The sequence below is a fragment of the Gossypium hirsutum genome, chromosome D09 (assembly GCF_007990345.1).
Source record: "Gossypium hirsutum isolate 1008001.06 chromosome D09, Gossypium_hirsutum_v2.1, whole genome shotgun sequence".
Taxonomy (NCBI): domain Eukaryota; kingdom Viridiplantae; phylum Streptophyta; class Magnoliopsida; order Malvales; family Malvaceae; genus Gossypium; species Gossypium hirsutum.
Window position 1 is genome coordinate 45272664 of NC_053445.1, and position 55122 is coordinate 45327785.

The 55122-nt window shown below is 33.1% G+C and overlaps 5 protein-coding genes and 1 non-coding gene across 55 annotated transcripts; 5 read left to right on the plus strand and 1 right to left on the minus strand.

Annotated features, from left to right (window-relative positions):
• The first annotated feature begins 8257 nt into the window (after positions 1 to 8257).
• Positions 8258 to 15899, plus strand: LOC107891118 (probable E3 ubiquitin-protein ligase ZFP1). Of its 50 annotated transcripts, none has more exons than XM_041100862.1 (13): positions 8268 to 8413; positions 9444 to 9549; positions 9875 to 11193; positions 11790 to 11837; positions 11915 to 12127; positions 12223 to 12342; positions 12418 to 12535; positions 13064 to 13211; positions 13454 to 14197; positions 14269 to 14681; positions 15077 to 15193; positions 15280 to 15417; positions 15614 to 15899. In XM_041100862.1, exons 8-13 carry the CDS (start codon positions 13112 to 13114, stop codon positions 15755 to 15757), a joined length of 1656 nt encoding a protein of 551 aa, XP_040956796.1. In that variant the 5' UTR covers positions 8268 to 8413; positions 9444 to 9549; positions 9875 to 11193; positions 11790 to 11837; positions 11915 to 12127; positions 12223 to 12342; positions 12418 to 12535; positions 13064 to 13111; the 3' UTR covers positions 15758 to 15899. The 50 variants fall into 50 exon arrangements, with proteins under 50 accessions (XP_040956829.1, XP_040956828.1, XP_040956840.1 ...); XM_041100902.1 differs by lacking the exon at positions 12418 to 12535 and having other exon boundaries at positions 8269 to 8413; positions 9875 to 10962; positions 11107 to 11193; positions 12223 to 12330; positions 15095 to 15193; XM_041100882.1 differs by having other exon boundaries at positions 8270 to 8413; positions 12223 to 12330; positions 15095 to 15193.
• A 1628-nt stretch (positions 15900 to 17527) lies between these two features.
• On the plus strand, positions 17528 to 18557 carry LOC107891122 (polyubiquitin 11). Its single transcript, XM_016815798.2, has one exon. It carries the CDS (start codon positions 17729 to 17731, stop codon positions 18416 to 18418), a length of 690 nt encoding a protein of 229 aa, XP_016671287.1. The 5' UTR covers positions 17528 to 17728; the 3' UTR covers positions 18419 to 18557.
• Positions 18558 to 18977: 420 nt separating this feature from the next.
• On the minus strand, positions 18978 to 19049 carry TRNAP-AGG (transfer RNA proline (anticodon AGG)). The gene has a single exon. It is a non-coding gene; the product is annotated as a tRNA-Pro (tRNA).
• Positions 19050 to 25686: 6637 nt separating this feature from the next.
• On the plus strand, positions 25687 to 27106 carry LOC107891117 (uncharacterized). The gene is made up of 2 exons (XM_016815771.2): positions 25687 to 26312; positions 26412 to 27106. Exons 1-2 carry the CDS (start codon positions 26079 to 26081, stop codon positions 26970 to 26972), a joined length of 795 nt encoding a protein of 264 aa, XP_016671260.1. The 5' UTR covers positions 25687 to 26078; the 3' UTR covers positions 26973 to 27106.
• Positions 27107 to 42923: 15817 nt separating this feature from the next.
• On the plus strand, positions 42924 to 44960 carry LOC107891116 (peroxidase 21). Its single transcript, XM_016815769.1, has 5 exons — positions 42924 to 43056; positions 43524 to 43672; positions 43875 to 44063; positions 44159 to 44324; positions 44413 to 44960. Exons 1-5 carry the CDS (start codon positions 42978 to 42980, stop codon positions 44817 to 44819), a joined length of 990 nt encoding a protein of 329 aa, XP_016671258.1. The 5' UTR covers positions 42924 to 42977; the 3' UTR covers positions 44820 to 44960.
• Positions 44961 to 45438: 478 nt separating this feature from the next.
• LOC107891115 (DNA-binding protein S1FA) lies at positions 45439 to 47354 on the plus strand. The gene is made up of 2 exons (XM_016815768.2): positions 45439 to 45704; positions 46932 to 47354. Exons 1-2 carry the CDS (start codon positions 45651 to 45653, stop codon positions 47148 to 47150), a joined length of 273 nt encoding a protein of 90 aa, XP_016671257.1. The 5' UTR covers positions 45439 to 45650; the 3' UTR covers positions 47151 to 47354.
• The last annotated feature ends 7768 nt before the right edge of the window (positions 47355 to 55122 follow it).

A 55122-nucleotide genomic window follows, 5' to 3' on the forward strand; every position in this document is an offset into this window, starting at 1 on the left:
TTTTGCTACAATTTTACTATTATATTACTACTATTTTGTTGTTATTGTTTGGATACTGTATAAAAGTTATTTTATTGTTAATTTTGTTATTATTCTAGAGGCATTTGCTTGTTAAGTTGCATCTACCTTAGTGTTATTTAAGTATACATATTTTTTAAAATTTATTTTCAATTTGTTGGAAAATATTTATTTTGATGTTTTTAGTATTTTTGATGTATTATATATATTTTAAAATTATATAAAGATAATATAAAAATTAATATGGGCGGGCCAGGTCGGGCCCACATTTTAGCATTTTTATCCGGGCCAGGCTTGGGTAAAATTTTAGGCCCATTTTTTGGGTCGGATGGGCCGAACCAGAGCCTAGCAAACGGACCTAAATTTTTAGTTGAGTCCGCCCCGACCAAGCCCATGCACACCTCTATTATGGATTGGCACTGCAAAAATTATACAAACAAAAACTCAAAGAACACTAATGTTTGTTTACACAGTTCGGTTTCTTTACGTCTGCGGACTCTAACTTAGTGAGTAATTCCACTATCTTTAATCTACAATACAACAAGTAATTCACATTCTATTACTCCCCAAGTATAGAGATCTTACATTTGTATCTAAAGACTAGAACACCCTGTAACAGTCCAATTTTCAGTAGTGTCGAAAACAGTGGTTCGAGACAACCAAAACCAAAAAGTGAGCTTGTATATTTTATTATTTAGTGTTTAAGAGAAAAATATAATTTTAGGAATATTTTTGAATTAGTGAATTGTGTTTTAGAAGAATTCATTAAGTAAATTGATATTAAAAACGAGGTATCGAGACATCGATTTCATAAAACGAGCCATAAATATTTTTATAAATATTTATGGAGTGTCATTAAGTTTGTATTAAAGTTTCGTTAGAAAATTTTAACGTTTAGATAGTTAATTAAATAAAAAGAATTAAATTGAAAAAGGTGCAAAACTTGCTAATTAAAAAAAATAGTGATTAAATAGTTTAAATAGTAAATAGGAGGACCAAAAAGGAAATTATACACTCAATACAAGGCTGGGACGGCATGTATGTACAAGAAAATTAGTGTGAACAAGAGGCAAAATAGGAAATTTTGTAAAATTAAGCTTAGAAATTGAAATTACAAGAGAATTCTAGACAATTTCTCTTCTAAAACTTCATAAAAACGTCATAGGAGGGTTTCTTAAGCTAATTTTCATACTTTTGCTCCAAGTGAGTTCAATTCTTGCTCTTTTCTAGGAATTTTTGTGTTTTTAAGACTTTACAATTAGGTCCAATTATCTATTTTATTAGTTTTTGATTCTATGGGTAATTTTGAAAGTTACCATTAATGAGTGTTGGATTTTTATGATGAATTAATATGGATTTAGAGCTTTATTTTTATTTTATGGTGATTTTATCAAGTGATTTTGATAGATATTGATTTTAGGATCAAATTGTGAAAAGGTTAACAATTAGGGTTTGGTGTTGAAATTCTGGATATCAAGAGCTATATATTAGCCTAGAATGTTTAGATAAATTGTCAATTGAGAAAAATTAGCTCAATTGATAGATTAATTAGTAATGGACTAATTTGCAAAAATTGTCAAAATTAGGGTAATTGTGTTCAGGTTGGTTGGGTAAAAATAAAAAAATAGTTGAATCGGGTTTGAAGTAAAACCATCACTCTTCAAGATATTTACAAAAATATCTTGAATATGTATATTAAGTTTTTTTTTCTTTTAATAAATGAATATATATAAAGTTTTAAGTCTAAAATAAATTAATAATCTTATTTACTTCAAAATAAAAAATAAAACAACGAAAAATATAATATTATTTATTTCAAAATAAAAAAATAATTAAATCAAATTCGGATGAGTTAGAATCAAGTCTCTTATTAAATTTCTAGTTCAGATTCAAAACATTTTTTTTAAATAATTAGAGTTGAGTCAAAGCCAAAACAAATTGATCAAATTTCAAATCATAATTATGACGGGCAAAAATCCTCCCACCCCGTTACTATACTTGATTTCAAGCAACCTCAAAGCTTCCACTGGAATATATAGCCCAGTCTGGTGGGCAAGGGATTTTCCCAATAGCCTCAGATGATTATAGGAACCAACTACCAAAATTGTTGTCTCCATTCTTTTAAACTGTCCTATCACACAACTTGACTTCTCAAAATATTTCTTTCACAGATTAAAACTAAAGAAATTTATATGGAGAAACAATTGAGTTTCATTCATCAAAACTGCATTTGATTATGTTTGTAAATTACACAAATCATTGTATCGTTTAGTAAGGTACCCCAACTCTTTTATTCTCCAACTTAGTTTCTTCTCCTCCATTTTTATTGCGGTTAAAAAAGTTATCATGGAAAATTGTCAAGTGTTTTTCATTAAGGTTAAAAATTGCAATAGAAAGTTAAAATAAATAATATTTAAATACTTTAATATAATGATGTAACACCCCTAACCCTAATTCGTCACTAGAACAGGGTTACAGAGTATTACCGAACTTTACGAATTAAATACGATCGTTCCACAACCTTTGTTACACATATTAAGAATCAACCATATAACACTCATATTGTCCCTTAAATGGACCATCGAGGCCCAATATTCATCTTAGAAGTAAATTGGGACTAAACCGAGTACTTAGGGAATTTTTCCCAAAATCTAAAAAATTTTCTTAGAAGCAGGGGACACACGCCTATGTGACCAGCTGTGTGGCTCACACAACTAGGAGACACGCATGTGTCTTAGGCCGTGTGGGCATTCGATGTGAGGCACACGGTCGTGTCCTAGCTCATGTCCTTACTTGTGTAACTCTCTTACTTGGGTCACAAGGCCAACCACATGCCCGTGTGCTAGGCTGTGTGTAAAAACCTAGGCATTCTGTTTGAAATTTTAAGATACAGGGGACACACGGCCAAGTCACAAGCCCATGTGTTAGGCTGTGTGTCACATACGGCTGAGACACACGCCTGTGTCTTTGCTCGTGTGGACGAAAATAGGCCATTTTAAGGCCACTTTTCTTACCCATTTTGAAATTAATTTGCACTCAACAATCACATACACCAATATATCCCAACCAAGCAGTCAATACAAGCTAAAACGTGTTCTTCACATGACATAACATCACATGACACATGACATAAGACCAATATTGTGATTGTGAATCTAAAATGTTTGTTTAAATAAAAAGAAATCTAAAGATTTCTAGGCATTTCTTCTTCAATTCTCAGCCAAAAACAGCCATTAGAGAGCTTCTCAAACTAGTTTTTGTATTTTTACTTCATTTAAGTTTAATTCTTACTTTTCTATTGAAATTTTTATGTTTTTGAGACTTTTACAATTAGGTCCAACTATTTCTTTCATTAGTTTTTTTATTTTATGGGTAATTTTTAAAGTTATCATGGATGATTTCTGGATGTTTATGGTGAATTAGTATGGAATTGAAGCTTTAATTTTGTTATATGATGATTTTATCAAGTGATTTCAATCGAAATTGATTTTAGGACTAAATTGTGAAGAACTAAAGAATTAGGGTTTTATATTAAATTTATTTGTATCTAAGGTTGTAAAATGGCCTATAATAATTAGATAAACTGTAAATTGAGAAAAATTAGCTCAATTGAAGGGATAATTGGTGAGGGACTAAATTGAAAAAACTGTAAAAGTTGGAGTAATTGTGTAATTACGAAATTTGAAGGGTATAAATTGTGAAGTGGACTGAAATTTAAATATATACTAATGAATGAAAATTTTTACATTCTAGATCAAGAGCTCATAGATCAACGAGAATAAGGGAAATTAGCCGAGTAGTCTTTGAACTATTACCAATTTTATAATCCAACCCAGGTAAGTTCATATGGTTAAACTTTCATGATTATGTGTTAATTTAGGAATGATATAATATATTTATTTATATTTTTTTTTGAAATTAAGATTATTGTAAAAGTATGAAAATTGAATTGAATGTTTAAAATGAGTAGAACGCAAGATTGAGTATGATCGTTCCATGGAAAAGAATGAATTGACGGATAAGACCATGGTTGGACCATGGCAATGTTTAAATGTAAGACCATAGTTGAGCTACGGCATTTTAATGAAAATACCATAATTGGGTTATGGCACATTGAACGTAAGACCATGGTTAGACCATGGGAGTATATATATGTGTAAGACTGTAACTGGGCTATGGCATTCTGATGATAAGACCAAAACTGGGCTATGACACTACAAATGTAAGACCATGGCAGGGCCATGGCAATGCAAATGTAAATAAATGTAAGTCGTTCTTCAATTCAGAAAGAAATGGTAAAAGACGTATGTGATTGAATTGAAAGATTTATAGATTATTATTGACATTAATCTGAAGGAAGTGTGTTTATTGATTATATTGTGATTGATAGGGAAAATGTATGATTTATTTACAATTTAATTTACTATATTAAGTTCGGTAAGATCGATGTTTAACCTATTGAACTTACTAAGCTTCATTAAGCTTACTCATGTTGTTTAATATTTTTGTAGATTAACGTGTAATCGAGAGATCGGATCAACACATCAAGCTACACTATCCAGTTTAATCCGGTAGTTTTTGCAATGTAAATTTTAGTTTATATGGCATGTGACATAAGACCAAAACGTGGTCAATACAACCCAGTTTTGGTCTTATCATCAGAATGCCATAGCCCAGTTACAGTCTTACACGTATATATACTCCCATGGTCTAACCATGGTCTTACGTTCAATGTGCCATAACCCAATTATGGTATTTTCATTAAAATGCCGTAGCTCAACTATGGTCTTACATTTAAACATTGCCATGGTCCAACCATGGTCTTATCCGTCAATTCATTCTTTTCCATGGAACGATCATACTCAATCTTGCGTTCTACTCATTTTAAACATTCAATTCAATTTTCATACTTTTACAATAATCTTAATTTCAAAAAAAAATATAAATAAATATATTATATCATTCCTAAATTAACACATAATCATGAAAGTTTAACCATATGAACTTACCTGGGTTGGATTATAAAATTGGTAATAGTTCAAAGACTACTCGGCTAATTTCCCTTATTCTCGTTGATCTATGAGCTCTTGATCTAGAATGTAAAATTTTCATTCATTAGTATATATTTAAATTTCAGTCCACTTCACATTTTATACCCTTCAAATTTCGTAATTACACAATTACTCCAACTTTTACAGTTTTTTCAATTTAGTCCCTCACCAATTATCCCTTCAATTGAGCTAATTTTTCTCAATTTACAGTTTATCTAATTATTATAGGCCATTTTACAACCTTAGATACAAATAAATTTAATATAAAACCCTAATTCTTTAGTTCTTCACAATTTAGTCCTAAAATCAATTTCGATTGAAATCACTTGATAAAATCATCATATAACAAAATTAAAGCTTCAATTCCATACTAATTCACCATAAACATCCAGAAATCATCCATGATAACTTTAAAAATTACCCATAAAATAAAAAAACTAATGAAAGAAATAGTTGGACCTAATTGTAAAAGTCTCAAAAACATAAAAATTTCAATAGAAAAGTAAGAATTAAACTTAAATGAAGTAAAAATACAAAAACTAGTTTGAGAAGCTCTCTAATGGCTGTTTTTGGCTGAGAATTGAAGAAGAAATGCCTAGAAATCTTTAGATTTCTTTTTATTTAAGCTTAATTTCACAAAATTTAGTATTTTACCCTTAAATAACCTAATTCCAAGATTTTTTTTCTGCTTATGCCGCCTCACCCATTCCTTAGGTGTCTAATTTCTCTTTTAGTCCTCCCTTATTTTCCATTTATTCTATTTAATCACTTTAGCAAGTTTTGCATCTTTTTCTATTTAGTCCTTTTTAATTAATTAACTATCAAAACGTTAAAAATTTTTGACGAAACTTTAATACTAACTTAATGACACTTTTAAAATATTTATAAAAATATTTACGGCTCGATTTATAAAATCGAGGTCTCGATACCCCGTTTTCAAAACTAATTAACCTAATAATTCCTTCTAAACTCAAATCACTATTTCAAAAATCTTTCTAAAATCATATTTAAATAATAATTAATAAATAATAAAATTTTTAAACTCACTCGTCAGATTTAGTGGTCTCAAACCACTGTTTCTGACACCACTGAAAATTGGGCTGTTACAAATGATAAATGAAATATAAATTTTAAATATTTCTAAGAAAATAATATAAATTATTTTTAGAATTAATGATAAATAAAATATTAAAAAATTAATAATGATAAATGGTATTTAAAAAATTTAATATCACTGATATTTATATAATTTAATATAATTAGAAATTCTATCACACGCGTACGCGTGTGGAAACCACATATTTAGAACACGAGTGTGTGTTTAAAAATAACATACAATAAATAATGAAACGTAAGGTTTTGAACTAATTAATAATAAGACATGAAATATGTATGATATTAAAATGAAAAATAGATTAAATTGTAAGTAATATGAAATTTAAACACATAAATACATCGTATTAAGAATATTAAATGCCTTATGATTGTTTATTATAGTGTTTTAATCAATTTTGAATTAGTGTTGAGTGGATTTGGGACATTAACTCAAATCAACAACATTATTTTGGTTGAGGTGCTAGAGTACGTATAATATAATTAAAATAAAGCTTTAATTTTGTGGTAAAATTAATTTTTTATTGATGTAAATAGCACGGGTTTAAATCAAACCACATGTAAATTTTTATTGGTTTTTTAAAATAAAAATTAAAATAACCTCAAATAATATAACTTATTTTAATTATTAAAAGATATTTTCCTAATTTATCTAACCAAGTTGATGCTAAGTGGTTTAAATACCTTTTAAATAATTAATATACATAAGAGCATTTCGATAATTCATTGATTTATGTTTTTTTTTTTTGATAATTAAGAACGAAGAGACATACTCAAATTCTTATCACCAAATGAAGAGGTTGTTTATCTCTTCATTAGATTTTTGTGGTTACGCTCTCACAACAAAAATAAATTATTGATTTGTTGACTCATTACAATATGGACACTTAGGGTGAGTTTATCTACGTTAGTGTAAAAATAGCAATGATAGTGAGATTAGATACTATAACAATACTGTAACTTAGAACAAAAAATAAGATAAATCCATCCAAATCCACCTTATAAGCCTTGCTCTACTCCTACGGCTACAGCCCCACCTTTGTCAAAATATTCTGGTGAACGGCTCTCCATTGGTGGATCAAATTTGGCAACTTGATGGGTCATTACGGTATATCACATTCACTTATGTTTGACGGTCAACAAATTCACATGGTTCATGCATCAAACCACACAACACCATTGGATGCTTATCTAGTACGGGGTTCTTCTTTTCAACTTAATAAACGTGGAAAATATTTTATATCCAACTAGCTTTAAACAATCTTTTATATCGTTGCCTGTTTAAATGCTTTTTTTCACTAATTCCGTCATGAAAACAAAGTCAATAATGTCATAGTTGCGATATTCTTTTTTTGGTGAGAAAAAAAAATATAATAATTACATCAATGTCAATCAATAAAATAAGAGAATTAATTTATTAAATTTTACCGGAAAAGGCTAAATCAATTTCAAAAATACCGTAAACAATTTTGTTTGTATTAAATTATAAAGTAAAAATTATGCTTTAAATTTCTATATATTTTGTGTATTTAAAATTTAATCTCACTATTTTTATTAAAATTTTTTAGTGTGAAATAAAAAAACACTATTCACTTAATAGTTATATAAGAATAAAAATATCATTGAAAATACTTATTATGATTTTTGTTTTAAAAACAGTCATTTGAAACCATAGCAATAAAGAAAATTTTTATTGGAATAATGTTTTTGAAAAAAAAATTGAGGTAAACATTTTAATTAAAATAATTAACATATTAACCGTTTAGATTAATTAATGATATTGTAAAAATAGATAGATTAAATTATGTAAAAAATTAAAATATATAAATTAAACTTCTAACTTCAACATAATTTAAAGGTCAAATTTGACCATTATTTTATCATGTAAAAATATGTAAATTAAAAAAAAGAGAGTAAAATATATAAATTAAATCTCAAAATTTACAATATTTTTGTAAAACGCGAAAAGGAGAAAAGCAAAGAGAATAGTGCTAGCCTGCTAGGTGGCAACATAAGGAAGGTCTTTTGTATCTTCCTTTTTTATATATAGAGATTTTGGGCGGGTGATTTGGGCCTACTCTTATTCTGAACAAGGCCAGACCACCCAAACCCTTTATTTCCTTGTCTTTCTTCGTTGTCCCAAACATAAGATTTCCCTATTTTCCACCTTTTTTTCCTTTATAAGTTATAATTCTACTATTTCTCTCAGAATTTCATCGAAAAAAATCGAGGTGGGTTTTCTCTTTTCTTTTATTTTGGTTGATGATTTTGTTAGTTGATTCTTTTAAACCTACTTTGATCGTGAAATTTTTGTTTATCTGAGGTTTGATTATTGTTCGTTTGGTTGATTTAATTTGTTTCTTGATTTTGCATGTTAATCTGTTAATGGTTTCAGTTTTTTTCCCCTTAATCTTAGATTCTCTTAAAATTTTTTATTTATTAGAGATATCCAAGAAAAATAATTGCCATAAAAATCAGTTTCCTAGTTCTAAATTCGTTATCTTTGCGATGGCCATCATCATCGGCTTGATATATTTCATTGTTGATCATTGATTTTTTGACTTGGCTTGACTTAAAAGGATGATCAGTTGCTATAATTTTGATCTGATTGTTGTAGAGATTTTGTTGCTGTGACCGTATTTAAACAGAAACTCTGTTTGTAGGAAGTAATTCCAAGTCCGGTTTTCTGCCTTTTGTTCTAAGAATTGTGATAATAAGGGTTTTAAAACTGATACAAGAGTTCATAGTCATATTTTTCAAGGGGAGTGCTTTGACATATGAGATGTTACCCAGTATATAATTGGACAACCTTTTCCGATGTCCTGCAATGGGTTCAATGCAAAAAAATCAAGGGAAAAGAATTGGGCTTTTTGGCATATTGCATCCTCTATCGTGCAATACTAATTTGCTTTCCTGATTTTGAATCTCAAATGTTTGCTTGCACGATATCTGTGATAGGCTTAACCTCTCAATTTTATTCTTTTGTCCAGCACATTGATGCTGTCAATGTTGGTTTAAAGATTTAGTTTATAAAAAGAAATAGAAAATGGTTATCGTAAGCTGCTCCCCCTAGGGCTGCTGTAACATGAGAAATTGACTTTCAATCTTTGTGGTTCAGATTCAAGTTTGTAGATGAATACGTCATACCTTCCTTCTAGCATGTCCAACAACTTCTTGTTGGATGCTATAATGGATAGGGTTGGATATAGTTTTCTCTTGGTTTCCTTAGCAGCAACTAGGTTTAGATGTTTTCTTATGCAGGTCATTCACTTGGCGTTTCATTCTTGCACTGATCTTGATTTTGCCCCTGAGCCTAAATACTAATTTGTATGCCAGTTTTGGAACGACAGCCAGTCTATATCTGAAGGTATGAGGTTTCCTTTATCTCCGCACAATATGTTTCCTTATTCTTATTGCAATCAGCTTTTAGGTGTAGTGTGTCTAGCCTCTGTTTTCATTCCTTAACTTTCCATCATACTCATCCTTGTCATGTCTTGCAGCACCTTCACTTTACTTATATTTCCTTTCTTAATTCCCTTGATTTTATCTATGTTCTCCCAGTTGCAGATAGTTTCTGTTGCATGTTGAGCATTCCTTTGAATTATCCATGCATAGAAACCTTTCTGGAGTTGTTAACAGCTTAGTAGTGATCTTTCTTGTTACTATTTTCTGAATTGCAAATGTTGTCGCAGGAAAGCATTGGTCAATTTGGCAACTGAAGGGGAAAATTCCTATATCTTCTTATTAGGTTCATATGCACTCACTTTGGACTGTTTATGTCAGCTGTTATACACGGAGAACAAGTAAATGGTTTAGAGCTACCAATTTGCAGAACTCTTAGACCTTGTTCAATCGGAATTCACTTTGACATCAGGATCTTTCCACTCCAGGATCTGGAGATTGCATTGAAAATGATTAAAGGGTGGGGGGGTGAACGATTGTAGTCATGCCATTATCTTAAATCCATTATATTTTACCCATGTGTTAGCATGCTCGATGCTTGTTGTAGGGTGTCACAGGAGGTTTAGGGAGTGACTGACATAAAGGAATTGATAATAGTGTCTCGTGCTGTGTAGTTCTAAGATGTAATGACCTAAGAATCCCCTAAAGCTTGCTGGGGTCATCTTCATGGCCTTTACAGTTCCTTATATTCAACCATTCTACTGTTTCTGCTGATAGGTTGATTTATAGTGTAGGCCTTGTGATGACATTGCTGAAGATTAAGCTTAGTATTGTCTGCTGGACACCCATTACATTCTGTTTATGGAGACTTAAGACTTGGAAAAATTGGATGCCAGGATGATGACCATTAACAGGCAAGTGATGGGAACTGTCTTACATTGCTTGTCAGTGAATTTAGTAAAAACCTTAGGGGTTGAAAAAATTTAGCAGTTGAAATCATGCGTCTAGATGCCTCGGAGGAGGGACAATTATGCAAACATTTAAAGGTCTGATGGCATCAGGTTCACATATTTTATTGAGGCGGAGGGCTGACTTGTACTTGCATGTAGTGGCTTAGACGCTTACTTAAGCCAAAACTGAAGATTGTTACTCTCAAGATGCAAGGCAGTGAACCATCTTGACAGGAGAGCTGAATGTTTGTTAAGTTTGGATTAAGATATGGTGCGTCTGATATGGCCTTTCTGATGCTCAGTATTGAAGAGAAATCACTGGAGCTGGGTTTTGTAAGATTCTCCCGGTTGCTTCGTAGGCTTTATTATATGTGCCTCTTTCTAAGGAGTTTATTCACACATTTTGAAGCCTTTTTTTTATTTCTCGGGTAATATCTTCCCCCTGATTTGTATTAGTAAAGCTTCCTGGTGAACCATTTCACTATTTTTGGTGGCAGAGTTCTTTAACGAATGTACATAATACTAGCTCATAATTTTTTGTTGATACTCACCTAATTGTTTAACCTTGAAAGATTTCAGAAAGACATTGTGAGGCACAACATATGAGATACTATTATGTAACCACTTCATCTCTACTTCAAATGTTACATAATAAGAAGGTACTGTAGGAATCAGTCTAGACCTTTCATTTTGAATCTAAATATATTTTCAATGGATAGGAATCTTACATTAGCAATGGTGACTGTTAGTGTCGCCTACTTTTCAATTATATCGTAGACATTCCTGTTTTCTGTTTATTTCCTTTAATTTGGTGATTTATATCAAGAAAATATAATTTATTGGTTTTAAACGATACTTGTACGTTCTTTTGGCAAAGGTTACTCTCTTACTGATTGATTAATTGGAAAAAGCGGCTATAATCACAGCAGACTATATTTACTCTCTTACAGATGGAAATCCATGCTCGTTTTCATGTATATTAAACATGTTGTCTAATTACTGAACTTTCCTCTTCAATAAACAATTTATACATCCCCATGGCATTTGACTTAGTTCCTTATGGAGATGAATAATTTCAAAATTGTAGCTTATCTCCTATACCGCCTCTTCAATTTCTTTGAGGATGCTTTCTTTTACTAAAGATTAATGTTCCAAGTTTATCAGTTTTCTATCTGTTAAAAGCTTACATTGTACTTTAAATCATTTCTTTACTATCTTATTGTTTTTTTATTCTTCTAACTTATTTTCATAATAGATAGGTTTTTGTCCCTCTCTTACGGACTGGAAGTTCAGTGTCATGAAGGTTACTTTATACGAATTGATTTCTTCTCTTTTACTGAACCAAAGAGAGACAGGACTTACTTTTCTATATTCATTCAGTTACTAATTTCATGACTGGAGTACGAGGCCTTATTCTTCTGCTGTTACTGTGACTTCACAATCTTTATATCCATTCTTGGATAAGTGATTATCACTTTCATCACATACATCTGCTGAGTTATAAATCAATTCCGGGTGATGTCCTCATGTATAATCCTGCTTCTAGTGGTTTCTCTAGCCTCAATCTAAGGTACTATTGCATTGGGGTTATAGGTTAGTACTAGCGACCAATTCAAAGTCTGTATGTAATTACAATCTAGTGTTATCTATCTTGCATTCACCTTTTCCTTCTTTGTTTCTTGCCCCAGAATATGACGAATGCCCTCTCCAATTTTTCGGAGAGGGGAGAAATGTATAACCAGATAAGTGCAAGAGGCAGGACCATGGCTGGCACGCCAGTTTATAAGAAGACCATAGTTGCGTACTTGGTATTAGGGCTGTTAAATTACTGTGTGAAAGCCTACTGCAAAACACACCCTAAGCATTTAATTCCTTTTTTGCAGCTCACTTTGTCCTACTCCTAAGAATCAACTCACACGTGACTTACTGTTCATTATGCACAATTTGGATTTGATGGGCCAAAGTAGAAAGTTTCTTATGGTTGTTGAAGTTCTAGCCTAGGTGACCTTTTCACGTATCAGTTTGTGCTTGTGCCTGTGCTTGTCTAGTGGATGCTGGAGTGTCTTCCTGATGCATTTAGAAATTTTACATCTATGGTCTGTTGTTATTTGTTTCAAGAGATTGATATTTATAAGGTTATGTGTAATTCTCATCTTTTGGAGTTTTAATAGCATGGTAAAACTGTCTTCTCTTTTAAATGGATTAAACAGTTGTGGGTAGGAAAAGAAAATTGGGTACCTTTATTTTCTGCTTCAGTGGCAACTAATTTGGGATACAACTAAAAATGTTATTCTTGGTGTTGCATTTTTCTTCATTTTGCTGCCGATATGTGAGATCCAAAACATGATAATTTTTGTGTTAGACTTATGGAAGTTCTTGATAAGAAATGAAATGCATTAGCATCAGTGTATTTTGCTTGTGAAAATGTAATGGGGACAGTTAACACATCCTTTGTTTTAATTATTTCCTGTCATTGGAAGTTAAATATAGCTCCTCTTCTATGTATTTGATCTGTTTTTCCTTTTGCAGGTTTACTCTTCTTCTGAGACATTGTTCTTTTCCTTTTAAGTGACTGTTATGGGGCATAGACATTTATTTGGCACATCCCAAATGTTTGAGAGTGAACCTGAGCAGGGCAGGAATCATTTGCATGTAGACCAACCTTACGCAAATATAGGTATTGTTATTTTATTGCCTCTACTTTTGCCTTTTATTTTAAGGGAAAAGGGTTGATGTCAATGACAAATTTATATTGACTTATAGCATGAAAACATGTTTGCATGGTTGTATGGGTTCAACTTATCGTATTCCCCTATCTAGAGAGTTGGGCCTAGGTTTTGGATTTTCCTGCCTCGTGGCATCCTCTATTTGTACCTAGCTATTGTTCTAATGGGTATTTTTTCTTGCTTTGTTCCACAGCGAGGTCAAGCTCTACAGAACATGTTTCATTCTTCTATCCAGTAGAAAATATGCCTGTTGACGCGGTGCAGTTTTCTTCTCACTGGAATTCCATGCCTAGGTCAAGTGGTTTTGCTACCTCAAGCCATAATGTTGAAGCTCCACGCTACCAGCTTGACACTTCAGGCCCATCTCATGATCTTTTTCTGCATTCATCTGTGCCTAGAACCTTTGGTTCTGCTCCTGAGAACTACATGCATCATGCATCTTCTTCCAATTATGATAGGCAGACTTTCCAAGGAATTGAGGGCGGTCTTGTTGATCTCCCAATGAGCAGTGGAAGAGGACCTCACAAGCGAAAAAGCCCGGGAGTTCCTTCAGTCTGTGAGAGGGGTGGATCAAGCAGATATGCTGGTGCTGGAAGTTCATCTGATATTCCTTTATCTTCTGACTTTTGGCAAGAGAAACCTAATGTAGATCCTCAGCACATGTATTGGGATCATATTTCCATGCCCCCGAGCTGTAGAGGCAATGGCCTCTCAATTAGGGGTGAGTGTTCTATGCGGAATGTGAGAAGCCGTCCAGCACTTGATCTTGAATCTAACCTAGTTAGGACCCATTTGTCAAGCAATACTTCCTACCTTACAAGCCACCCGGTTGAATGTTCTAGCTCAGTGGATATCACTGGTCAGAGCTCTAATGCTATGTCAAGGGACTGGAGCCATTTGAGAATGTCTCCTAGTCATGGAAGGATTCCAGCTGCAGGTTAGTTGAATAATTTTGTGTTATGATTTTGATCTCTCATTATCTCTGAGTCTGTTGCTGGTGAATTGCAGATTCAAATGTTTTTACTCATGAGACAAACCGCTTTCTGGGTGGTAGTAGTGCTACAAATGCTTCTGTTGAGGTTGGGGGACTTCAGCATAATTTCATTTCTGGTAGAAATCCTGTTCTTCCTCAGGGTTTCCATGGCAACTCAGCACAATCTGTAAGGGGTGCTCGAACAAATTATTTTCAGAGATCTAGCCCAAATTTCAGGGCCTCTTCCAGCAGTGTGCACATGGGACATGCTGCATCCCATGAAGAGGGGATGCAGGTTGTTTCTGAAAGTTATTCAACCAGGCATCCTCGGCCATTAACAGCTGTAACATGGCGTAATAATGAGCGGAGTGGGAGGTCAAGGATATCTAATGATAGATACCAATCTCTAGCTGATGATGCAGCTTTCCATGGTCGATTTTCATCTGAGGTATTTACCGTTTATGAATGAATTATGTATTTGCATATTAGCAATTGAGGTGGACTTAAATGTCCTCTAAAAATAGTTTGAAAACTCATTTGACATAGCTTTCAGCACGTTGCATTTCTTCTGAGAGTGTTCCATTTATTTCATCTTGGTGTACTTCTCTGACTTTATTGCTTCATAAGTACCCTTCTTTGGTGAATGGTAGTGACCTGTTCCGTTGATAACCAGGCTGTAATTATCTATGTTTATAGGTATTGATGATTCTATTGTATCCAAATGCTTCATATCAAGTGTTTTGCAATTGAGATTCAGGAAAAATTGTATTCATTAGCATTTATGATATATCAGCTTGTCACCCAATTTTGCTGATTTAATGAGTTGTCAGGTAATGTTTATAGTTTATCTTCATTCTGCAGGGTTTTATGATTGTTGACCGCTCCGCTTTTTATGGATCTAGAAATATGTTTGATCAGCATAGAGATATGAGGTTAGACATAGACAACATGACTTACGAGGTATGTACATACTTCCTGTTTCCATTATGTTGTTATTTTCCTTTTCTTGTTTTGTTTTAAATGACCTTGGACGATTTCTCGGGCAGGAACTACTTGCACTAGGGGAAAGAATCGGGAGTGTTAATACAGGCTTGTCTGAAGACTCGATATCTAAGTGCTTGGCTGAAACAATTTACAGCTCTTCAGATCAATTCCAGGATGAAAGCTCTTGTGTGATCTGCCTGGTAAGAATTTTAGTGTATGAAACGTAAACATAATTGATTATGTTGTATGGAACCATGGAATTATCAAGAAGAGTTGGTGAATGATTGTTGATTATAGTCTGCTACTTGTGATCGAAATGTATGCTAGCTCTTTTCAAAGATCCCATTAGTCCTGCTAACCAAATCATCTAAGTACTTTTGATGTTGCAAAATGCAGGAAGAGTATAAGGACATGGATGAGGTTGGGGCATTAAAGACTTGTGGTCATAAATACCATGTTCCTTGTATCAAGAAGTGGTTGTCGATGAAGAATACATGTCCAATCTGCAAAGCTTCGGCTGTGGCCGATGATATAAAATAGTGACTTCTATAATGGCTTATCATTTATCATTCTTGTATATGTATGTTAAACTTGCTCAAACAAAATGACATTGTTTAGGGAAATTTGTAAAAGAAAAAGGGGGAATGTTAGATTAATTTTAAACCCATTTGTTTGCCTTCTATCTCAAATATGTATAGCCCAGTGTTGGATTATGTTTAAATTTCATATGTTGATTTCATCACCCAAATTGCTCGTGAGTGATTGTGGTTCAGCTTCAGCATATGGTATGAGAAAACCAATGCCCGCAAAGACTAGCTTTTCTTTTGTTTATTTTTTTTTCAGTTGACATTGTGTTGGTATATATATGAATCTATTCAGTTGCGTTGTGTTCAGTGGCGTGTATGGATGACACAAGTGGTGTGAAGAAAAAAGTTTCCTTGGATCCCTTGGCTTAAGTTAGGTCTTATCCTTTTCTTTTGGCCAAAGCTAAATGGAATAAATAAAAGAAAGCAGGCAGAAGCTTGAGAGTTGCGTTCATCAACATCCACTTGGTTTATGCGTGAAGCTGGACGGTTTTGTACATTAGAATAATTGTATTTCATTTTAATTGGTTTCCTGAATTACAATGTTCATAACTTTCTTCTGCTATCAAAGGAAATAATGGAGAAAGGATAAATTAGGGCTAAGAGATTAAATTTCAAAATTTGAGATTAACAACATATTTTAATATAGATATTTCTAGTGTGTCTGGATCTAAATATTATATTTTCTTTGAATGTGACTTTTCTAGGAAGGTTTGGGAGATGGTTTTACAGCTTTTCTAAAAATTATATTAGTAGAACTGTTGGGTCATGGGATCAGGAGTTAAATTGGGTTGTCATCTTTAAATCGGCTGGAAATACATATATTCACTCTATATGGTGTGAGAGGAATGAAAGATTTTTTGGTAAGCCTTGTTCCGTTGAAGATTAAAAAGTCGGCGAATTAAACATGTAAATATGATTGATGATATTAACATCCAACTTTGTTCCAATTGGGGTCCTATTGATGATAGTTAGCTTGTATAGTTTCTTGCCATATTTGCCTGTATAGGACTTTCCTATTTGTCTTTTTGTAGCAGGTTATTGTTTGCTAGATAAATGAAATTCCATTTATTATCTTAATGGAACACCATCTGAATTAGGAAAACTACTAAAATATCATTTCATATTTAGAATAAGTTATATTACCATTGGTTCTATACCCGATTCATAACTAAAAGTTTTTTTTAATCCTTTCTAATCAGGACTAAAAACTCCAGAAATTAGAAATGCCAAAATAGAAATTTTCAAAAAATGTCATATTCGTACAGCAAAAACATAGACGAACTCCTATGAATGTGAAAAATAAATCGGATTAGTCACTTCGACCTGAAATTCATTATCAAGTCATTCGCTTAAATTTTTTTTATTTAAAAAACTATAAAAAAATAGAGATTTAAATTCATGCTAACTGGGCTTGTAAAACCATAAATTTATCACTCAATCAAAATTTTACTTTATTTATTATTATACATTTTAATTTTATAAGGCATATTTATTACTTTTATCAATTCTACATCTATTTTATTGTTTAAACCCTCATTAAATTAATAAAAATATTAAAATATTATTTTATATTTAAAATAAGTTATATTATTTAAAATAAACCACAAATAGATATTTTAAATACGTAATTTTCCTAGAAATTTTAGTTGAAAATGATTAGTTTTCCTAAATTAATTAAATACTTAAATTATAATATGGCCGTTAAAAAGGAAAAGGACAATGGAGAGAGCGGCTAAGGGTTAAAAGTTAAGCCGACTCATATGACCCACAATTAACTTTCTGGTGTTCTCCGGATATTTCCTTAGGGAATGGGTCACCCACCTCCACTCCTCGCCTATATAGACATCCCCTCTTCTTCAATCCAATTCCATTCCCCAACCAAATTCAAATCATCTCTACAAACCCATATTTCCCTTTGAAGAAGATGCAGATCTTTGTGAAAACCCTTACCGGCAAGACCATAACACTCGAGGTCGAAAGCTCCGACACCATCGACAACGTCAAGGCCAAGATCCAAGACAAGGAAGGGATCCCACCCGACCAGCAGCGTCTCATTTTCGCTGGCAAACAGCTCGAAGACGGTCGGACCCTTGCCGATTATAACATCCAGAAAGAATCCACCCTCCACCTCGTCTTACGCCTTCGTGGGGGCATGCAAATCTTTGTCAAAACCTTAACCGGCAAGACCATCACCCTCGAAGTCGAGAGTTCCGACACCATCGACAACGTTAAGGCCAAGATTCAAGACAAGGAAGGCATCCCACCTGACCAACAGCGTTTGATCTTCGCTGGCAAACAATTGGAAGATGGGAGGACCTTGGCTGATTATAATATCCAAAAGGAATCCACCCTTCACCTTGTTTTGAGGCTTCGTGGAGGGATGCAGATTTTTGTCAAGACTTTGACCGGCAAAACAATCACCTTGGAGGTTGAAAGCTCCGATACCATTGACAATGTTAAGGCAAAGATTCAGGATAAGGAAGGAATCCCACCTGATCAGCAAAGGCTCATCTTTGCCGGCAAACAATTGGAAGATGGGAGGACTTTGGCTGATTATAACATTCAGAAAGAGTCTACACTTCACCTTGTTCTTCGTCTCCGTGGTGGCCACTGATTATTCTAACACAACCATCTTGCCTTGGTTTCAAGTTTTAAAGTGCTCGTGTGTCTTTCTAACTTGGATTTCTGGGTCTTGTCCCCTTTGTAATACTTTTACTTCTCCTCTGGAATAAAAAGTTTGGTTTTCTTTTCCATTGGAACTCTTCGAACCATGGAAATGCCTTTAACAAGGGAGGCCCTGCTTGTCTCTCTGTTAAATCCTCATATGGTTAAATACAGACAAATCAGAGAATCTGCTTTATATGATAACTGAAATTTAATGTTGGGCTTTGTTCACGGTTTGTTTCTCTTCTATGTCCGGGCATGCGTTGGAAGTGTGAAATCCAGTTGATAAAAAAGATGTTAAGTTAATGCGTTGAATGGAAGTTTGAAGTAGTTGTTACATAGTGGTCTTTCCAATAATTAATGCTCACTTTAAACAAAACTGACAACATCTCCAGTAATAATTTGTGTATGGTTTCAACTTCAGATAAAAAGCTAGGCTCTCCCCGGGTTCAACATGTAATGTTTACCATATGTCTAACACTGACCCAAAAGCAAGACGACCAAAGCACGGGGCATTCCGAGAATTGAACTCGGGACCTCTCGCACCCTAAGCGAGAATCATACCACTAGACCAAATGCCCTGCTGTGGCTCAAGCCTTTTCATATGAGGTAAATAAAATATGCAGCTCTTTGTTTTGGGTTCATTATATGCCTGACATATAGGCTTATGTCTATTGATATAGTAACTTAAATAATTAGTCCATTTCTTCACTCCGGATATGATTATATTTTCTGAAGATGTCAATGGAGATGGTTTGCAGTTGCATTCTTTGTAACTTATTACAATGCTTAATGTTATGATGTTGATTGAACTAAGTCTCCTCCATTGGAGAATAATGATCTAAAAAGTCCACTTATTTGCATTCATTCTCTTCGGAATTTTAAGCCATGATCTTATTTTGCTCCAAGTACATAAAATATATATATGATATAACTGAAAAGAGATCCATTCATAGTTTAGTTGCTTTGGTCTTTGTTTTATACGTATATTTAACAATATAGAGTAATGTTTTCCAGGGCGATTTAGTTTCAGGCATTGCCCCTATCAGGTCCTTTTCATCAGGTTTTGGTGTGAAGTTGCCAGCCATTTTAAAAATAAAATAAAATACCATGTTTACTTGTAGTTGCCGGCCCACCAAAGTATTGGCCACCTTTCTTAAATCATACCATTGAAACCTATTAATATTGTATTGTTTGTTTCATCTGGTTTTCTTCTTCTCCACTTTCTGATATATGTCTACTTCCATGATTGCAGACACTATATGCTTCCATGTAGGAAGAAAGTTGAATACAAGATCACCATTTTGTCAGCCTGTATGATAGTGATAATTCCATGGAAAATAATCCATAGCCAACTGACTGGCTGATGAAGCTGAGGCTACTTTTTCTGATCCTTGCACTTCTAAACCATGCAATTGGATACTAAATAATAGTAACTACCCTTTGGGTGTTTTTTCCTGTCTTTACTATAATTATTGCTGTTCGGTTTGTTTGTAGGGAAATGTTTCATTGGCATGGAGCAACTGCCAGAATTCATATTTGTTCTCACCTCACCATGGCTTTTGGTAATTAAAACAACTCAATATACCTGTTTTAGGCATCTTGCCACATGAAACAAGTTTTTAGGTTGGAATCTACGTGTGACTTATTTTGGGGGTTAAATACGGTGATTGTTGGGAATAAAATCACATCAAAATCACCAAGGAATATTTCTTGATTTACATGATAATGATGATATTAAGGTTCTGTTTAATAAAATAACACAATTAAATATGTAATCTAATGAGAGAGTTTGATAAATGCAATTTTTATTTTATTTTATATTTGTATGCTTATTTTACTTATGTTATTTTAGATTATGTATTAAATATTTTAGAAAATAAAAATTACCCAAAGAAGAGAATGATTCAAAAAATTTTACTCAACAAAAAAAATTAATGGGCTAGATTAAAAGTAAACCTAAAACATTTAAGTTTAAAAAAGTAATTATTCAACATATTCTTTATTTATAAATAACATTATCTATTTATCATTTTCACTATCTTTTATTGAAAATTTATATAAAATATTTTTATCGAAGATATTAAGAAAAATTAAATTAATAAAAATATTAATATTTAGTTAGGTTAATTGGATTTCTTTAATGATTAATTAAACAGGTCCAACGTGGGTAAATAAATAAAATTGATAAAATTTAGAGTAAACCTAATTATTAGTATATTTCTGTTTTGATCACCCTATTTTAGTCACTAATATTGTTAAATTTTAATATTTTAGTTACTCCTCTGTTAAATCACTAAGGATGACCTCTTTTCTATTAGCACAATAATAAATTTAGCCCTTTAATATTTACAAATTCTACCAATTTAGTCCTAATTCTGAAACAATCAATAATTTGGCCCTCAACTTACACATTCTGCCAATTTAGTCTTCTTAAATTTTAAAAATTTAAAAAATGAAAAATTATTTTAAAAATTTTATTTTAAGATAAAAATACATGCAAAATTATAAATAAATGAATACTCATTTTTCTCTTTTTTTTACATGAAATTTATTAAAATATTACTTTTATAAATAAAATATTTACAAAAAAAACTCGCAAATAAGACTTAAACCAAATCCAAACATTTCCTTTTTATTTTATAGATAATAAATTTTATTATACATCTCTCCTTATTCCTTAGTCCTTGTCAAATTTGTCGAGTGTTGGGCCTGCCTTCACCCACAACCACTGGCACCAATAACCGTTACATTAAACTCCTTGATTTTCACATCCTCTATTATCGCACCATTGAACTAGGATTTGGTTGTAGAGCTGTCGACATGACCTTCCACTTATTGTTTCTCGAAGACCTCATCCTAATCACCTATATATCCTTAATCGTGCTCGCCATAAAGCATAACTTCAAACACAATAAGCCCATTCTAGGCATCAACCTAGAGACACCGATTCTCACCCCTTTGAACCTCAAGTTGTAGTTTTTCAACCCACCTGAATATAGTAGACGTTAATGTTGAAAAAAAGGGAAAAGTTGAATCTTTATAAATCTTCTTCATGATTTTCCCCTTAAATTGTTTTATTTATAAGATTATTATTGTAATAAATAAATTCCATGTTAGAAAATGAGAAAAAAAGTATTCATTTATTTGTAAATATATTTATAATTTTGTATGTATTTTTATAAAATCTTATGTGTTTATCGGAAAATGAAATTTTAAATATTTTTTTTTATTTTTTGAAGTTTTTTAATTTCTTATTTTAAAGAATAAAGACTAAATTGATAGAATGTGCACAGTTGAGGGCTAAACTTGTTTATTTTTTTAGATTTAGGACTAAATTGATAAAACCTATAAATATTGGAGGGTTGAATTTGTTACCATATCAATGAAAAAGAGGCCACCGATAATGAATTAATAGAGTGACCAAAATATTAATTTTCGATAACGTTAGTTAGTATTTTTAAACCTAGGTGACGAAAACAAAAACACGTAAAAAATTGGGTAAATTATTTTTATAGTTTGCCCTAAAATATATTATTTTAATCTTTCATATTTTTCACTTTTAAATTTTTTTAATGATAAATGTAGATGAGGTGGTGGAAATAGAGGTGATCATGGGCAAAGTTGGACAGTAACAAAATTCTAGGCCCTTTTTATAAGTCCAACCCGAAAAATGGATCTAAAATTTATCCAAACCTGACCTAAATAAAAAAATTGAAACTTGAACCCATTTGCTTGTATTAAAATGTTTTATATAAAAAAATTTTAAAAAATGTTTTTACATTTGATTTTGGTGGACACAACTTCTAGTAAAAACATGTTTCATGAGTGAGCATATGAAAATCCGCCTTAACTCCCTTTTTTTCTTTTTTTAAGAAAAAATATTACAAAAAACTCTTTAAATAAATACTCAAGCCTTCATGGAGTTGTTCCAAAAAATTGAAAGCCACAATTATAATCGACCGTTATTTTTGTTAGCCTATCAACTTCTTTGTTGAATTCTTTGGAAATATGATGAATCGATCAAAGCACTATCTTGCCCAATAATAAATGAAGTCCTTTAGCCAAAACTAAATTCAAATATGTTGTAATTTATTTTGTAAAACTTGTATCACCTCTTGACTATTTAAAAGAATTATCGACTTGTCAAATCCTTTATCTATTGCAATCATCAAACCATTCCAAATATCCCATAAATTCATATTTATTTAAAATAGAACATATTCCAAAAAATCGATTATAGTCAAAGATACCATTTCTGTCGTGGCAGCCTTAGAATCCCCTTTAATTGCAACATCAGTGTGCGTAACTCCTATCTTTAATCATATGTTGAGATTCAATTTCCCAGTCTATTACATGAAATGTGGCTCTCCTTTTTGATGTATATAAATTTTAGGGCTCTCTTTTCCGATATATTAAATTAGATAATAAACTATCATTAATTTCTAAAAATTAATACAATTTATTGAATTTTAATAGTAGTAATTTAAGTGACATGGGTTCGGAGGTGCACCATGTTTGATATTCTTCACTTTGAAAATCGTATGTTTATGATTAATTTAGGAATAAAAATGACTTTGGCAGTGTGAAGCAAAGCCTGCAATAGGATTCAAAATCTCATTTTTTATTTCCTTGGTGGACCATTTTACATGTAGTAAGGGTCACATAACATCAAGTTGTCTGCTATTATTATTATTTGAAAGATAATTGCAAAAACACAATGCTGCCAAGACTCGAATTTGTATTCCATAGGTAGTTACAAGAATTGAATAAATAAGATATATATATATGTATATGTATCTGTTTTTGTTGGTCCAGAAACAATATATGATACAGGTTATTCATATTTCTGTCATGATTATGACCTGTTTTACTATAGATCCTGAAAGGTCCAGATAAACAAGACAAACGACGTTTGCAAGGCGACATGTTTCTTCTTGTACCGAAACATTAATTTCAGTTGAGTTCCCATAGAAATACAATAACTGCTGTTGGATGGTTGTGACTCTGGAGCAGAAATGTTTCTTCAGACAGCTGTTCTTTAATCCAGTAGCCAAAGTTGATTATCTCACCTTGAGACATGGCTTTATCTCGGTAAATTAATGATCTTCATTGAAAAAAAAAAAAAGTAAACATGACAAGAGAAAAACAATTGCCTTAATTTCAGGCTCACTTCTCAGGAAGGTAAAGGAATTTCAATTTCCAGGATTACATAGAACGATCCTAATTGGATGAAGATTTCAAGACAGAGGTTGGCGTCAGGTTCTGGACTTCTCTATAAATCTCATATTTCTACCTTGAATCCTGAAATGAGCCAACACAAGATCCTCAAAAAGACATATATAGAGCAACGACCACCTAATATTACATTAAATTGTCTGTTTGCAGCCCTCTGACGTGGCTTATTGTAGTTATTTTCGTGCTTGTTGATGTACATGGTAAGTGTTCTGTTTCCCATTATATACTTCTTCATCTTTTTTGGTTATACATTAAATGTTTTTTTTTTTAAATTCCATCTGGCACGTGTGCTTTTGTTCCCCTACTTGCAAGCGTAAAAAAATTATTTAAGTAATCTAACCTATTAAGTAAATAAGACAATAATAATTGGTTAGAAGTTTATGATCATGTCTAGTTTTTTTGACATATTGTAGAAAATGTTAATTATGGGACAAAACTTGAAATGGCTCTTCAAATCAACAATCAAAACACAGTGACTAGGGGAACCCCTCTAATTCAACCAAGTGATCAGCTCTTCTGGTTTGGACGATCACGATTTATTCTCACTCTTCTACTTTGCACATTGTTCACGGTAATAATCTTTTCTTCCTAGAAATATAATTGGACAAGGAGAACAAAGTAAGCCATCAAATTTGAACTAACTCACATTAATATGCTTGCTTTTCAGAATGCATTTCAGCTGGCCTTCATTTGGGTATCGGTTGGTTGTAATCCAATTCCTTTCTCTTTGTTTCCATTGTAATATAATTGTTAACTCAAATTTGATACAACTTTTGATAGCATGATATGTCTTTATTTTGTTCGTTTCAGATTGAATTTGAATTAGATTCTTATTATCATAATTCATGAGTAGATTTTAATCGTTACAATAAGAATTCTATTGCTATAAGAATCGATGCTTTGTGTCCAACTATTTTTTGAGTATCAAATACTTTGCAATAATTTAATTCCCTTTGTAATCTGTTCCTTAGGATCATGGTTCAAGTAGTTTGCAGCTATTTCACTCTTCCTTTATATGCACTTGTTAATTTATTACTGGAACTGATACTTTTTTAGTTTTGAGGCGATTACCCAGTGTGTAGCTAAAGGATGATTATATTTGGATGCAGATGGGTTCAGAACTCAAGGGTCCTTTAGTGGACGATCCAGTAGCCAAAATAATGGAGCAATGGCGGGCTGATGTGAGGGAGAAAAGGAAGAAACAACAACTCGTAAAATGTCCTAATAACAAAGCTTCTTTGCCAATAGAATTGAGCTTCAGAAAGGGCCGCAATATTCCCTTCCATGGATGTACCTCTCCTTACATGCAGTGAAAGAATGTATTTATATCCAACACAGGCGAAATCAATGAGGAACAAGACGACGAAATTGTACAAGTAGTAGAAGCAAGTTAGGTCCTCTTTTGCTCCATCATAGTTAGCCTTTTATCATTACAAAGGCCGATAGGGTTGATAGAAAGCATGTATGAAATAATATACCGCTGACAAGAGAGAGATCACTGGTTTATCTAAAAAAATTTTTACACCCTAGTCTGAAATATATGACTCAGACAAGATGCGATTATAATGTTGCTTTCATATAGTTGTATGAATTAATTGAGTTCAATTTCGATAAATTTATATTTGAAATTTGAAATTGATGCATTTCAATAATAAAAACTTAGATTAACCGATGGAAATTTTTAACATTTGAAAGACTTTACCAAGTCCTCAAGATTTGTCACAGATTGCAGCTTCAATTAAAAGCGATATTTGATGTAGGATCTAGACAATAGGCCATGAGTGTTTTCCTCCACTATAAACACAAGGAATAAGAGAGTTCATATCTGTTTTGGATTGGTTGCGACTGTTTTGGGGTCCGCTATTAGGCACCCTATGGTAGAAAATGACCTTATATGAATGTAACCAATAGTATCCACATTATGGGGCCAAGGCTCTAATTTTAGCTTGTGAAAGATGTGGAGTTGGAGGAATCCAGGTTGATCACCACATCCTCCCTTCTCCATGGTTCCATCACTTCAACTTTCTACTATATTCCCATGCTTTTCTTTTTCTTCCTAAGATTCTTTTATCACCACAGAACCTACCTCCCACAAGTGATTTTAGTAACTTTATTTTGTAATTGAATTCCCATTTGGCTAATCATATATAATAAATTAAAAATCAAAATCTATTCACTTTGAACCAAAATTAATTTCAATGATAACTGTTAATATCTGAATTAATTTGAGCGAACTTAAATAACGCACAACTAACTGTGTCTACCTCGACACCCTGTTTAACATCAATAACAGATAACAACTCAGATTTTTCCTTTTAAATAACCCCTCTCTCTCACTCAGTCTCTCCCACTTCCCCATACTCTCACTAGCCATGGCCGACAACCTCTCCTTAAGTCTCATAGGAGCCATGGATCGTCTTTGGTTTCACCAAATTATCCTTTTCCCAGAACCCATTTCACTATTTTCCTTTAAACCCCTTAAACCACAGCAGCCCTACTCGGAATCTACCGCTACGCCTACAAGCCCGTCTGCAACATCTCTTGCAGAAGACAATATCTCAACGCCTGTTTGCCCTTTCTTTGACCATCAGCCATTAGCTCCAGCGGTAATAATAAACCTACGCTCTTCAACAATGTTTAAATACAGTATTTCTCAAAGTTTTGTTGTTCATTTGCTGTTGTTTTCATGGTGATATTAATTCTAGGACGATTCTAAAGATGAGGAAGAAGAAGAGAAAATGAAGAAACGAGCAAGGAGAGGGAGTGTTAGCTCTAGAAGTCGTTCACATTCCTCATCTCCATCAACCGAAAAGCGTCTAAGGAATCACAGGCACTCAACTTCACGTTCACTAGGGGGTAAACTGAAAAAATCCACGAGTTGTAAGAGCTTGGAAGATTTGGAACTAGAAGAAGTAAAAGGGTTCATGGATCTAGGTTTCAAATTCAAGAAAGAACACTTAGATTCAAGAATGATTGACGTCGTCCCAGGCTTGCTCAGACTCGGATTTCTCAAAACTCAACCGAATCTTCCCGCTGACGAACATGAAGTATCTAAAGATGATGATGATGATGATGATGATATTGAACAAGAAGATCAAGAAAGTGGTGTTATAAGACCGTATTTATCAGAGGCTTGGCTGATAAAAAGACCTGATTCACCATTGCTGAATCTAAAAGTACCAAGGGTGTCTGCAGCTGCTGATATGAAGAAACATCTCAAGTGTTGGGCTCGAACCGTTGCATCGGTAGTACAGCAGGAATGCTAAAAGTAAATCTAGAAAAACAACTGCACAACTATTAGCTTGCCTAGCTTATGCAATTGTTCAAAAAGAAGAGTTTGTTTGTAATTAGATAGTATATATATAAAAATAAAGATGAGCCAAATGCTCTTTTTGTCTGATCCATTTTTGAGCTACTTGTATGTAAGGTAAATTGAAAAGAAACTGGAAATAGGATCTTTTTTATCTTTTGTTCATCCTAATTGCTGAAGAGATAAGGCAAACAAAAAAAGGCAAGATTATGAGGACGGTACGGTCCCACCATGTTGCGGGTTAAAACAAAAGGTTAGCTTCCATTCTAACAGTAGCCAAATCTGTTTTTTCCGTGTTCCATCCTGGGTTTTGTCTTCATTTGCATTATTCATGTTTTGAGATTATCAAATAAGGGTAAAAAAATGGGTCCGAATCACATGTTTTAACATATCCTATCACCGGGAAATTTGGTTTTTTTTCCCTTTTCTTCTTTTTTCAGAATCCATCCTTTTCATTATTATTTGCAATACAGTTCTTACTTTGCCCAGTTCCATCATTTTACGCTTCGCTGCGGCAGCTTTAAACATGTCGTCCCATGCTAGCTATGAAAACACGGTCGCAGACTATCCCATGGGGATGTTTCTTTGTTTGGTTTGGTTTCTCAACCAGTCTCGAACAGGACAACTGTACTTCCGTTACGTTACGACTATGGCTAGCATCCATTAAAAAAAATTAATTACTAGTATTTTAAAATAATTTTATCCAACTCAAACAAATTAATACATTAATTAATTATAATTTTTTATTTAAATATTACCTTATTTAAAAACTTCATTAGACACTCATTAATATATCTTAACAGTTAAAAATTGTTATGTAATAAATTTTAATTTCATTTTTATAATTAAAATAATGCATTAAAAGCACATAAGTCAATATAGTGATATACTATCAATGAAGTATGCGACATTATAAGTTAACAAATATAATTAGCCCATTGCTAGGAGTTATGCAATGTGGTTTTCTAATCCATCTCGGTTATTGATCCCCTTTGGATAGAGGATGGATTAAGCTTAATATGGATGGGACGATGTCAACGAATGACTCGAATGCGTTTATTGGTAGAGTTTCAGATACCATGATGCGAATTGGTTATGTGATTACTCTATAGCAATTAGTAGGGACACAATTTTCAATATTGAGACTAGATCTGTGTTGGAAGGGTTATGTGTAGCATGGGAAAAAAGCTTTCGGAAAATAGAACTAGAGTGTGATAACACACTTCTGGTTGAGTCCTTGTTGGCCGGTGGTGTGGCTAACAGCAAATTGATAGAGTTATGATTAATACATCAATGGCTAGGGCGTAACTGGAAAGTACGAGTTTGCCATTTTCCGATGACCCAAAATGTTGCAGCCGACTGCATGGCTAAGTATGCGAACACGAGACTTGTGAATTTATAATTGTTTGATGCACTTCCAGACTTTGTACAAAGTGTATTATTAGATGATAGTATTAAGTCTACATTGATATAATGTTTTGAATAATAATATAATGCGGTAAAATTATATCGAAAAACTTTTAACGAAGTACCCGTATGTGATTTAGTGTTAATGTATGAGCATAATACAAGAGTGTTACAATTTGTGAATGAGTGGAGATTGGGCAAGCCAGAAAGTAAAATCGAGCCAAGTTTTAAATTAAGAAGTATTCAGATTCTGGGGGTAGCGCTTAGAAGGGAACCCACATTGTAATCGGCTTTAAGCTTACAAGCCCAATAAGATTAAAGGAATTTTTCATGGGTTTAACGGAATAACATAAAAATATAAAAATAATCTTAAATGCTTTTTTTTTTTAATTCATACAACTCTCTTTTAATAGTTAATAGTTTCATTGGCACATTTGTTTATGGAATCTACAAATTCTGCAAAATAGCAAATGTTTCATTAGCAAAGATATTCTTAAAAAATTAAAAATAATAAATAAAGAGATAAATTCTTGTAATTTTTTTTAAATTATATTCTAAGAGAGACCCTTCAAATGATAAAGTGGAAGGTTTACCTTTTAAGTCATTCAACATGAATTCATAATTTAAAAAGTTCATAATGTCATAAATTCACGAATTCGAATTCTAATTCTCAGAAGTTCAAAGGTAACTAATTCAAAAGCTTAAGTAAGGCTCTAAATGAATCGAACTTGAATAAATGAACCACTATTTATGTTCGTTTGTTTATTTTTAAACTTGTTTATGTTCGAGTCGTGTTCATTAAGAATTACAAAATTGTGTTTGTGTTCATTTATTTAAAATTATACATATTCATGTTCGTTTGAAACATGTTCATGAATATTAAATTAACATGTTCATGAACATATAATTGAACATGCTCACAAACAATGTTCATGAATAATAAACAAACAAATAATAAATAAACATATGTCTTATTTTTATATATAAAATAATAAAATATAAATATTTATAAGTAGATTTAAATAAAATAAGTACACAAACAATAATAATTATACTAATATATAACAATAGAATAATAGACAAATTTTAAATGAATTTTAAATGCTTTATTAAACTTCCTTTAAACACATATAAGCAAATTTGTTCCTTAACATAAATGAACTGAACAAATTTTATTCGTGTTCGATTCCTTTAATAAACGAGTCTCAAAATCTTGTTCATATTCATTTATTTAACTTGATAAACAAGCATAAACAAATAGATATTGAATTGTTCATCAAACACTCTATTCATGTAATAACCCGATTTTTAGTGGTACTGAAAAATACGGTTTTAGAACCCTATTTTAGTAAAACAAGTCCTTAAATATTAAATATGTATTTACAGGGTTAATATAAAAGTATATTATTGTTTAGTCCATCAATTTTGTCAATAAAATAGTTAATTTAGGTATAGGGACTAAATTGAAAAAATCCAACTGCTACATTAAATTTCAATACCCAATCATAAATTTTCAATACCCAATCATAAATTTTCATTTTACTAAAAACTTACCTTAAAATACTTACCATACATAATTAGTAAATTATGTGTTTGTAGTGATACAAACCAGAATTCTCTTCAGATTTAATCCTTGATGATCTGTTCTTTTCCTTTTTGGGAAGATGCTTCAGGCTCGATATTAGCTACGAATAAGTAAAATAATTTCACAATCTGTAACAGCCCGATTTTAGGCCTAGTCAGAACAATGGTTTCCGGACCACAAATTCGACGAGGAAAAATTTATTTTTATTATATTTTTATGGTATACAATTTCACAGAATGATTTCGTGAAAATTTCATTCAAAAATTTCGACGTTTGGGCACTCAATTTAGCCAAAAAGACTAAATTGTAAAAAGTGCAAAAGTTGAGTTCTACATGTTAGAATTGTCCAATTGTTATGAAATTTTAAATTGGAGGTCCTTAAATGGTAATTAGACCATTGGTTAACTTGTTGGACAAAAATGGACAAGATATAGGTGAAATAGGAAATTTTTAAGTAGGGGGCATTTTGGTTATTTAGTAATTAAAAGAATTAAAAAGGCCAAAATAGCCAAAAATTTGTCCATCTTCTCCATGGTGAACGAAATCAGCAAGGGGGAAGCCATATTTAGGGTTTTCAAGCTTCCAAGCTCCATAATAAGTGATTCCAAGCCTCGTTTTTAATGTTCTTTACGTTTTTGGAGTCTCGGTAACTTGATTTAGCTTATTCTAACAATAATTTAACCTAGGGTTCATATTTGGAAAAATACCCATAGGTGAAATGTGTTTATTTTGATGTTTTATGGTAGAATATGAAGCTTAAAATTATGTTAAATAACTTTTGCTAGCCGATTTTAAGTGAAAACGAGTAAATTGACATAATCGGTAAAAATACCTAATGTTCATAAGTAAGTGTTAGAGTGAGAATTTGATATTGCTATAGAAGGGAAAAATGTTCAGCATGTCATAAAACATGAGAAAAATGAATAAAGTTTAATTTCCGAGCCTAGGAGCAAAATCGTAATTTTGTGAAACTTTAGGGGCAAAAATATAATTTTTTCCAAAATGTGATTTTTGGACTGGATTGAATAATGTGAGTGTTAAATAAGTTAAATGTGTTATTATAAGTCAAAAAAGACAAGGAATTGAAAAAGGAAAAAATGAGAAAAAGTGAGAAATTTCCCGATTAAACATTCGGAATAAAAAGGGATACGAATGAAGTGACAAATGATCACATGTGTGGTATGGACTGTGTGTAGGTCACTATGTGAAAGTGAAAGTGATGGTCACGTGTGTAGTACTATGTGCAGGCTACTACGTGTACCAGAATGATAGGTCGCATGTGTAGTACTATGTGCAGGCTACTATGTGTACCGGATAGCTTCGATCACGTGTGTAGTACTATGTGCAGGCTACTACATGTATCGGATAATGATGGTCACATGTGTAGTACTATGTGCAGGCTACTATGTGAACTGGTATCATTAATTATAAGGTGGTTGCTATGTGCTGATCCCACCGGATATCATTGATTACAAAGGGTGGTTGCTGTGTGCTGAATCCACCGTATATCTGTTATTATTCCGAAGTGTTCATGGGAAATTGACTAAGTGAAAATACATGAGATCATTTAACGATTAAGTGTGATTGAATGATGAATATATGTGTGGAATTGAATTGAATAATGATTGAAAGTGAAAAAGTGAAATTATGAAAAAGTAAAATTAGCAACAAAACAGTTTTAAACAGTAACAATAGTGTGACTTTGAAAAATCACAAAAAATGGTGGAAATTTAATTAGAGAGTGAATAAGATATTAAATGAAAGCTTAATGAGTCTATCTTTACATAAAAGAAACAGAGCAAGCAAAAGAGTTATATATTTTGAGATATTTGAATTTTAGTGAGCCAGGGTCGGATTGATTTCGGAATCCCCTGTTCTAATTTTGGAAAATAATTAAAAATTGTAAAAAAAAATAATTATGAGTTATAATTTATATGCTTAGAATCCTTAATGAGTCTATTTTCAAAAGAAATAAACAAAAATAAACGAAAATATCATCTGAATTCTGTACAATGAGATAATTCATTTTTAGTGAAGAGAGGTCAGAGATGTTGAGCAGTGAAACAGGGGTGAATTTAAAGAATAAACTGTACTAATTGGCTAAACCAACAATTCTGAAAATTTTATGGTAAGAAGATATGTGAGTCTAGTTTTGAGTAAAATTAACGGAACTTAATTTGGAGCTCTGTAGCCCTGGATAAAAATAATTTAGTGATTGTAACTCGACTAGACAATTTTGAATTTAAATATAAGTGAATAGTAAAATTATGTATAATGCTATTTAAGCATGTTATATACATAAAGGATGTGGGATGAAAAGGAGGAGGAGGACAATAATATATGAATGAATTGTGTATAATTGGTTAAATGTCTGATTATAATCGATAAATGTTGAAATAGGAGTGATGCTTATATTGGTGCATTACTGGTCATGGTAAGCTCATGAGAGAAAATAAAGTTTCATAGCATATACGTATGGTATATTTGGCATGAAATGATGTCATGAGTGGCTCATGAATTAACTCATGTTGGTAAGTTGATGCATAATTATAGTATTCAAATATATACATATTTGTAATATTTTGCTATGTGATTCGGAAAAAAGGGGAATAAATAACATACTGAAAATTCGGCCATAGTGCTAGTTTATGTTAAAGGAGTGTTTTATGGTATATATTAAGTAATGGAATGTTATGAATTTTGAGATTAATTTGCTAGTCAAATAAATGACAAATGAATTGATTGCGTATTTGTAATTTTGACATATGCTTGGTATATGAAACGTAATAATATATGCTTGAATAAACTTTAAGTATTCGAATGACATGGATTTGATGGTGATAAGATTCGAACATTGAATTCATGAAGCACAGGTGATGTATAATTGTTGTGTGATAGCTTGGTTCGAGAAATTGGTTAGGTAAATGGTAAGTGCAAGCATTTATGGATATAGAAGAAAATTTGGAGTGAATATGAAATTTCGCTCAATTAAATGATTTCATCAATTAAACATTGTGTATACCAGAATGTGTTAGTGAATTACATATTCGTAAATTGACATTCGAAGTTCAGTTAGTGATATATGAAAATAACATGAAAAGATTTATGATTGTGATTAATATTGATTCTGGCTTAAAGTGAATTCTTCAATGTTGGATTGATTTAACGGATATATTGAGCATATGAATGGGTATGTATTGGGCCTCGTAAACCCTAATTAGCGACTCGAAGATAATAATTTGAAAGTTTTTAATTTGGATGAAATTTTATAACTCGGTTTAATATGTTTATAAGTGTATTTATTCTGGTAATGCCTCGTACCCTATTCCAGCGTAGAATACGGGTAAAGGGTGTTACCATGCGACATCACCAGATTCGGCCCTAATGTTTAAGCCGGGTTTGGGGTGTTACACAATCATTAACACAACACAATTTAATTGCTGAATTTTTTATTTAACTTTTACTTTAATTCCAATTTGAATCCTAACTAAACCTATATATTTTTCTTTCTCAATTCATACCCTTTTGCTACTCAATTTCTTGCCAAACTCACATTTAACTATCTAATTTTTATCATATTTTCATAATTTCGAATTTATTTCAATTTAATCCCTAAAAATCAAAACTTATATCTTAGTTTACAATTCAATCCTTTAATAAATTATAACTTGAATTTCATTCAATTAAATCCCTAATTCAACAATTTGTTCAACATAAACTATGTTCAAAAACTTCCAAAAAGTCAACTTAATTTCAACAAAACTCTATTCTAAAGCTTCTAAAACATCAAAATTAAAAGAAAAGGACTTGATTAACTTACCAAATTAAAGCTTAAATCCTTAAACCCTAGTTTTTCCTTTTTCTTTTCTTTATTTCTTTTTCCTTCCCTTGTTTTGAATGGTCTCTGTTTCTTTTCTTCTTTTGTTTCTTTTATTCTTTTATTTTATTTCTTTTATGTATTAGTTAATAATAATAACAATATATTATAATAATATAATAATATTTAATTCAAAAATATCTTTTACTTAAATTATAAGAAAATATTTTATTTTATTACAAGTGTGTTTTTATATATTTTACACATTTATTATTTTATCACCATACAATTGTTTTTATCTTATTTATTTCCTATAATATAACATCTAAACTTTAATTAATATAATTTATAATATTTTAATAATAAAAATCAAGAAAAATCTAAGATTTTTCCATGTATTGCTGCCTAATCTTAAGCCATTGACTTATTTGTCATTTTGGTCCTTTATACTTTCTTTTAATCTATAATTAAACTTTTACCCTTTACTCAACTTAGTCCTTTTTGTTAATTACTTTAAATTAAGCTAAATTCACTAAATAAAAAGTAATCTAATTAAACACACTATCAGACTCATAATTTTAATTACTCTTAATAATTATTTACAAACTCGATTTACTAAGACGGAGACCCGATAACACACTTTTTCGGTGCCCACGGATTTTGGGTCGTTACAGCACGCTTGCGCGAGATTTATAATAGATGTTAACAAAATCCAACATTCATTGCGAATTCTTGAGTATTATACGACACAAGTTTAGCTTGGACAAGTAACCTAATGTGTAACCATACATATAAATATACTCAGCTCGGACAATGGTGTGGTATAGTTACATGTGTATCCGAGTCCGTTTGCTAGGGCTCATCGAGCAAAACAATATAAGTGAAATTGAAATTTTGAAATGTGATAAAATGAACTTAACATCCAAATTGAAAAGTCATTAAATGGATTGAATTGAAAATAATATATCTTTATGATTGTTAATAGCAAAGGTAATTGATTTGGATCATGCATACTTGTTATAATCTTATGATTGTGGATTGAATGTACCAATGTGATAACTTATATGAAAGTAACATGAATTGGTATGTTAAGTTACTTGTAACATTTAAAGATTTTGGTTATACATTAATACTCACTTTGTTGATGTTTTGAGTGCCATGTTCTAGCCAAAGTTATGTTAAACTAAGGTAGCTTTAAATTCTTAGGTAAAAATAAGGTAAGCATAGTATTTTGCATATGAACTTACAAAGCATTCTATATGCTTACTCTCGTTGTTTTCTTTCCCTTGTGGATGGTCACCTTGCAGAACTCACCAAGCCGAATCATCTTGAAGCTCATACTATCACTAAATCGATAGTTATACAATTATTTTGAGTTTAAGGTTGTGGCATGTAATAAGAGTCTTAGTGTGTACTTTAGCATTTGAAAGTGTTAATTACTTGGCAAATGTGACATTGCCTGTCTTGTGTTACATGTTTCACTTGAGACTTGGCAAATGTATGGTATTAGTCATATTTCATGCTAGAATAGATGATGATATATGCTTATATGTTTTGGCATGTGGAATGTTATAAAATGAAGTAAAAAAAAAGGTAGCTAAGTTAATGAATGGTTGTAGTTGACATAATTGAATATAATGCTTGGATGTATGTTTGGAGTATGGTTGTTTTGGTTCAAGATACGGTCATTTAGGTTCATAGTGCACAAAATTAAATGGATAGGTTAATTTGTGGAAGTTGAATGGCATGTCTATTTATGTTTTGGTATAAGTAGGTTTGGCATTTGAATGAAAGTGTTGGGGGTAAACCTGATTAAGCAACGAACAACTAAACTAAAGAATAAATTGAAAAGATCGAACACAAATATTTTACGTGGAAAAACCCCTCTAAAGAGGATAAAAAAACTACTTGCAAAGATAATTTCACTAAATCGGTAAAAATGAAGAGTACAGAGATAAAGATAAAAACTAAACCTCGAAACCCGAAAAATATGAACCCTGAAAACTTAAACACAAAATTCCCTAAAAGCTTTTAAAAGCTAATACTTAAATCTTTCTAGGGTTGTAGAAGACCTGTTTATAGTTTAAATTCGTAGGTCAAATAATTTTAAAATAATATATACTAATCAGAGTTTAAGTGAGAAACTAAAACATTGTTTAATTGAAAGAAGTAAAGATCAGAAAATTGAGGAACATGTGTCACCACGTCGTCGGGACGAAGCATGTTTCTTCATCGTGATGTCAGTTGCTCGTCGAGACGAAGAGCTCCTCCTTGTTGCGACGTCACACATTGTTTATGCTGAAATGCGAGGCATACTCCACAAAAAGTAATGAAATCAATTGATTTTGAGTAGGTTAAGCTTATGTTTGATTTGGTTTTGATTAGAATGGTTAAGTGATTTGTTTGACAATAAAATGATATGAGTTTAGGTTGTTTTAATGGTACCAAGTCCGTATGAATCATGTAGGTTGTTTAACACTCCTTGAATGGGAATCAAAATGACATTTTTACCAAAAACAAGGTCCTCATCATAGCCTTTTACTCTCAATGTCGTGCCGAAATAGAATGTCGTCACGAAGTTGGTAGGTATGAAGTCATGACGTGAAATATTAAGATGGTGACGTCACGACGTGTAGAGTGTGAAATCACGATGTCAACCCAAAAGTTTCCATACCTTACAATTTGATCTTAATTCAAGCTTGGGTTAACAAAAGAGCTTTGGTAAGCTTGTGTGGGATCCAAAAATGTTTATGTAACAAATTATGTTTATGAATGCTAATGATTTTCATGTTTGAACGATCAGATGTTGCATAATGACTTGAATTTGCTCTGTCAGTAGTAGTACCTCATAGTTCGGACCCGACGACCGGATTAAATATAAAGTGTTACATTTAATTGTAACCTTAAGCTTAAGGAAAAAGTTTTAAAGGCGAAAAGTCTCTCTAATATTCGAAAAAGTCTTCAAAATAATCAAACAACTTAAAAAAAATTGTAGAACTTTATGCCAAATTTTAAGAATTCTTAAAGAAATTCTCTCTTATCATCCTTCACTAAAGAAAGGAGATAAATTCCAGGCTTAAAGTTAAAGTCTCAACTACCATTAAAACATACTTCATTTACTTAAGATTGGGTTTAAAGGTCTTTCAACTCAAATCAAATCAAGTTTTTTTAATTCATTTTTAGGATTTAATTTGAATAACCCTTAAAATAAATTGTGTTTATCTAAGATCAAATCTATGCAATCATTTCATCAAATTTTAGTTGAAGAGAAGAACGAGAAGAATTTCTTTTATTAGAAAAAGTTAAGAGTTTGAAATTTTGATAAATAATTTGTTTTATTTGTTTCCAATTTTCACGTCATATTTTTAAGCTACTTTACAAATAACCAATCAATATGTCTAAATATATATATATTTAATTAGATTAAAGTTAAATAAAAAATGCTATTTGTATCTCTTGAAACTCCTTATAAATCTAACAAGTTGGATCTAAATATCTGATTACTCTCACGAGCTTAAACTTGTGCTTACTCAATGTCTATTATTGTAACTTTAGGCTTTTCAAAGAATCGTTTTAAACAATATCCTGCAACACATTATAGAATATAAAAATGGTGATGAAAACAAATAAGAAGAGAACAATCAATTAAAATCTTGACCAACCTATGGTTATAAATATAAAATATGGAATCGTAATGGATATATACTAAATAAGAATCCTTCTTATAAAATACACAACATTTTTAATCAAATCAACAATCAGTAATAACAAAATATTTATATTGATATTCAGTATAAGAATATATGAATTCAAATACATTGAAATGTATTATTCTATTAAAGAAGAGTTGTGAATAATTTTAAGCTTTGTATAAAAGAAGTATTTATAACCATGAAAAACTATTCTTCTCGTTGAATAGAAAAAAAAAACTAATTTATTAAAATAAACATTATTTGATGAAATAAATGAAATCTATTATTAACCTTATCCATTTCTCCGTGGTCCTTTCTTTAAAAATAAAATAAAAATAATAGACATCAGTCAAATTTATGAGGATGCCCACAAAGCAATACAGATTGAGAGCAAGGCTTGAATTATTAAGTATCTATGTGCTGAATTGTTACGTATAGGTTTAGTTTAATTATTTATTTTATAATCATTCAAATATATTTATAATTTTATTAAAAATTATATCACACAGAAATCACGAATTTAAAACATAGATATATATTTAAGCATAACATATGATAATTTAAAATTCATTAATAATATATTAAATAAGTACAATATTAAAATAAAATAACATAAATATATTAAATTAACAATATTAAATATAAAATGAAAACTATTTTCACCAAAATTCTAGAAAATGGTATAACGATATGTACTTAATAAAGCATCAACATAAAATTATTGGTTAATTGATTAAGATGGTTGCGTCACATGTACATGACAGTCTAACTAAAAGAAAAATGGACAAAAATCGCACAATCTCTCTCTTATTATGAGCCACTCCTTTAGTTTATTTTTGGTATCTCCCACTAACCACTTGGAAACCAATTATTTCCCTCTCTTTTAAGTTTAAACCATAAAGCCCTTTTTGGGGGTATAGGAATAAAATAACTTAGTAAAATTGAGTGAATGAGGGTGATATTGGACTCCATATTAAGAGGCTAATAATTTCTCAAGTTACTATATAAATGCAAGTAGATTTAGTAATTCATTTCTTTTATGAATATCATAATTTGGATAACACAAATTGCTCAATATTTTATTTGTTATACAACTTCATCTTCTTATAATATTTCGGGCTTACTTTTCTTTGGGTCAAATAGACAACATGTGAACTAATTTTGTAAGCAATCGGGGATTTTAAATAATTATATATATAATTATTCATCTATACTATATTTATGTTTTTGGTTGAGTTGTGTCATAGCCTATCGGACATCAATTTAATTAGAAAAAGAAGTGTCTATTTTTTTATAAAGTAATAAATATAAGGTTAGAATATGCTCTGAGTTCATGTACCCTTCATATATTTGGAATTCAATTCCTACTTTTAGTTTTAGAAACTTAGTTCTTCTACTTTTCGTATTTTAAATTTCATATTTAATTGTTAACACCATTAAAATTCTTTTGTTAAATTCACTGATGTGGTACTGATAGAGGAAGAATTAGAAACAAACAAGTGATTTTCAAATCCAAATTCAGTTACACTACGTGGCTAAAATATTCCCAAGTTGTTAGCATCCATAGTACACTGTTATTACCATTTACCGTCTGTTTTACCACCTCTCCTACAGTATTATAAATAATTGTCTCTGTAAACGTTGTAGACACGAGGTTTCTTCTTCAATAATATTTCAATGCATTCTTCTTGTTTCCTTAGCTTAACAGCTTGATAGTTCACTGCTTGGTTATCATGGTATCAGTAGCCACTGCCTAGCAGCACCTCCGGTCCTCTCTTACCCTTCGCACTATGTCTGACTCCGACAATGAGGACTCTATCCTCGCTCCCACCCCTCGCCCAGCCAACCCACCTCAACCCTTCACCAACAAACGGATTAACATCCGCCTCGATGACTCCAACTTCCTTCTATGGAAGCAACAAGTTCTTTTAACCCTTCGCAGTCATTACTTGGAGGATTTTCTTGACAGTACCATTCCTCATCCACCAAAGTTTTTAACCCTTGCCTCTGGTGAACAAACTCGTAACCCCGCATATAAACACTACCTTCAGCAAGACTCTGGCCTCGCTTCTTGGCTTCTGTCCAACGTTGGCCCTGATGTTCTCCCTCGTCTTGTCGGGGCAGGCACAGTCTGCACCATCTGGGACTGTCTCCTCCGGTTATTCTCCAAGCTCTCCACCACCAAGATGATGCACTTGCACTGCAAACTCCGTGCTATGAAAAAGAATCACCTTTCAATGGCCCAATACCTTGCCCAGATAAAAGATATTACTGACACTCTTGCAGCGTGTGGCAACCCAGTCTTCGAACTTGAGCACATCGCCACCATCTTGAACGGCCTACCCACAGAATTTGATTCCTTTGTTGCCGTCATCACCGCCAGCCAGCAATCGTACACTCTTGATAGTGTTGTTTCTGTTCTCACCGACGCTGATACTCGCCTTAGAGATCCCATTCGATTCCTTATCTCCATCAACACAACTCAGTATCACCCTTTTTCTTCCCCAAACCCTATCACCCATACCGACCCAGCTATCTCAGCCTCACTTTTCAATTCCCAAGCCCAAATCTACCCTCAATCCACTACAGCCCATATTACCTCACCCGTCTCCTCACACTCAGCCTATTATTCACCGAACCCAACCTTTCCCAATCAACAATCCTATCCCTCGACTACTTTCTCCCCGGCTCCTCCTCGCCCATCTAACCCGTCCTCTTCAACTCGCGGCCGTCGCGGTGGTTATTCCAACCCTAACAATCGGCCACAGTGTCAATTGTTATAGGTCTCTCAACTTCATGCAAAGTTCTCTCTTAAGGATCTCGGAGAGTTAAAACTCTTCATTGGTATAGAAGTTCACAGGTCCACCACAGGTCTTCTTCTTAATCAGAAGAAATACATTTTGGATGTTCTTAGCAGGGCTGGTATGCATGAAGCTAACACTGCAAGTACTCCAATGGCAGCATATCCCAAACTCTCCAAAGCTAAAGGAAATCTTTTTTCTGATCCAACTCTCTACAGGAGTGTGATTGGTGCACTACAGTATATATGTCACACTCGTCCTGATATTAATTTCAGTGTCAACAAGGCTGCTCAGTACATGCAACAACCCAGAGACACCCACTGGACTGCAGTTAAAAGAATCTTAAGATACTTACGAGGTACTCTTGACTATGGACTGTGGTTTACAGCAGACAAATCCATGAATCTCACCATGTACTCAGATGTAGACTAGGGAAGCGATGCAGATGACAGACGATCTACCTCAGGCTATTGCCTCTTTTTAGGCGCAAATTTCATCTCCTGGAGTTCCAAGAAGCAAAGGGCAGTCTCCAGGTCAACTGCAGAAGCAGAATATAGATCCCTCGCTGATGCTGCTTCTGAACTCATGTGGGTCCAAGCAATTCTTGCTGATATTGATGTGCATACAGCCAATGTGTCAAAAATCTGGTGTGACAACACTAGCACTGTTGCTATGGCTGCAAATCCGGTTCTTCATTCCAAAACAAAACATGTGGATCTGGACCTTCATTTTGTAAGAGAAAAAGTTATGGCAGGCAAATTCCAAGTCAACTATGTGCCAGCAAATCGTCAAATCGCAGATGCACTTACAAAACCTCTGCTGCTATCTGCCTTCTGCAATCAATGCTCGAAACTACGTGTGCTTCCTTCAACTACAACTGCCACTTTCGCAAAGAAGGAAGGAAAAGGAGCAGGGTGAATGATAGAGGAAGAATTAGAAACAAACAAGTGATTTTCAAATCCAAATTCAGTTACACTACGTGGCTAAAATATTCCCAGGTTGTTAGCATCCATAGTACACTGTTATTACCATTTACCGTCTGTTTTACCACCTCTCCTACAGTATTATAAATAATTGTCTCTGTAAACGTTGTAGACACGGGGTTTCTTCTTCAATAATATTTCAATGCATTCTTCTTGTTTCCTTAGCTTAACAGCTTGATAGTTCACTGCTTGGTTATCAGGCACTTTGAAATTAAAAAAAAATACTCGCTTGATAGCCATGTAATTAAAAATTGAGATTATTTGACAAGTGAATTTCAACAATGTTAACAATTGGACCTGCATTTTTAAATTGCAAAAGTAAAGAGACTAAATTTCTTAAAATAAAAGTAAATAGACTAATTTTCAAATGTATAGGGACTTAGAGCATATTTTAACTTAAATATATATAATTATTAGGGTGTTCGGTGTTTTTATCTTTTTTATATCAAATAAATCTAAAAATAACTACACAAATTTGAATATGAGAAACCGTAAATATCAAAACTTTAATTTTACCAATTCAACTAAAGCTATATATTTAATTTTTATATAATTTTTTTTTATAAATTTATGTCCTACATAAAACTTGTTTCACTCACAAGTCACAATTTAGGTATACCATAATCTATTATATTATATATAGTTCTAATTTTGTAGTTAATTACCTTTGACAAACTGTATTTGGTACTTAGGTGTGTTTGATAAATCACTGAAAATGAAAATTTTCAACATTTAATATTTTAAATGTGTTTGATATCATTTAAATTTTTTACTTAATATAAAAATTTCAACAAAATAAATAAGTAGATAGTTACTTATCACCTAAGGTAGAAAATATTAGGTCGAATTTATTTTATTAAAAAATTAAAATATTTTTTTAAAAAAATAAGATATTTTCTTTCACCCAAAATTACCCAAAATAATATGAACTATTACATTAATAAGATTAAAATAAAAAATAAACAATATTTTAAAAATCAATATTCATTTTATCAAACGAACATAATTATATTTAATAATTATACTTGTTAATTTACTAAATAATTTTCTTTAGAAATTCAATACTATTTAAATTTTCAGTTTACCAAATGTTTAGGTCACTTATTAATAGTTAACACGGTTAGTTCACAAATAAACTGATTTGTATGGCAAAAATTGAGCCATTAGTTACGCATTTTGTAATATGAAGAACACAAATTAAAAATTAAAACTATAATTAAAATACAAAATACATATTATTGTAATATTAAATAATTTCAAATCAATGCTTCATTAATGAAAAAATTAAAGAAAATTGTAGGAAAACCAATTATACGTGAGGAATCCAACAAATCTCTTTCCTCTTGCCATCAATATTCAATATAGTTGAATCCATAGTAGAATGCTTAAAGATGTGAACAAATAAACAATAATGAAGTATAAAAATTATATTATACATCCAGCGAATCCTGAAGAAAAACTTGATCGTTGCCCCATAGTGGGGGCGGCCGCTCGCGTGAGGAGGGAAGGGGGCATAAGGTCAAAGAAAGTGGCGTAGTGGAGGGATCGAGATTAGGGAGCTTGCCCTTTCTTTTATTTTAATTTAATTTTCTCATTTTTCAGGCTCTTCTAAAACACTACTATATAAAGCTTGGGTCGACGGTCTTTGAGTTGTATCACACCAAAGATATTCATAGATGATGGCTATCAAGAGCCACCATTGCTGCTTCAGCTTTATCTTTCTGTTATTACCATTACTCCTACAGCTTCATTCTGGTACTTAAACTATTTCTTTTCATTTTTATGTTTTAGCTCTATGTCGTGTTTTTATTATATGCTCAAATTCGTACCCTGGGATAGACTTCCTTACGTGAGAGTTTAGAGTTAGACCGATGTGAGTACTACTATTACTATTACCATTAGTTGGTAATTATACAATTCTTAATTAGTAAAATTTTTGCATTATATATGGCCAAAGCTCAATGACCTTGCCTACCTAAGAATTTGTGTAATCAATGGATTAAGATGAACAGGAGAAAGTAGAGTTGGTTGCAATGCCACCAATCTCATGAGCTTAATTTAGACATGTTGGACCCCATAGATTTTTATATATATATTTCACGATAGACTACCAACATTACCTAGCAATATTTTAATTCCATGGATGAAAGCCAGTTCTGATAAGGTTTCAGAGAGGGAAAAAAAATACCAAGGAAAGCAATTAATCTTATCCTTTTTTGCAGTCAAAGGTGATCTCCAGTTGAACTACTATGCTCAAAGTTGCCCCAATGCTGAAGAGATCATCAAACAACAAGTCATCAAGCTCTACAACAAACATGGAAACACAGCTGTTTCTTGGGTTCGAAATCTCTTCCATGACTGCATGGTTAAGGTATATATCTTTTGTGTAATTAAATCATATTTAGTCTTATCCTATTTATGGCAAAGTCAAGTATCATATATGGGTATGTTTTCACCATAATGGTTTTTTTTTTCATATATTTATAAAAGTATACTTCTATACATATATCCGAATATGTGATTATATAATGAAAATGAAGAGCGAGAATAACATAGCTATTTTGTTGATGCAGTCATGCGATGCATCGTTATTGTTAGAGACGGTGAATGGAATTGAATCGGAACAAAAATCAGATAGGAGTTTTGGGATGAGAAATTTCAAGTACGTTAAGACAATTAAAGATGCTCTGGAGCAAGAATGTCCAGGGACAGTTTCCTGCGCTGATATCGTCTCTCTTTCTGCTAGAGATGGCATTGTCTTGGTCTGTATATATATATTTTCATTAAAAACAAAAATCAAAACATAAATGGACAGTTTTGTTAAACGTATAAACCTATACCTCTGCCCATATTACAGCTTGGAGGACCACGCATTGAGATGAAAACCGGTCGGAAAGATAGCAAGAGAAGTTACCTTTCAGAGGTAGAAAATACCATCCCCAACCACAATGATTCAATGGAGTTGGTGCTTTCACGCTTTCAATCCATTGGCATCGACACCCAAGGAATAGTAGCTTTATTAGGTATAATATTTATATATATGTATGAAAACTATGTTCTCGTTTGATTTATTCCATATAATATGATAAATCTTGCATTATTATTGTTTAGGAGCTCACTCCGTAGGTCGAGTTCATTGTGTAAACTTAGTACACAGACTCTACCCCACAGTTGATCCGACATTGGACCCTGACTATGCCGAGTACCTTAAAGGGAGGTGTCCGACACCCGACCCTGATCCGGAAGCGGTGTTGTACTCGAGAAACGACCGGGAAACGCCGATGATTCTTGACAATATGTACTACAAGAACTTGTTGAAGCACAAGGGGTTGCTGGTGATCGACCAGCAACTGACCTCTGATCCCACTACTTCCCCTTTTGTGGAGAAAATGGCTGCTGATAATGGATATTTCCATGACCAGTTTGCCAGAGCTGTGCTGTTGTTGTCAGAGAATAATCCACTTACGGGAGATGAAGGAGAGGTTCGAAAGGATTGTCGTTATGTCAACAGTGAATAAATTTACAATGTTAAAAGAAACTGGGGAATGCAACTTTTCCTTAGTATGCTTGCAACTCGCAAGTTAATTATATTTGTGTTGCAATAAAATTTGTCCCGCAAGAGATAATTATGAACTCCAAAAGAATGAAGAATTAAACTATGCAAACCGTGTAAATATGGAGGATGTTTTCATTCCAAACAAAAAAAAAACGCGTGTTAATTGTAATTAAGTATGAGCTAAGGCATATCTCAAAAAAAAAAGAAAGTATGAGCTAAGGCAAATCCTTTTCTTTCTTATATTGTTTTTATGCTAAATTATTACGAAAAATATAAAAATTTAAATACAAATCAATCACAAAGTGTTTATATGACTCAGTTCCACAAAGCTGAGATTTGGGATTAAGTCTTAGATATTGACAAAAGAAACATTAACGTCGGGATTAATTTTTTTTAGTTACTCGGTTTCGAAATTGCCAAAAATTAAATTGTTTTGATTTTTTGAGAGGACTAATTTACTATATAGCGAAATTGAGAGGGACCAAAGAGATGATTTTACCCCTATATATTTTGACACAGTTCGTACGAACTAACACTCCAATGGGCTTAATATGTTAAGAGGTAAAGCCCAACTTTTACTTGGATCCATTGGACTGGAGAAAATGGGTTTCAACTGTCAACTCTGAATCTGAATCTGCATCCAAATCATGATAATCAAAATCCGTAACAGTCCCGTTATAAATACCATCAGCTACGGTACCTGGAATTGGTTTTATTCATCTTCTCCAATTTCAGGAATTTTCTCCGTCCTAAATTCGTTTTGGTCGGGAGCTCTACCTTTGAGTTCGCAGCCATGGCAGAAGAGTCCGACTTCGCCGATAAGGTTCCTCCCTCCTTTTATGAAATGGTACATATTTCTTGAATCTCAATATCTTTGGCAATTCACCTAGATCCGTGCTAAATCAATTGAAATTTTCCATCTAATATAGAGATCTGGTTTTCTCTCCCCGCCTTATTACTTGGTATTGTGCTGATCTAGTGTTTTTTTTATCATTCCATTTTATATTGTTTTGAGAATTGTGCATGCTGATTGTCTCGCATAATTTAGATTTTCTTTTTTCTTAATTGCATGTTTTTGTTTGAGTAATCTAACATCAAGATGTTTTCATTTTTCATATTGCATGTATATTACCAATTAATTTTTTTTCCATGTGCTGGTGGTTGAAATCTTTTAGTACATAAAAACTTTTCTTCTGGATTGGATTCTTTCTTTAAGCAAATTAAATATTTTAATTGGAATAATTAATTTGACATTGATCCATTTTCAATGCAAGTTTTCGGTGATGATAATAACTAATAATGTTGTTAGCTTTTGTTTTGACTCGTTTAATAGTAGGATGATATGTTGTAAATGTAAAGATTGGCTGAGATTTTTTTTTCCTTTTCATTAATTTTGTTTGCTAAAGACAAAGCAGTCATTTAATAGCTGCTATTAATGGAAAGATTTCCCTTTCTTAATGTGGGATTTGAAATGATCAACTCGGATTGGGTTTTTGTTAGTCTATACTCCTCCTTAATGTCCAAAAAGAAAAAAAAATGAAAACTGAATTTTTAGCGGACAACCAGAAAAATGTTCTCACTTGGTAACATTCGATGATTTCGTTATGCATTTCAATGCCATAATTATGCCTAGCTTGCTAAAATGAGCATGAGCTCGATTAAGAATTAACATCTCTGATAAATTAACGGGGTCTTGGTAGAAACCTTGTGCACTCAATTAAGTCTCATTATAAACGAATGATAAATTATTTTTTAGAGCAATGCTGCCTGTATCCGATGTTGTCCTGCATTGTATAATTTTTTATTTTGCAAGTATCCTATGACATAACTTAATAACCCCTTTGAAAAGTCAGCAACTTCCATGTAGGAGGACTAAGTTCTTAAAATAAAACATATGCAATTAAGAATTTTCCTTCCATGATAAAATGAACTTTCCCTGTTGGTTCTCGATGGCCATGCGAAGCTAAAATGTTGAAGCTAAATATCGAGCAGCTAGTTGTGTTTGTGTGTTTTTCTTGTGCATTAGATGATGAATGCTTACAGTGTAATAATTTCGTTTCCCCTGATGCAATAGGGAAACAAGATCATTTATGAAACTGAAGCCAAAGGGTTGAACCCGGGATTGATAGTGCTACTAGTTGTTCTGGGGCTGCTGCTGATATTCCTTGTAGGGAACTATGTACTTTACTCGTATGCGCAAAAGACTCTTCCACCTAGGAAAAAGAAGCCAGTATCCAAGAAGAAGATGAAGAGAGAGAGGCTGAAGCAAGGAGTCTCAGCGCCAGGAGAGTAGGACTTCGAGGTCTGATCTCTTCAGCTCCCCATGTTAAACTGTTTGCAACTTCCTGTTCCGTGTCCGGTGAGTTACGTTAGTCAGTCAAACTTTAACATCTTAATTAGAAGTTAACATACCTTTGCGTAGATAAGGAAGTAAATACTGTTTTTAGTTTGTCTGGTGCAGGTTTACTTGTTGCAATTTCGATTTTGTTTACTCTTATTATATGTTTCGTTTTAATTTGCATCTTATGTTACTCATTTAGTTGCTTCCACAACCCATGGAAGCCGTTTACTGACTCAAAGCAACCGCAATAAAGCCTTTTAGTGGTGCTTCATAGGCTTTTCCTGTTTACAGGGCATGTACTAATTTCAAACTTAGGATACGTTGCATGCCCAGTGGAAAAGAATGTTTTTGATTTGATCATCTGAAAAAGAAACATTAGAACCTCGTTCAAGAACTTTAGCCATTAGCCGTTCTGTTGGTTTTAACGAAATCATCTTATGCGATTCAAACCTCTAAGCCCAACATGCTCTTATTCAAGAACCATGTAATATATTATTATCAGTGCAATACAGATGTATCCATCAATATGTTATTTGGTTTCTCACGTTCGTAAAGAATTTAGAACGAACCGATTGAACATTATTTTTACTACATGCATCACTGATGATGTAATTACGAGGTAGCTACTCTCCTAGAATTCTTTCATATTACAAGGCAGGACATGGACAATGGCCCATGGCCATGGTCTAATCCCCAGGACAGGCTTGAGGCAAATGCAAAGGAGCTCACAGAATTCCAGGCAGAAAACATGGGTTGCAAAGTCACAGGCTGATTCACACTGTTGGCGTTGCAACTCATCTTCCACTAACTATCCCACAGCATCCGCATGATCCTTTTAGTGCCCTGTTCATCCCAAGAAAACCACCAGATTTCTAAAATCTCCATTTTTCCTTTGATTCTGTGTGTAAAACTCCACATGAAAGAACATTATCAAGGGATCAACTAACGCAGTAGCTCATCGTACAATAACAGTGTTTGAAAATGAGAATAGAACCAAACATTTGATTTTACCAATGAACTCTACAGGATGGTAGAAACTTCCAAAAGCCAAATTTGGAGGATGGAGGGGCGTATTTTGCAACCCATGTTTCTAAACCTGTATCTGCAAGCGTTAGCCACACCCACATAGTTCCCGTCAATCATCAATTCTCAATCTTCTTCTTCTTCCTTCTTTCTCCTCCCCCTCCTCCACAATTTAATGTTAATAAGTAACAATAATCAAATTAAAAAGGCAGAATTAATTATTTGGTACCTAAATCTTAATTTGGTATCTAAGGTTTTTGTGTCCAATGAGGTAATTGAGCTTGACATTTTTTCTTAATTTGATACTTAAGCTTTTTTTAGATTCAATTTGGTACCCAAATTTGTTAAATGATATACAAATTACCCCAAAACAATAACGGTACTAAAAAAATTCGTGTTATGTTACAAAAATATCTTCAGTATTAGATGAAATTTATGTTAAAAAATTATGCATTGAGCTATACTTAACAAATTAATATTGAATAAGGAATACCATGTCATTTGCCACATGTCAATCATCCAATAATTATTTTTTCTACCTCATAAAAAATCATATTATTAGTATATTGGAGTAATTTGTATCAGGGTTGACAAGTTCAAGTACCGAATCAGTCAAAAAAAAGTACCAAATTAGGAAAAAAGAGTCAAGTTTAAGTACCAAATTAGACTAAAAAAAAGGGTCAAATTAAAAAAAGTCTCAAGTTCAAGTACTAAATCAAAAAAAAGTGTCAAGTTTAAATACCAAATTAGACAACAAAATCTAAGTATTTGTCTCTTTCAGTTGTGGTGCAATATACTTAAAAGCTCCTATTTCTATCCCATTAGGACACAAAATTGAATTATCATTGCACATTTCTTATTTCATAATTATGTTTGTAATGAAATGTCTTATGACCCATTGAAATCGGATGATGAAGCTTCAAGTAATGAGGAAGTCGGAGATGATATGAATGAAACATTAGTTTCCTAAATTGATGAAACATTAGTTTCCTAAATTGAGCCTACAAATGAGTGGACCATGTGGCAATAACAATTTACTAAGAAGATGTTTAGTGAGTGGAAGGCTACTTCAAAGAGTGAAATAATGGAATAAATTGATCTGAAGTAATTGTAGTAATTTCACTAAATGTAGATATGAGTTTAGTTGTCAATGTACGAACTACTTTACATAAATATTTCATTGGCATGAAATGTTTGATTGTATTTATTTGTGATATTTATATTCTTTATTTGTAGATTTCATTCTTCTTTATATTTGATTTGGCAATAATTTGATGTATTATATCATTCCACTTATACATATAGAATGACAAATCAAGAGGTGAATTTGAAATGTGAGAGGTTTAAGTAGCAATTCTTACAAGAGACATTGGACAGATGATGAAGGTACTGTTTAATGCAAAGCCTTACGGTGAGTTTGGATGGGCGGTGCGTTTACCTGCGGTTAGTATAAATACAGCGGTGGCGGTGAGATTAGATACTGTAGAGATACTGTAGCGTGAGACAAAAAGTAAGCTAAACGCACCGCACCGCACCCAATCGCCCATCCAAACCCACCCTTAGTTGAATTGCACCACCTAGGCAACCACAATATTAATTGCGGCTTCAATAAAGGATATCTATCTAAACTGCAGAAAATGTTATAATTAAAATTCTCCTTTTTTGGGTATCAAAATTAAGCCTCGCATGGAGAATAAGTAAAGAACTCTTAGAAACAAATGGTCAATTGTATATGATATGATCTATAGCATACGCACTAACAACTTGGGATAGTGTTGCGCGGAAGCGTGTGAAAGAGTAAAATTATTGTACTGAAAAATCACACTAAGTTCAATTCCCAGGAAAGAGAGGTGGATCACGAGGATCGCTTACATACCAGATCTTTCCTAGCCAGAATATCCCTCTATCGTAATTTAATAGCACAATAAATCACTACAATGACACTTGCAAAATATGCAGAACAAAAATAAAGAACACTAGAATTTTAACGAGGTTCAGCAAATTTTGCCTACGTCCTCGGGCACTACCAAATATATTTCACTCCAAAAATACAAGTGAAAGTTTACAAATAGGGAGAGAGAACAATTGCCTTAAGTAGAGAATGGCAAGTGTGGGATGAAGAAAGTAAGAAATGGTTAGGCCTATTTATAGTTGAGGTTTAAGGATCAACTTGCAATGTCCCTATACAATTAGGGACCAAAATTGCAATTATCCCATGCCAACTAATCTTACTTTCTACTTTCGGTACCTTTCGGTGCCAACTTTCTGCCACTATTCATCTTTGAAAAGTCAAAGATTGTAGGTATCCAATAATCTCCACCTTGAAGATTTGATTAGGATAATCTTATCTTCACACAATTCTTTCTACCTTTGACAACAATACTTGATAGTGCCTTCTTCAACTGTTAAACTTGCAGGATATTGATCAAGTTCAAACAATGTTCGAACTTGGTTGTTGTTACCACCTTGGTCATCATATCTGCGGGATTATCTGCAGTCTTGATCTTCTGAAGACAAATTTTCCCCTCTTCAATAATTTCCCGCACAAAATGGAATCGTACGTCGATATGTTTTGTACGTGCATGATAGACTTGATTCTTTGCTAAATGAATAGCACTTTGACTATCACAATACACGTTAATATGCTCCTGAACCAACCCCAAGGTTTTAGCCATACTTTGTAACCAAATAGCCTCCTTTACAGCCTCTGTTACAGCCATGTATTCGGCTTCTGTGGTTGACAATGCAACTGTAGACTGTAGTGTAGACTTCCAACTTATTGGTCCTCCAGCAAGTGTAAACACATAACCGGTGGTTGATCTTCGCTTGTCCAAATCACCGGCATAGTCAGAATCAACGTACCCAATAACACCTTTACCAAGTGTATTATCCTGCTTGAACAGTAATCTAACATCCACGGTCTTCTGAATATACCGTAGAATCCATTTCACAGCTTGCCAATGTCCTTTTCCAGGATTATGCATATACCTGCTCACTATACTAACTGCCTGTGAAATGTCGGGTCTTGTACACACCATTGCATACATCAAGCTACCCACTGCATTAGAATACGGAACTTGCAACATGTATTCTTGTTCCGTATTCGTCGAAGGAGATAGTTGTGCAGAAAGCTTGAAATGAGAAGCCAACGGGGTACTTACAGGTTTGGTCTGCTTGTTCATGCCAAACTGCTGTAGTACTTTCTTCAAATACTGCTTCTGAGACAAGCTAACTCTGCCATGAGCTCTATCTCTACATATTTCCATGCCGAGAATCTTTTTAGCTTCTCCTAGATCTTTCATCTCAAACTCGAGATTGAGTTGAGTCTTCAATCTTTCAATCTCAACTTTGCTCTTAGATGCTATTAGCATATCATCAACATATAAGAGCAAGTATATGAAAGTTCCTTCTTGTAGCTTCTGAAAATACACGCAATGATCAAATTTACTTCTTGTGTACCTTTGCCCTTTCATGAACTGATCAAATCGCTTGTACCACTGCCTCGGAGATTGCTTCAATCCATAAAGCGACTTTGTCAGTTTACAAACCCAATTTTCTTTTCCAGCAACCTTGAATCCATCTGGCTGAGTCATATAGATTTCCTCTTCCAAATCACCGTGTAAAAACGCGGTCTTCACATCAAGCTGAACTAGTTCAAGATCATATTGCGCAACCAAGGCTAGCAAAATCCGAATAGACGAATGCTTCACAACTGGAGAAAACACTTCATTGTAGTCTATTCCTTCTTTCTGAGCGTAACCCTTTGCTACCAATCTAGCCTTGTATCGAATTTCATTTTTACCAGGAAATCCTTCCTTCTTTGCATATACCCATTTGCATCCAATTGCCTTCTTTCCCTTGGGCAGTCTCACCAACTCCCAAGTCCTATTTTTATGAAGAGACTGCATTTCTTCATTCATAGCTTGCTTCCACTTTACACCATCAGAGTTACTTATTACTTCTGTGTAAATGGAAGGAACATCATCATCTGCAATTGGAAGTGCATAGGCCACTATATCGTCAAAGCGAGCAGGCTTACGAATCTCTCTTCTTGGCCTCCTATATGCAATTGAATCTTGTTGCTGTAGAAGTTCTTGGGTCGAAACTTCTTCATCATTTGTTCTTTCAATATTAGCTGGATCATCATTAACCTTTTCAAACTCCACCTGCTGCAAAGTACTACTGGTTTTGTCATCCTTTTGTGAATCCTCGTTCTTCATCATGGTTGATTCATCAAAAGTTACATCTCTACTGAAAACAATCTTCCTTGTATCAGGACACCAGAGACGGTATCCTTTTACACCACCAGTTATACCCATGAATAATGCTTTCTTTGCTCTTGGGTCTAACTTAGATTCTTTTACATGATAATATGCAGTGGAACCAAAAACATTTAAAGAATCATAATCAGTAGCAGGTTTACCAGTCCACATCTCCATAGGAGTTTTTCCATTTATTGCAGCTGATGGCAATCGGTTAATTAGATGGCACGCATATGTAACTGCCTCAGCCCAAAATTCCTTGCCCAATCCAGCATTGGACAATATACATCGAACTTTCTCCAGTATAGTCCGATTCATGCGTTCTGCCACCCCATTCTGCTGTGGTGTATCTCGAACAGTGAAGTGTCGCACAATGCCCTCATCTTGACATACTTGTAGAAATGGATCATTTTTGTACTCAGTACCATTATCTGATCGAAGTCGTTTGACCTTTCGACCTGTCTGAGTCTCCACCATCTTCTTCCACTTCAGAAATGCATCCAAAACTTCATTTTTTCTTTTCATTAGATACACCCATACTTTTCTTGAATAATCATCAAGAAAAGTGACAAAATAGTGCATACCTCCCAAAGAAGCCACTTTGGTAGGTCCCCACACATCACTGTGAACATAGTCCAGAATTCCTTTCGTATTGTGAATTGTTGAACCAAATTTTACCCTCGTCTGCTTGCCCAGAACACAATGTTCACAGAATTCCAATTTGCAAGAATTTGCACATTTCAACAAGCCTTGCTTCGCCAAAGTCTGCAAAGCTTTTTCACCAGCATGTCCCAATCGCCTATGCCATAACCTGGTAGCCTCTGAATCTGCATCTTTCGCAGAAGCTGTTGATGTTGATCCAATAACTGTACTTCCATTTAAATAGTACAAGTTATTTCTTCTAGTGCCTTTCATCACCGTCAATACCCCAGCTACTACCTTTAGTAATCCATCTCTCAAAGTGATTGTGAGCCCTTTAGATTCTAGGGCCTCTAATGAGATGAGATTTTTCTTCAAGCTGGGTACATAGCGAACATCTGTCAGAACTTGGATTGAGCCGTCATGGTTCTTCAATTTGATTGTACCTACACTCATTGTCTTACAGGCACTATCATTGCCCATAAAAACAACTCCACCTTCTAGTTCTTCAAGACTAGAAAACCAGTCCTTATTAGGACACATACGGTAAGTACATCCCGAATCCAATATCCACTCATCCGTTTGACATGCCATTGCCATGCCAACCAAGCTAAAGTCTGACTCCTCATCATGCTCCGCTACACATGCATTAGAAATAGACTTGCCCTTTTGTAACTTAGGATAATTCTTTTTCCAATGCCCTTTCTCACGACAAAAGGCACATTCATCTTTGGCGGGTCTCCCTTTGGACTTACCCCTTCTACCAGGTTTGCTGCTGTGTGAACGACCTCTTACTGTTAAGACTTCTGCAGTTGTATCTCTGTGATCTCTTTTATCTTTCTTTCGAGTCTCAGATCTATACAACGCACTACAGACTGCATCAAATGTGATTGAATCTTTCCCATGAAGCAATGTGGTGGTAAGATGATCATATTCATCAGAAAGGGAATTCAACAACAATAATGCCTTGTCTTCATCTTCAAATTTCTCATCTAAATTTAGCAAGTCTGCTAAAATTTTATTGAATGAGTTCACATGGTCATTCATCGACATACCGGGTGCATACGTGAACCGAAAAAGTTTCTTTTTCATATAAAGCCTATTTTCAAGACTTTTCGTTAGAAACTTTTCTTCCAATGTATCCCACAGCTTCTTCGCTGATGTCTCCCTCATGACGGAGTACTTCTGCTCTTTGGCCAAACATAGGCGGATTGTACCACACGTCTGTCTATTGATCTTGGCCCACTCCTTGTCATCCATCTTGTCAGGTTTTTCTTCAAGGGCTATATCCAGCTCTTGCTGACATAAGACATCCAGGATCTCACACTGCCACATACCAAAATTATTGGTACCGTCAAATTTCTTTACTTCAAATTTTGCATTTGTCACAGTAGTCCTTGCTGATGACGATGCTGCTGCCATTTTTCTCCTCAATCCCAACTACTGTATACGTGAACAGTACCGTATACGTGAATAGTATCGTATACGTGAATAGTACTATATACGTGAATAGTGCTGTATACGTGAATAGTACCATAAACGGTCGTATTTCCCAAGTACGAACCTGGCTCTGATACCAATTTTTGCGCGGAAGCGTGTGAAAGAGTAAAATTATTGTACTGAAAAATCACACTAAGTTCAATTCCCAGGAAAGAGAGGTGGATCACGAGGATCGCTTACATACCAGATCTTTCCTAGCCAGAATATCCCTCTATCGTAATTTAATAGCACAATAAATCACTACAATGACACTTGCAAAATATGCAGAACAAAAATAAAGAACACTAGAATTTTAACGAGGTTCAGCAAATTTTGCCTACGTCCTCGGGCACTACCAAATATATTTCACTCCAAAAATACAAGTGAAAGTTTACAAATAGGGAGAGAGAACAATTGCCTTAAGTAGAGAATGACAAGTGTGGGATGAAGAAAGTAAGAAATAGTTAGGCCTATTTATAGTTGAGGTTTAAGGATCAACTTGCAATATCCCTATACAATTA

Bases quoted from the DNA above. Each gene is read 5' to 3' on its own strand.
- LOC107891116 (XM_016815769.1), top strand. From the start codon at position 42,978: ATGATGGCTATCAAGAGCCACCATTGCTGCTTCAGCTTTATCTTTCTG. The intron at 43,057-43,523 runs GTACTTAAACTA...CCTTTTTTGCAG, and splicing joins ACTCCTACAGCTTCATTCTG to TCAAAGGTGATCTCCAGTTG. The intron at 44,325-44,412 runs GTATAATATTTA...ATTATTGTTTAG, and splicing joins AGGAATAGTAGCTTTATTAG to GAGCTCACTCCGTAGGTCGA.
- LOC107891115 (XM_016815768.2), top strand. From the start codon at position 45,651: ATGGCAGAAGAGTCCGACTTCGCCGATAAGGTTCCTCCCTCCTTTTAT. The intron at 45,705-46,931 runs GTACATATTTCT...CTGATGCAATAG, and splicing joins CTCCCTCCTTTTATGAAATG to GGAAACAAGATCATTTATGA.
- LOC107891122 (XM_016815798.2), top strand. From the start codon at position 17,729: ATGCAGATCTTTGTGAAAACCCTTACCGGCAAGACCATAACACTCGAG.
- LOC107891118 (XM_041100865.1), top strand. From the start codon at position 13,112: ATGGGGCATAGACATTTATTTGGCACATCCCAAATGTTTGAGAGTGAA. The intron at 14,198-14,268 runs GTTAGTTGAATA...GGTGAATTGCAG, and splicing joins TGGAAGGATTCCAGCTGCAG to ATTCAAATGTTTTTACTCAT. The intron at 14,682-15,076 runs GTATTTACCGTT...TAATGTTTATAG, and splicing joins ATGGTCGATTTTCATCTGAG to TTTATCTTCATTCTGCAGGG.
- LOC107891117 (XM_016815771.2), top strand. From the start codon at position 26,079: ATGGCCGACAACCTCTCCTTAAGTCTCATAGGAGCCATGGATCGTCTT. The intron at 26,313-26,411 runs GTAATAATAAAC...TATTAATTCTAG, and splicing joins ATCAGCCATTAGCTCCAGCG to GACGATTCTAAAGATGAGGA.